Below are 72,089 nucleotides of genomic sequence, written 5' to 3' on the forward strand. Positions count from 1 at the left end.
GGTCCCGCGAGCCAGCGCGAATGCACGCGCGAAGGGTTGCGCGAGCGAGAAGAGCGAGCGTGCACGACACGGGCACGTAGTCTGTCCGAAGGTGAATAGAAGCGTGCGTGTGATGTCGATATCGCGGGCTCGATCCTGGCCGCTTCTGGACCCGTGCGCCAAGCAAGAACGCGAGAACGTTCGTTTGGAGAAGGTGGAGCAGAAACAAAAAGCAACAGGAGAGACAGAAGAGAAGAACTGTCATCCGCATAACAGCAGCCCTCAAGTGCAAGCAAGGCGACTTCTGTCGAGGCATTATTATCCAGAAGGAGGCTGGGGATGGGTGGTCACGGTCGTTAGCACGTTGGTACATTTGCTGGGACCAGGTTTGCAACTCTCCATCCCGGCCACTCTCGCGCTACCAGCTACCGTCAAGTTTTATCATCATCCTCTGCATACTGTCGGTGAGTTAGCGAAATGTGTATTTGCAGAAGTAAACATAGTAAAGTTGGCTATTCTGTTTGGAGATTTTGGGGTTGATGGTATGTAGCTGATGAGAAGCGTAGGTGAATTGTTACTGGTGGGTTGATCTGGATGGTTATATCATATGGAGCAGATGCTCATTTTGAGTGGGGATCGGGGGAATCATACTAGCGCGCTGCAATTCAGGGAGAATTCGTGTTAATTTGTGTTTTGTTGGCATCTAGTATGTGGAATGCGTTTCACAGAAAAGGTAGTAGGATAATTCTTTGTTTATGTATTTATAGGAAATACGGTTACTTTTATTAGAATCGTACGCTCTTAAATTTGGATTAGTTGTTACCATTTTGGAAGAATCGTTGGCTGTAAATATTTTAAGTTATGATAGTATATTCGGAGAGTGATATACTGTTATTAGCTACATACACCTTTTAACCACGGGAGACGCGAAATTGTGCAGAATGAAATATGAGGTACCCAAACATGGAACGGAGGATTTATTTTCGATGAAGTTTACGGTAACACTTTTGACGTATAATGCCTGTGATAGTTTTCCTTGTGGCACAAAGATAATAGCAATTTTCATAAATTCTTTTTTATTGCACCATTAGTATCGTTACAATGTACGACCACACGAAACAAATGTTTAATTAGAGGTTTGCCATGATTTATTTTATAGCAACCACACATTTGATGGAGAAACATGAAAAGAAGACACCTCTTTATAGAAGCTTAGGTTCGATTTAACAATCTTGTCCAAAATTTACGACACGCAAATGGCTTCTCTGGTTATGCAACCGAGTGGCGAACCTCCATTAAGTTTATGAATATAACTTCCTATTGAAATTGTCTTTTAATTGGCAAAGTCCACGCGATTGTTTCTACCTCTTGGTAAAATTTAATAGGTAATTGGAAAATGTGGTATCTAGTATACGAAGCTTACAATCCAACTTATCTGATTGACAAATTGAAGATGGAAATTACAAAGTGGAAACTATTGACTTCGGTATTTGTAAAATTACGAATTTGCATAATTGCAACAAGTTTAAAGATTTTAAATTCTCCAAGTTTTGGGTTTGTTGAAATAACTTGGCAATTATTGAAATTAAAAATGTTTGAATTTATAAAATCATTGCGATACAGGTACAGAATATATACTTTATAAATATTATGTACGTAATACTTATCGATTGCATTAGACAACTCGATTTTCTAGCTAATAGTAGAAATTTTTCTGTTTCATCCCTAACCATTCTGTTTTCCTCGATTTCTTACGTCTTTCCTTAAAGGCAACATATGAGACAAGAGTTTTTATAGGAAGAACTTGCGGTGGCAGTTATGAAAGGCATTTATCACAGTTTTCAAACTCGATCACTCTTATTAACACCAACACTATAGTATCAATCAGTACATTTGTCAAAAGGGATAAATGTCTCATACAACTAATGAAATTATAAATACAGAGATGTTTCGCGTAAAAGAACTTTCTATACGTTGCGAATATCCTTGTATTATATCCTGAATATTCCAAAACATTTTTTAAATGATATAAAATGATTAAATAAACAATTTTTAGAAAATTGTTTAGAGAATTCTAGAAAATAAATTAAAATCTATAATATATTACTTTTCACGAAAAACGTTTAAATCAACACAAGACGATTCCTATACTTGGATTAAAAAAGATTTAAATGTTATTGCTTTGATTTAATGTTTTATATTTCCAAATTTATGTCAATAATAAGGAGAAATATATTTTTCTTAGCAATAAAATGCGTTAGAGACTCGTATAATATTAGGATATCACGAATGCAAAGACCGTTTGTTGTTTCTAAAAATAAACGCTGAGTGCTCATACTAAGTTTCATAGCCCGCGGTAACGTTTATATCATATTGCGTTTACGACTAGCGCTCAGGGCACATCATATAGTGACATCTTTCAACGTCGTCAAAAGTCTAGGGAATTTACGTGACTTTTAACCTGAATTACCGACTAGGACAGAGTTAACATCATAGCGCACTCTACATTTCAACCGTGTAAGATCCAAAGAAAGCAGTCGATATAAAGTAAACTGCTCGTTTTTCATTTACTCTTTTGTCCATCAGTCGGAATTTGCAAAATATGGTGGTTTCTTTAAGAAATTCACAGTTCTGACGAGTTTTATGTAAGTTTCAGCTTAAGAGAATTTCATTAATATACTATATCTCCTCGTAATTATTTCATAGTGAAACTTTACTTCTAGGAGATAAATCATTGATAATGTTTACAGAAGAAATATATGTTCTAACTAATCAGAAATATGATTCTCCTTTCAGCAGAATATAAATAATTCATATTTGAAAAATATTATAAACATCTTTAAACTAGCAAACGTAGAAATATATAAATGTATATATAAGTTTCATAGGTTGTACAATATAATACATACTCCGACTAATTTATTCATTCATTCAAATCAGTCCTATCATTCAAATGAACAGAAAGAAGAGCAATTACAATAAAGAGTAGGCAAGCTTAACTATCTCAATTATTTCAACACCTGCTATACAATGAAGCGCTGAGAGTTATTAAAACCAAAATCATTAGGTTATTTTAATAGTAAAATTGTCCAAACCATAATGCAATCCTATTGCGCAATTTTAAGTATATCAATAAAACTTGATCTTCACTTTTAATTAAAATAAGAAGAATTCAAAAACTACAAATGATGTAGTGCGACGCAAATGACGGTATCGTTTCATCGCAAACATAATAATCTACAACCCATAACAAAGATCTGGAACGATTTCTTGCAGACCTTCCGAACACGTCATCCTGACGTGTAATAGCTGGCAGCCGGTTCTTTTCTCAACATAGCACGATGGTGTCGGTCAACATTGATCGAACGATTTGGCCCTGTCTAACTCTGATATTACATCAACATTTAATCCTAGATCTGGACATGTATTCGGCCATGAAAATGTGAGCCACATTCAAAGGTTGACAGTGCGCAAATTACAAACGGCATTAATTACGAGCTCGAAATGTATCTGGAGGCACTATGTTTATCGTTATATCTACGTCGACAGATCGCTACTTTCATTGCTACTTTGATCTACCTATTCTTATAAAACTACTCCAATTTGATGCATCAAGGATTCCAACTTTAAATATCTTTTATTATTAAAACACAATATTCCCAACAAAATAGTATTTACATAAACTGCCCTAGAATAAGTAATACAAAAGCTCTGTTGAGTACACGTATGCTTGATTCACTTCAGTAATAAAATCACTTTAATTCAGTGCGCGTTGAACCTACCTCATGGAGAATTAATTATCAACAAATTTGCGTTTAGCCAATTAATTTTTAAACTCTATCTTCTCATAAATATAGCTTTAAATAAGAGTTTTTATTTTTATTCGACTTGTTTTCGCGGATAACCTCCTGTCTGAGTAATTGTGTCTACTAATTGCTAATCGTAAATTAGTTTACTTTAGACCATTAGTATGTCATTAACGAATTATTGTAGTTATTAATAATTAATTTGCGTTAAAATAATCCAATACGTTCGTAATAAATGCGGGCAGTCCGTCTTATCCACTTCATACATTTCTAATATCTCATAAAACAAAATAACATTGAAATTGTTATTAAATGGACTTTTGGAGTTTGATATTTAATTGATTCACACAGATTCAGTTTTTACGTTCTGTATTTCACCACCATGTACAGCCATATGAACACACCGGATACACTTAGATAATTAACACGTGGTCGACGCCTAAGACAAAGGAGCATCGTTAGAAGTCATACCAACTTAGCATGTAGGAACTAGTGATCATGCCAACCTAACATTTCCTCAACAGAAACCAAAAAGCAGACTATCGAAGCGTCCTGTTTTGCGACCAAGTTTTCAGGACAGAAAAAATAAAAAAAAGGTACATAAAAAAGCTCCGCTCCCCAGCGACTTAAACCCAAAAATTGTATTATACAACGAAAAATGTAAAGCGCCGACACATAATGCAGCATGGCTACGTCGTACCTCCGCGTATCGGTACCTTTGCCTAACATATCATTACAAAAATTCACCGTTTATTGTGAATATGTACCTAAAACTGTATTCTTGGGCTCAATAAACAACTTTAAATCGTTTAAATCGTTATTTAATAACGTTAGAAATAACGCTAACGGCGAGATTAATAAGAACATGTAAAAGTGTTTAGATTAGTGTCGCACGGTGCGCTTATTACCACGAACGTGTTAATGTCAATTCATACAGCGAGAATACTTAATTTATGCCGGGTTTATGATCCGAGTCGCGTCACAGTGACGTGTCGTTTAATGTCCGCTGATGATACACATCGGCTGATGGAAGGTAAATACGGAAAGCCCACAAATTCATATATGTATTTTGTTCGAATAGGGGAGAATAGAGAAGCGAGTAAAGACGAGCAACTACAATGGACAGGGATTTTCGATGTGTAAGGGGTGAGAGCGCGTCGCGAAACGAAAGGGCTTTCCGACGCAAATGAAAAAGTTAGGATCATCGCGGCGATTTCGTCTTTTTTATTCTTGGTCTGACAAAATTACTCACGATCTCCGAGATCTCTGAGCATAATTCTATGATACTGGAAAGGATGGAGGCTGACGGAGGGTTGCGTCGGATGAAACGCTCGGGTAGATTAAACCGGAGACGCTTTTGGGAGTTTGACGAGCGTCTTCTGGCGACGTGGGTGGTGTTTCGTTTTAGATTCGCCTGCTCTGTTGCAAGAAATGCAGAAAATTATAGAAATTGCCAGGAATATTATAGGAATATATTAAGATCATCACCCATTTGAATATTCCCCCCGAATTTCTTTAGAAAGCACTGGTTATTATACTAATTATGAGAAATATTAGTTGAATGCCCTGCAATTTATAGACAATGGATACTTATGCAAATTTAAATTTATATAATTTCTATGGTTAATATTTTTTAGTTATACGTTTAGTTGTTGTGTGTTTTATTGTGCACTTTCTTTTTAAAGGAAGGAAGGTTATTCTTTATTGGGATATTAAACTTCCCTTGGTTTGTTAAAAAATGCACATAGAGTAGTGAAAATTGCAACTCATTTTCCTCATCATGAAAATTAAGTTCTGGCTTAATAAAGTGCATTGTGAAGCTAAACATGTTCGGGGCGCATAAAGTGTCTGAAATACGCTTACAAGCTGCATCACGATCTCTTAAAGAAATATACCGCAAGAAAGTATATCAACTAACGAAGTATCTTAATCGAATGGAGCTACGTGGGAAGAATTGACTTGAACAACAAGCTTTTCTGCACGAGATATCTTATCTATGCTTCGGCTATAACTTTAAATACATTTCTCTCACGAAGAAAGCTTTTTCGCTCACCATAACAACCAATCTTCCTATCAAACGAACCACTATGAACCTTCTTTAATAAAAATTATCATTAAGCAATAACAAATGACCATAAATTAACCAACAGGAAACAAATAAGTACAATTGAGGAACTTTTACAGTAATTCAAAGGAGTTTGAATATTTTCGTAAGCTACTGTAAATAAAAAATTAAAGTAAGCAAGTCAAAAATAAGCAAGTGTTCACATCTTACTTTCAGCAGTAATGTATACAGCCAGCCATAGACCAGTCATGTTTTAAAAGCTCACTCAACAACTTTTGTTTTATTTTACATTAGAATATAAATGAAATAACAAGGTTATAATAAAATACTTAGAAAATAAAAGCAGGGACAAGCATACAGTTTGTAGTAAATGTTAGTTATTGCTCGAATACTTATAGCCTACAGTGGATGTTTACCATAAATCTGTAGGTTCTTTCACTCAAAGCTCCTCAATCACCAACTGTACAAACAATTACTTCAAGTATCACTCTCACATTCTTCAAACCCTTTGAATACTTTCCCGAAATAATTACATTTCTACCTTCGTTTCAAGTAACAAATCGACGAACGTTACTTACGCAACAAGCTCGTTGGAAGCAACATTTCTCGCGCATAATTGCTTCGCTTTTGCCGTCGGAACAACGGCTACCTGAACGTTCCGCGAACATACAAAGTGGCTGGAGCAACCAGCGCGGAGGGGGTTTAGAAAAAGAGAGAGGGATTCCTCCGGCTTCGGTTCCAGAAGCGCAGCTGTCGAGCGTGGCCGCGCGGACAGCCGCACGATTCTTGGCCGACGCGGTTCTCCGGCCAGTTTGCGTGCTGAGCGTGGCGCGCTCGGTTGCTTACTTGTCGTATCTTTGACAGCCTTCAGATCGCCGAGATATCTGTATTCAAACCGTATAAAACCGGGTCCTATATACGTTGTCACCAAAATCGCGAACCGGTTGAATTTGTCTTAAGCCAGAGAATTTCTCCGAACGAGACTCTAATTACTGTTATAACATTGAAATGTAACAGAATCGTGTAGTTGCTATTGTCAAGAATGCATCGTAACTTTCCTCTTCTAAAATGACGTTTAGAAGTCGCATTTAAAAACGGAAGAAAAGAAAATGAATAAAGAAAATTAATAACAGGAGATGGTTTTGTAAAATAGAAAAAAGTAGATGATATAAAATGTGTATTAACTCAAGCGTTGAATATCATCATTTTGCAAGTCCAAATTGCAAAATCTTCAACTGGATGATTCATGGAACGCAATTGAACACGTAATTTGACTGTCGCGACTTAATCTGGCATTTTCACTCTGGTGGACAGTAAGTAAAGAATCAGAGATCCTTTGGTGGAGGGGAAATGGAAGAGGCAGAGGAGACAGAGAATCGACGACGAAAACGGCGAAGACGACGAAGACGCGAATGGGAAGAGGTTTGAGAACACCGGATAATGCCTGCCTCTCGCGTCGATCTGGAAATCGGCGACGATCGAACGACAGTCAATAAGTCATCGCTCCTTTGTGAATCTCTGACTTCGGAAGATTCAAGTGTCACCAGCGATAGCGAGAGAAAGCGAAGGATTACGAATCAAAAAGGCGGAATGAGAGGACTCGTCGTCATGGAGGACCATCGCAGGACATCCAGCGAGGACGTCCAAGGACAAAATTTGACGGTTCACGAACCTCCAGATAAAAACAGATCGCTTCTCGCTCAAGATGGAAGGAGCAAAAGTACGAGAAACGCAGAACTTGCTGACAAACCGAAAAGTTCGCGGCAGTATGACGCATACAAGTTTCCCACTGAGCACAAACGGCTTAGCGTAAACTTTAGGCCAGATAACTCAATACAGATTAAGAAACAGAGGGTCGTGAAGTCGAAAAAAAAGCCGGAGAACACGCAGACATCGATCTCTGGGGTCATCTATAAATTAGTAGGTTCGACCAGGCAGCGTGGATCGAAAGAGAATGTTGGTAAAAAGGATCGACGCGAACTTTCATCGCGATATAGACCACGGAATCACGCGAATTTGATCGTTGATACGGCGGAAGGTACAATTGAGAGAAGGTCTCGAGCAGAAGTGCCTCGTAAACTTGCCGATTCTCCGAGAGACAGACCGATAGTAAAAGGGCGCGAGGACATCGAAAGGGGGGTAACTCGATCATCCACGAGCCAGGAAAGTCCTCGTGTCAGTGAACCCCGATCCTCCAACAACGTGACGCCTGTTCGTAAAGTCGGAAAACACGTTGGCCAAACTACGTGTCCAAATTGTGATGAACTGCATCTTTCTTACGAAAAATCTTATCTGCCTAAATATTCAGGATTTTTAGAGTGTGAAGGACTAGCGTACGAAGAGAACTACGTAAAGGAGGCGAATGGAAAGAAATCAAGGCACGAGACCCCTGTTGCGTCGTTGCTATATCACAGCAGGTCTTTGCCACGATTATCTGTACACGACAGCGGTGTCGCGTGCAGTGGAAACGAACAATCGCCTGCCGCCGGCCACGCGCACAATTCCAAACAATTGCTGACTGATTTAAAGCAACTGCATACATTGAAACAACATTATTATCCGGAAGGAGGCTGGGGATGGATCGTGATGTTTGTTGGTATGCTGGTGCAGATGCTGTCCTATGGAGTACATGGGGCCAGTGGCATCTTCCTCCTGCAGGTGGCTGACAAGTTTGCCCATGCTGTGTACTGGAAGTCAGGTTAGTTTGTTTTGGGAAATTGTTCCAAAGATTTGATTGAGGGGAAACTTTTCTCGCGTGTTGTATGAATGATTATATATATATATATATAAGTTATATAAAAATTTTGAAAGTATATATACTGTATCCACAAGAAGTATATGCGCACTACTGTATTTATTATAACATTTACGTAGTAATTTATTATGTCCAAACATATTAAAATTACATGTTCATTCCTGTATTTCCGTGTATAGTCTTCAATCCGCTTTTAATTTACTATTCAAACTTTATAATAAATTCACTATTCAAACACCACACGTATCAGTACCTCGTGTTGCAACAGGACGATGTACAAGTACCAATTTAACGTTCAGTTTCAAACAGTTTATTCACGTGTATGTAGCCATTTGCTCGTCCAATTCGATCATCTACTCATTTGCATAACAAATCGATCGACGAATTGTTGAAACCGTAGTAATGCCGATTTTTCTTATGTGTCATTCAACATTAGACTTACACGGAGCGTGCATGTTTTTAACATATTAGCTATCATAGTAAGTTGGAGTAGCGCGTTTCTTTCGTTTTTATTCATTTAATACTATAATATTTTTATGAGGTTTGGGTTAGGTACTAACCACAGCAGGTACATATATTTTTTCAAGAGTATCTCCGTCCCTCTGATTAATTATGAAGAAAATAATTTAGAATGTGTAATTTCACTTGGTTTAGTAATTCTTTAGTAAATCAATCAGTAATAAAATCCAAATATATTAACTAACATAAATAATCGAGAAGCAAGAAAAAGGAACAGAAGAAGGAAATGAGTAATAAAATTGGAACATTAACTACCGACAGAGTTTCAGTCTGTTTCAATTCGGCCATAAAACGGCGCAGAACGTTATCGCGATTGAAAGGGGCAGAAAGTTGCAACGTTGTGGGAATAGTCGGTGAAATTAAAGAGCGTCAGCTGGCTGGGCCGTGTGAAACAAGGCTGAAATCACGATGCATCTTTCACCTTGTTGCCCGTCCACTAGCGCTTTGTCTGCGCGCAACTGTTTCTCTCGTTTCCGTGGCCACGAAACGTGCATGGTCAGGCACGTATATCGCTCTTTGGCGAACGTCCAAGCGGCACGAGTGTCGCCGAGTATTCTTACATCTGCCGCCTAATAAACGAGATATGAATCGCGTTAATTATACATCACACCTTCTCGCCGTTCGTTTACTTCGGTTCGTGGCTACGCTTGGAGAAAAAGATGCGGATGAATGCCACTTGGCAAACGTTCCACCCCTTGTTGTTGGCAAACTTTACGAGTCTTCGATGAGTTATCAAGAACATTGTGAGATTCTAGTAGTAGCTTTCGTCGCAATATGATTTTCTACACATCTTTGATTCCTATCTCTGTAGTTGATGATATGAAATAGTCGAGCTTCCTACAATTACAAGCCAAACTGATCAACTCCACTCTTTACCTCCTATCTTATATAACATACAATTATTCATACACATTACCTAGTATACAAAAAATAATTTAAATATATGAAACTCACCAGTATTCTACATGATTCGATTGCGACTTGATAAGAAAAGATTCTAATGATATCGATTTATTAGGAACTTAGTAATGAATGTAATATTAGGGTTTACTGAGTTTATTCTATTACGAATCAAAATCTACTTTTAATTGTTTTATGTAAGAAGAAAGATCAGATTTAATTGTAAATTTTAAATGATTTCAAGGGGCATAGCAATTTCTGATGAATTGAAGTAACATGGAAAGGCAAATATGGATATGTATTTCAATATATTCTAGTTGAATCAACAAACATAAGTTTTTCAATACACTTTGCGCACCATAAGCAACATCTTGGCGAAACCACAGGGAAAATCTACACAGGCTCGGGATGGAGCCGGCAGGTCTAATAATCCCTAGAAAATATTCGCAATTCTAAGGAGATGGCGCGTTGTCCCTCTACTGTTTCTCACACGTGGCCTAGTTATCTCTCGAAACGGAAGCAGGCGTTCTCTTATCGAAATAGTAATAGCTAAACTGAATTGGAAAGCAGACGGCTATTCAATTATCATAAAACACACGAATGAAACGCGGAAACAATATATTTTTGCTCGCTTTCCTTTCATAAAATATCCATAACGATTTCAAATTTAATGATATTTTACTGATATTGTCTACGATCAGATTAAATAAAGAATCTTCGATTTCAAATGTTATAAAATTAAATTTATAGGTAGACACAACTTTATCAAGAAGTCTTGACAAATGTATTTACTGCACAAAATTCTATAAATCTATGCATTAGAACTACATTTATTTGAATTCCATTTACTGAATTGAAATTTTAGTTATTACCCGGTTAATTGAGCTACTGACTGATCTTTTACCCTTAGGAATTTATTACGATACAATCGACCAGCAGTCAGACCAGAAAATTTTGAGAAACTTTTCAAAGCAACATTTTCTCTAAAATTCCTACAGACAACGGTAATTTCTCAAAATTTCATCCACGGCTTCTTTCGAACTCGTTCCACTAACGAAGCTGCAATAGTGGTTCATGAATCGGCCAATAAAGACGAATTGCTCTCTCGCCTTTACGTCATGCACGGGTGCTCGATGTCAGTGAAACGATTCGAAGACTTACCGTCTAGGAATGACGTCATAATAGAACGTTGATCCTGTTCTCGTTTGAGAAAGCGTTGTTCATGAGTGCGTGCACACTTGAGAGCAGGTGAGGGACTCGATTATTCAGGTGGGCCTAGTTCCTATTCAAAGACGACTAGAACCCTCCAAATCACACGATCGAGAGTAGAATTCCAGCTGACTCGGTGACTGCTCTTTGCTCGAAATTCATGAGAACTGTTCCTTTAATTATGTTTATTGTAAGGTATATTAAATCTAGAAAGGTCGATCGTACGAATTATGACGCGTTCGCTCGATTTTCTCTATTTCTGGCTGGTTTCGTCGGTGTCGTGACCTCGTTATGAAAACGGAAGACAGCGGTTGACAAATTGCTGGCGTTTATGTAAAATAGTGGAGCCACGTGATTTTCATATTTAAGTAGCATGAGATAAAATGGAAACCAGGTAATTAGAAATTGAATAGACAACAACATTTGGAGGTTTTATCTGTTCAGGAGAAACGTGCAGAAAATTCTAAACTGTTGTTTACAGCGTCTAGTTATACGAGGTTGGTTTATAATATTTATAATATTAAATCCTAACATTTGCCATATGTGTTACATGTCATTCGATAGTTTCTATTCTCTTTTTTAATATTAATGAAATAGAAATACCTGTATAATTTTATGTTTCCTCTTTTAACGACATTTGTATTGATATCAGATACCGCTCCGTAACGATAATACTAGTATGATAATGTCATAATAAAAATAATTCTTTAGAAAGAACCTTCCTTGAATGGAAAGATCTTTAGTATCTACTTCGCCAGACCTCGCTTCGATCCCTTACCATCCTTTTTTATTTACCGTGAAACAACTATCGGATCTACTTATTCTATAACAATGTGAAACAGTGAAAATATTTCGAACATTGCTTTGCATCAAAAACAATTGATTTCTTCGAGCAACAAATTCACAAACTATCGGAACGTTAGGGAGAAATTATAAATAATAGTGGAAAATATTTAATTAATCAAGTCATGTTAAATAATTATGAAAAAATTATAGTCTTCAATCGCAAAAACTACAGGAATTTAGCACAATTTTTTTTTAACGGAAGTGCAGGTAAGACAAAGCGTTTGATAACCTTTCGAAATACAGTTCTCCAATGAATAATTATTTTTACACTATTAAATCAGGAATCCATCAGATGAATTTACACAGTTTCCTATTCATGACAGAATTAATTCGACATTATAATTCCATCATACCGTCACTGTCGAAAACTTTCACGGTAGATAGACAGATCGCCACCCACATGCTTTCGCGGCGCAAAGCTATCGATCAAATCGCGTAGAACGGAAATCTCGAGTGCTGACTTTATAATCGTTGCTGGTATGAATTCCAGTTAACAAGAACACTCTTAGAAAAAGAACAGAGAGTAACCATGTGCACGTTTAAAAAGCATGACACAGGCTTTAACGAGGTTGTCGCATTCTTAGCTGCGCTATTAACCACATACGGACCGCGTAAATAGCCACACTCGCTTTAGGTGGGCCAGACGATTAGAAGAAAAACATCGATCACGAATTCGATTAATTACTGAATCCACAGAAACTTCATTCGTCTTTGATTCCTGTGGATTCTCTTCTTTTTATCCTAAGATGAAGAAAATAAACGAATTAATAGCTCAACAAACGTTCTCCCTTTTAGAAGCTTAGGTTTCTAAACTCATACGAAAATATATGTTGCAAGGCATAATTCTAAATAAATCAAATAAATTATTAATGCTCGTGCAAATGTATATTTTCTTAGGATAAAAGTAGAACATTTAAAGTAATACTCGATATATTATATCGTACATATTTCTGATACATTTTGCTCATTATACATGCATATTGCGAACTAGTTATGAAAGTTCTAAGATCTACTGAATTATATCAGTTAGAACAGTTTGATAATTCCCTAATTATTTCTTTTGTTACTATTTTATAGTCACAAATATTATAGAATTGTTCTCGACACAGTGGCGAGAGAGTTTTTCGGGCACGAAGTTGCGATTGCGTTATTTAGAAAGTTAGATTCGAGGAAATGCGTGCGTGCGTCAAAGTGGTTGACTGGCAGGTATAAATATGTGAGTGTGGGGGGGATGAGTGTTCTTAAGCGTGGATAGTGTGTTGTGAGAGGGAAGTTTTAGACAGAGTAACAAGCTAAGGCGGAACTCTGTGCGAAACTTTGAGAGCAGAACGAGTTTTAAGAACTTACAATCAGCGTTTAAGAGGAGCTTGCCTAAACGAGACCCAGCCTGGCATTCTCATTTATTTCATTGCAACTATACTGTTTTAAGATTCATGCAAACTTTTAGTTTTCCTCGCTCGAACTACATACTATCGTAATACACGCGAAAGAAATAATATTAACATTGATAGAAAGCATATAAGACCTGAATTAGATTTTAAGTTTATTTCAAGAGCATTTCGGTTGGAACAATTGGTAATTCCTTTTATAAATTTGATTTTATAGGCACTTTGTTCGCAGACACATCAATCAACTAATACATGCAATGTTCGACTTTTGACGAATGCTGAAAGACATACGTCTGTATATGTAAAAGTTCACAAATTGAAATCATATATAAAAGAAAAGTTCGCATTGCCAGTTTAAAAACGATACATAAAATGATATTCAGGAAGATGAAACTATTCGTTGAAAAAGAGAATAAAATAGAATTTTGTTTCCCCTGACTTGATCACAGTCAATTGAACAAAAAAATAATTCACTCCTTGGTCTATCACAATCGAAGTTATTATTTCACTCACACAAGAATGACAGTACACGCAAACCAAGCCCTTCTAAAATTCTATCAGATTAAAAATCCCCCTCTGAATTCCCCTATGTCTCTTACAACATGTTCCTCCGTCTGATCAGGAACCCTCTTCCAATAAGGCGCGAAACACGCGCGCTGTCAGATAGAATTCTTCGCTTACAACACAAGTATAAAACGCGAAACACAAGGAACAAACAGAGAAACCTGCAAAGTGGAAAGATGGAAGGAACGCGATAAAAGTGTTCTTGAAATCGCCCCCTACTGCGAATATGTAGATCCGCTATTTTTCATACAGCCAGTTACGCGATACCTTTACGTTGGAATTCTTTGAAATTCCCGCCTGTTAGGGGGCGAGTTCTGCTAAGTTCAAATTCCTCCTGGGTAGGTTTCCGTTCAGGGACGCGGATTATTGTAACAGCGTAGATAAAGAAAAGTGGCCTTCGCAGGAGAAAAGAGAATCCCAGCTAAGAGGATTCTGGTATCAACGACGATGGGACGAAGCTCGTCCCACGGACGTTAACAATCAAACGGAAATGCCTCGGATCTTGTGAAATCTACCAGCTTGCGTTGCTCGCGGATTTTTCTTCGTTTCTTACGAAGATTCGTCTCGCGGTATTGCTTCTTCGTCGCAGTGGTTACAGAGAAAAAACGAAATTACCTTCGGAGGTTACGCTGGGAAGTAGAAAATGCCAGATAACTACTGTTAGATAAGTTCACAAGGGAAACAGTTGCAATAATTGCATCTTCTTATCTGGAGGTGAAATTGATAGAGAAACTTGGGAACCACAAAATAGAACCACTGAAGATTAGAAAACAATTGGACCTTGCTTAGAAACCAGTTAGGTTTAACGCGATTAATACGAGTGTAAATTAAACCTTTTGTATTGTAACTGACGATTACTCGAAGCTAAATTTCCGAGTTTTAAATGATATCTTGTTGGAATTTAAATTAGGTATTATTAAATGTCAAATGTTAATGTAAAATTCCGTTATTATTTCTATTAGAAGGTAAGGAATATTTTGAAGACATAAGAATTAAGTTATAAAGCTGTAACCAGTTAACAGTAAGAAAATAATAATAAATGATCTGACATATTATTCTTCGTATTATTGGGCTTATTTGCGTAATAATTTACTAGCTACTATTAGTAAATTGATGACTTAAAAGTTATGGACTATAAACTTCTCCTCGCGTGCTAATTTAAAAATAACAGATAATACATAATTTTGCATCTAATACTGTAAATGCAAATAATTCACACGATTAAAAGTACACATACTTCTTAATCAAACAGGTTAGAAACAAGTTCTTAGAACAACGTGGAACTCTAAAAGAACCAAAAGATACTAGCTCCAGTTCCGCAAACAGTTGGCTACGATCGAGCCAAATGTCAAACAAGTCTCGGTTCCCCGACCGGTCTAACTTATTTTCGTTGCGAGCTACTTTCACGGTCGGAGCGATTGGCCCATTTTATCCACGTGTAATTTCTGACGTCACAACACGACGTTCCATATACGGTGTATCACGACGACGTTACTGTCATCCGCGAATATGAACAGCGACGAGAGGGAGGAGCTGTGTGACGCGTGTTGGAATGAAGTTTGCGAGATGTAATTCGCGGACGGGTCTTTTGCTCGTCAGCCGTTACACGCGTGACAGAGCAACGATGCACGCGCGCTGTTCGCGACGCAAATTGCCCGACATAAAGTAATGAGAGATACGAGGCGCGCAAAAATACCAGGACGAGAATCGAGGCTGCAAACGAACGAGGAAAAAATTGTCGTTTGAGGAAAAGATGGAGAGCAGATTTATTAGGGAACAAGCACGGATACGTCGAGGAAACTTGACGTTTGGTGCCACAGAACACGAAAGAGCGCGCTATACGAGTCGGGGGAAACGTTTAAAATGCCTGAAACGCAAGACGACGCGACGTCGCGATTATTTGAATTTGTCTTGAAATGAGGAAAATGCTCGAGATGCTTGGATACGAGGGGTTGTGTGAAAGAGCTTGATGTTTGATGGGGGAACTGTTTTGTTAACTCTGTTGTATTTCAATTTCATTTTTTAAGTAATATCCTTTTCTGTTCTTTAAAAAGTGACTCAGCTATACACGTTCCAAATTTTATAATAATAAAAATCAATATATATAAAAATGAAATTTAAATATCAAGAATTATTTAGTGACATTTTATGATTTTTTAATGTTCATATAATAGATCTAGGCTTCCTTGCATTATGATTTATTAACTGATAATAATTAAAAAACAAATGACAAGATGTAAATTATAGGCTTCTCTTGCATAGTTCTTACGATTTTAAGTAGAATAAGACGATCAGTATATAACCTGACTCCTATTGGACACGTTCTTGCAATCTTAAGTAGAGACAATCGCTTGTACAACTTTACTTGTCCAGAAGAAAAAGAATATGTTATACAAAAGAAGGTATTACTGTTAATAATTTTCGGTTAACTGGATCTATAGTAGCTCAATTGTACCTCACAATTCAGCTTTATCATTCAAACGAGATAAATTAGGAATTGCAGGAACCTTCTCAACGTAAACTTCCTGTGCTTAGACATCTTGATATTGATCCAAAAATACAACGGGAGAACGTTTTCCAGAAATCATCGACTGACATCTCGAAATAAAATTCTATGGAAGACTCGTAAAAAGAAACATGAAGTTTCATCGTGTCATAGGAGACATCCTGTCCAGATGCGCTCAGTTCTGAAACGCATTCGTAAATCCTTCAAATTTCGACGAACGAAACGACTTACAGGCTGCCGTCAAACCCTTTTTCTCTTTTTCCAGACATAACATTTGTCCGCGAACTTTCCTGTTCTTTCGTCAAATTTACCTCGCCGGCACTCTCCCTCTAGTTTTCTTCTCTTTACGAAGAAACATACAAACGCGAGCATGTTAAGCAGCAACGATCTTTAATTGGCCCTTCATCTAATGGCAACTGCAACAATTGCGACCGTATAATTGATTTTAAGGTAATTGTAACTGGATCTCGTGACTTCTGATCGTACTCTTAACCTAATAAACGTGCTTCATTGGGAAAGTAAGCGTGATGCGTTTTAAAGTAGTCGAAATTAAAGCTCTCGCTGTGGAAATGGTCATTGTTTGCATAGTTACGTTAAAGAAAGTATAAAGAGAAATAAGTGATGAAAATTCTAATTTACGTTTAAAGTACTGTTTGTTCTAATTAGAAGAACACGAAGAGCTTTTAAACCAATTCTACAACTATCAATTTAGAAGATTCATAGTTTCACTACTTGCTTGGTTAGAAACTAATAACAACTTGTAGTTTGCAGACTTTTCTTCTTATGCTAATATCAATAAAATAGCATATAACGAATATTCATTTCAATTCGAAATGTAACTAATAAACTACTATGTGTCTGTTCCAATTCTGAAATCATCTACAAAAACACAAGTAGAATATTACACACTTGAAACACCAGTTATCTGGCCCAATTTCGCAATTGGGGCAAAAGGGAGCGGGTATAGATTTCAGGAACGCAGAAACAGAGTTTATTTCTCAGCGTACGGAGGAATTACGTTGATTTACATCGAACGAGAATAAAACTGGACTAAAATTGCTCAGGAGAAGCGGCGTAAAAAAGACGCTTAAGAGACAGTGACGTTGTTCGGGACTCGTGTATCACTGTGCGCGACTCGCGTGTCCGTTTTTAAACGCTATAAAAATGACCGTCGAACCTCGTGATAAACCGAATTCTTATTCTCTTTGACAGTTATACTTTTTCCAGTGGTCGTGCTCAATTTACTTTCGCCGACTATATTGCGCGTGGTCGCTCGTAAATAATTTTTAATATAGTTTTCCACGGTTGGTATATTATGTCTGTCCTCCCGGGCGTAGTTAAGTTCATTTCGGTGAAATACTGAGAATTTCCCTCTCGATGCGCCCAGGTGCTCGTATCTTTAAATAAATTAGAGCGCATTACAAAGATTACCGATAATGCTTTCTGTATTATTTCCGGTTATCGTAGTTATTTCCTGACCGTACGCTTAGGATCCTTACCTCGAAGCAGTAAAGCAACGTGTTGTTAAATATTAGTCGGAATATTAACGAACCAATGCTCTCGCGGATATCCTTCAACTTCCAATTCATTCTGAATCATTTTCACTCATTTTCACGATATCCTACAGCGACTTGCGAATAAAGGAAGTAAACCGTGACGTTGTTCTAATACTCGTAGCTAAGTAAAGTAAAAAAATTTATGTTTGGAGTAAAGAGAGTTTGAAGTTTCAGTACTCTTTTTTTATATTGGAAACTTTAAATTAAATGTAATAACTAGAGAGAGAAAATTCAGAATTCTTAATTTGATTTCTTTTACCGAATCGCTTCTTTAATCTTCGACTGATATCGTTAGATTTGAATGCTTGAGTTAGATTAGACTAATTTTCTTCTGTGTTCTATATTTTATGTAGTAATGTTATACAGTCTACGTATACCAATATCGTCATGTTCAAGCCAATGGTGCCAATTAATGGTTAAAAATATTCCTTTCACTCCTGAAGTGCATACAAAAAGTCATAAAGAACCAAACAAAGATTACTTGAATGAAGGCACAATCTTCAAGGTACAAGTACTTCGACGTCATTGCCCCAATTGACGAACCTCGGAATAGAAAATCTATTTTTCACTGGGTTAATTCCATTCGAAGTGCCAATAAATATAGTGGCAAACATTTTGTTAAATTAATCAAAACGTTCCTATGAAAATGTAAAGATAAATCATAAAGAAAATTTTATTATTCTTTCTGCATGTATTATGTATTTTTAACGATATTCAAACTACACATATATTAAATAAACAAATAATGACTATAATAAACAAATGTATCTTATGTGGAATAATGACAAAATTGGCAGCTTCTATCTATACCTACAGATTGATATTATATGTATATATAATGTATAATATACAGATGATACAAGCGTCTCCATTCAACAACGTTTCACCGTTCCGTTACTCGTACCAACGAAAGTGAACGCGAGTTTCGTTTCGAGCGGCGATCTATAAAGGTTCTGAGATAACTGACATTGGAAGGTGAAGTTCTCGTTTTTCGTCGACGTATCTCTGGTAGATTGTGTGAAAAGAAGCAGGTCGATCTGACGAAGACTGACATGTTAAACTGGGTAGAAATTCGACGATTACGAATGCGTGTCCCCATGAATGAAAGATGTCGCAGCATGTAATTATAGAAGTTTGGGTCGCTATGTTTTAAACGGCGTTTACAATTTTAGGTCGGTGTTTGGAACGTGGAAACATACCCGTTGACAGTGATTCATTTACCGCGATCGTCAGAGTGAAGGATTTATTTTATGATACTTCGTGTTGACAAGTATATTAAAACTGCCGGCTATTCTTATAATATATATAGTCGATTTCTTCTAAATAGACATTTTAATATATTTTTCATCATGTGTAAAAAATATTAAAGATGTTAAAAGCCAGAAGTTTATTATTAGCAGAATAGTAAACGTGTAGTCAAAACTTGAATTTAGAATTAGTGTTTCAGTCCCGTTGGATAAACTTGTTTTAGTGAAAGCTATTACAATCGCAGCAAATGGAGCTGTCAAGTGTATCCAATATTTAAGTCGTGTAAATTGTTTTAATATCTGATATCATGCCTCATTAATCTTTTAATGCGTGCGAGTTATAAAAACGAGAGAAAGTAGCCTTTCTGTTTTCAGAATAATCAATTAAGTATTCAATGTCAAGAAAAGGAGATAGCAAATGTTGAAAATAAAATTCGCATGCTCCTTAAACGAAAAAAGAAGGAAAATTAAGTTACTAGAATCAGAGTTTTAGCAATTAAAATCTCATTTATATGGTTTAAATAGGCAAAAAGCACTATTCAACCAGTTCCAAAATCCGCATTCCATAAATTTCCAAGCACGGGGTGACCCTCCGATTCCCATTGTCAGATAAATGACATTAAAATTATCAGGAAATTTTTTCCTTCCCCATTCGTCGATATATCATACAACGGAGCATTTTCTTCTGGCGAAATCGAAGGGGATGCCCGTATCTTGCAGACGCTCCCTTTGACCACTTCGTCATCAAGTGTACATAACGCCAACGCCTTCTGTCAAAAGCATTGCATCGTCCCCTGGCGAGAGCCAACAGAAGCCGAGTGCAAAAAGTGCTGGGTGTAACCCTCTATACAGAAAGATATTCTACGTAAAAAAGAGGAGCCAGGATCCTTTTCCTGGCTGTCACCGACAGAGATCATAACCGTTCCTATATATCTGCGCTAACGTTCAATCAGACTCACCACGTATAAACGCGGCGCGTAAGCGCGACGAACTGTTCTGGAGTCATTGCTTTCGTGAAAGATTCGACCGCCTTCCATGGGATAAACGAGTTCCATCGTCGGATCAGGAAAGTTTCCTTCTGTGAAAACTGGTTGCCTCATGGAAACCGTAGCTTGAGTCATCCTAGTTTACTATGTGGAAAAGCGTTCGTGCGTTGGAAATTCGATGGGATACGTCGACCAACTTCCAGTTCAAGTCTCTTCTTTAATGCGTGAATTTTGTGGAACGAGGATAGTTTCTATAGTATTTTTTGAAGATATATGTATTCTTGAATTCGCGAGAAGTATGAAAATTTCGATGTAAAAATAGAAAATTAGACAGAATGTGGAATACAAACTTGGAAATTTTTACTCAAGTGATTTAAGAAAGCGAAATATAAAAAAAATGAAGAGGAAATTTTGATAATGACGACTGAAATCTTAAATCACTGATGACAAATGCATGAAAAAGAAGATGAGATTGATATGGTAATATTATAGTCCGAAGTAGTATATTTAAAGAGTGTTAACTTGTATTGGAGAAGGAAAGTGCCAGCTTCCGGTAAAATATCTGTCCCTCGAGTTTATCCGGTTTAGATAAGTCGAAAAGCAGAGATCAGAATGAGAAACCTTCTTTATCGGCTCTGAAAGCTTGCAAGCTCAGTATTCAAATGTAGGCGTGGATGATGTATAAGCTAACAATACATTTTTGTGTAGGCAGACTTGGCAGCTGGTGTCTCCACTTTAATATTGTATCCACTGTTACCGATTCAGTATGAGATAAAATTACAATATCCCTGATATTTTATACAAGTTTGCTTTTTTAGTGACAGTATATCTAAAAAAGATGAAATAGAATAGATAATAACATTAAAAGTTACTAAAACAACTTGGATATTATATTAGATTTTGATACCAAAATTTTGGTTTTTTATATGCAAAAATTTTGGAGAATGAGAGTAGTAACTTGATTGTTGTGAAAATACCCAGTCATTATATTAACTGTCATAATAATGGTTATTAAAAATAATTTTTTGAAATGATCATAAGAGTAAATTATAAAAATTTCTACTTTACTTTAAATGTGTGAATAGAATAAGCAAAATCTAATAGCCAGCACCCTCAGCTAGTTGATAGCTCATGTCGACCCTATTCACATCTCAGAGTCACCCTAATTAATTTCACGATCTGTCTGATACGAAGCTTGAGCAATAAATGAGCTCGTACCACAATTTCACGGTCCTTATATAGACAGTGGCCACTACCTTCAAGACGTGACGCAATAATATATACTGCTGCCATAATAAATAATTGTTATAGCTATATCAACACATTATTTATTAAGTTTCATGCTTTTATTGTTATTTTCTTTCGACAATTTTTTCTCAACAATTTATGACAGGTATGATACTTTACACATTCCTTCGTTAATTAAAGTTACCTTTACATTTCCATGTTATTAATTATGGAAATGTGAACGAAATGTAAATGAATGTAAATGAATTATGGAAATGTAAATGGCATATAGCCACGTCAAAATATTCTTTTACCTTTCTAAGGTACAAGTAGGTACAACAAACAAAAACCATTAAATTTAAATATTGCAATTGCAAAAATTCAATCATCATAAAAAATCAGGGCTGTTAATTATCGTTTTTGATTAGTGATTAATTGCAGGTTTCTTTTAAGTATAGGTGGTTAAATTTACTATCTCGAGAAGAATATTTTTGTGTGTTTACAGTATTAGCTTAAGATGCCAGAAAGCAAAGTCACGCGTTAATGCACAAAGTAGCATTGCAGTCAAATCGATAGTCCCAGAACAAAGGAAATCCTCACGCTAGACTGAAAGCTATACAATAGTTGAACAAACATCGACAAAAAGCTTTCTCCCATGTATGGTAAATACAAATATTCGGGCAAAACCCTTGGCTATCTCTTAGCAAATTAAGAACATGATTCTTCGACTTCCCCTGTAAATATGAATCTTGGTAGTGAAATGATCAGACACATTTTCTTTTACCGCTATCGACTTCCTGATTTATCATAATACTTGGTCTTTACTTATCTAATTAAGTGTTCTTTCTTAAAATTTATTTAGTTATTTAATTAATTTTTTGCCTTCTCAAGGACCACATTTGTCTTTTACTTTACTTATATATTTAATTTTTATTTAATTAACATAAATAATTCATCTTGTAAATTCATTATAAAATTATAAAAGCATTATTATGTATGTGAACGTTGAGTTTGTAGAAGCAATTAATTTAATAAATTAAGTTGCGTACTATTCTGAAAGTCCGTGACAGTTTGCATAGAAATCAGCCAAAATTTGAAATTAGAAAATTGAAATCCAGAGATTTCTTCAAAGGATAAGATCCTTCTGGCAATCTACGTGAGTGACTCACGTCTATCCTCAAGAATCATTGTACTTCTTACTTTCCTTCTATCTCTACCTACTCTTTTCACTCGCTGACGACGCAGTTTTTCGTTTTTCCTCTTTTTTCCATCTCTGCCTCGATTGAATTTCTTTTTTCAATTGTACAAAAAAGCAAAAACAAAATGTCAAATTTTATACCGTTGTCCACTATATAGTAAAAAATTCGAATATTCGCGCTTAAAATTTAATTTGCTCTATTTTTATAGAATTACTCGAATTAATAATAGAATTCTTGAAGAACAACAAACGATATCATCAAACAAATATACAATTAAATTCTGAACTTTCAAAGTCTACGGAAAGTTCGAAAGAAGAGAATCAAAAGTTGTTCAAAGTATCTTGTAATAAATGTATGCAAAGAACATAAAAAAAATTATTTAGAATGGACTAACAGATAAGTCTACCGCTTGTCACCACGCAGTAGCTTGATATTGCAAATTTTCCGCCATACCGGTACTCCAATTGCCAATCTCGTGGTTGTAGATCACCGTTAATACCCATTGCTGGACGAATTCGACAAGATTGGTTAGACGAAGTAGAAGAGCAGCCCACTAACCAGAGCCATTTGTTAAGAAGAATGGTGACCTCGGGCAATTTGGGTGCCAATGTATCTGCCGTTATATATTTCGTTCTTGGCGACATAGCACTGATTTTGTTGAGCATATATCTTCTATTATTTCTCGACGATTAAATAGATTTCAAGATAACTACGCGAATAAACTGAAATTTTACTTTTACTTTTTTACTAAATTTATACGGAGAATGCTTACTATTATATTATTTCCGAAATCTCATTTTAATAATTGATAATTACTTAATCCTTTCATCTTAGGTAAACATGACATTGTACTTTTACGAACTAACTTGTACTTTCGTTTACTAAATTAGTTTACTATAATCTAATTAAGTAAACGAGTAATGTATTTGTCTTCGATAAAATTGACCTCAGATTTCAATATATTACGTCGTCTTTGCAAAACCATTAAAACAAGATATTTCTATTAATAAATGCTATATCTCATAAATAAAACAACAATTCGATCACGAAGGAGTGCATAACGAAATTTAGAAATATACTTACTCCAATCATTTCTACAATTTCCAAAACTCGCGTACCACCTTATCCAAGGTAAAGCTTATCATTTGCCTCGCAATTACACATAAGGTACGACATCGTTTAGCGTTCTCTCCTTTAACATTATGAATACTTCTTTATTTGTCCTGGTCGTTGGGACGTGCCTCTGATCTTGTGATCAAAGTGATCTTGATTTTGGAACATGTTCAAAAAGAAAAGGAGAGGCGAGAAAGTAGTTACATACAGTGCTCATGGTAGTTAATCGTTAACGTGGTCAAAGAGAATGTAAAGAAACCATGGCGTTAATGTAAAGATGGTGTACGTCGCACGCACAATTTATAACATTTGACGATTAGACAGCTGCTATATGGAGAGCAGGATAAAAATAGGGTTGAACAGCAGGTATGCGGCATGACGGACTGTGAAATTTTATGGGATATTCGCGTGTTCCCCGAAGCCAACTTAATATAATAACCACTTTCAGAGGACTTAAATATTCCAAGAGTTTGCACGTGTAGTAGATTTGGAAGTTTATCGTCTTCTGGAATCATTGAAACAGAGATTTCGATAAACTTCCTTTATTCTCTGTGACGTACCGCTTGATTTGCAGATTTTACGAACGTCATCTAAGAATTTTACAGATCGAGATATTGATTAAGATATAACCGCCAATTTTTAGTGGAAAAGTCTTAAAATGGAAAATTTGTTGAATTATATGAAATTATATGAAATTTATGTGTGATTGAATTATTTGGAAGTAATTACATGAAATATGTAGAAGCGTCATGTTTCTTGGATTCACGCGTGAGGTTTGGCTATATTGCTCGGTACATTGAAGAAAATAGAAGGTTTTCTTCCGGAACGCTCGCGGTGACTACGACGTACGGTAGATTTATTTCAGACATCTACTTGCGCATTCAGCCGACGATTTGAAAGCAGTTCGTGCGTCGTACCTTAGAGGAGCTTTGCAAAGATACTAACCCCTCGTCTGCATAAATTGCAGCAGTGGCGTGATTCTTTTTAACATCTGTATTTCTGGAGAGATTTGCGGCCGAAAATTGAAATTCAATTTTATTTCATGACTCTATCGTATCGAGAAACTTCCTCAAAAAAGGGCAGTAGAAATATATTTTCTAAACAAATATGAAATCAAATATTTTATAAAATTTGTGTTTATTACGTAAATATAAAAAAGACAAAATCCTTTAACAATGAAGATTTAAAGATTGAAAACTAAAATTAGAAACACTGTTTTTCCAAAAAGCTTCTCAATTATATAACTCAACACGCGATTTATGATAGATACCATTTATTACGAATATATCGATCAATCAAAAAATGAATGTCTTCAAATGATTTATGTATAATATTCTATTCGATTAGTACGATGAAATTCGTACTCGGAATTAATTAAGTATATCGTCAATAAGACAGTCTGTAGGAAGTGCCTATTTTTATGAAGTTAAATAGAGAAACAGGTTTTCTTGTTGGTTTCTGTTTCCTTTATTTCATATAGATAAATTAAGTAGCAGAGTTGTCAAAAGAAATCAGAATTCAATTAAGATTTTACTCGCAACGATCTCTCTCTCTCTCTCTCTTTCTCTCATGATTGATTTCCTCCTTTACTGATAATTTGCCGCGAAAGCTATGCGTACAAAATGTTCGTAGCTAACTATCGTTCGTGTCACGCGACGATATGTAAATTGTTGTAGAATAATTGGATAGAGATACGAAGTATCGTTAATTCAAGAGTGATATGTTAAATAACGATAAATTATGTTAGAACTCGTAATCCAGCAATTATTATAGTACACGCTTAGGCAGTTAAATTTTTGGAGTTTATCTCCGTTACTATCTTTTGTAACGATCGATCGACTTTTCCTGTTGACATTGATTTATCGTTACTCGACAGATCGGGTAAACCGTATTATTGATTTGTTCAGCGGGCTGAATGCATTGGAACACTGAGTTTAATTTAATTCTTGATCGAAAATTACGGTTTTGTGTCACTTCAATCATTTACATTAATTAAAAGGAGTCTATGTTTTTTTTCAAGAGCCTATAACTAGTGGGGATAATAAATCGATACTGAATTTTTAAGTAACGAAATGATATAGCAAACATATAATTGTTAGATACACATGTTTTATTAGATGATTTTGTGCAATGTTTCTTAAATGATTAAACTTTACCAACACAATTTTTTTAATTAATACTATTTGATATTTTTCCTTATTCAATCTCTTAGTTTTTATCTTTCATTCCCAGAATAAGTCCATCAATTAATATAAAAATGATATTAATAAGACCAATATAACCATTCTATAATACATAATTTATGCAAAGATTAATTTTAAAACACTTTTTTGTTGTAACTATGTTCCAAGACAAACCAAATATTGCAATTCAAAAGCTGTCTATTAAATAATTTAATCTCGTTCGCTCCTACAAAACTGATCAAAAAACCAGAGACAAACAATTGGGAAAATATACCTAATCGTTCTTGCCTAAAACTAAAATATCGATTTTTCATCCTTTAGTTCTCCCCATATGCAAAACTGATAAGCTTGACCAGCGCAGATATTTGATTCGAACCCGATTTATCGTGGACCACCGCGAATCCAAACGCAAACTATGGCCATGAAAGCACGTGGCTAGGTATGAAAACGAACGGATTGGCCCACTGGTTTCCCCTACGCAAGCCCAGCTTGCGACGGTCCTCTTCTGTGAACCACCTAACCGAATCCAGTCCGCGTTCGACAACGCGCCCCTCGTCTAGCGTGTTACGTCCCTTTTCTACTGAAATCCCGTGATTTTTTGTCACAAAGTGTCAGTCGGGTTTTGCTCCAAACAGGAAACAAAGTGCAGTCGATCTGGCTCGAGGGAATAGGTAGTTTCAAATACGAAACAGTGCACGTGGCTTGAAGTGTTTATGGTGGTTTGAAACACTGAGACGTGAAAAATATTATTATCATCGGTTCATAAATTTTTCATTTTGTGTTTTAATTAGGATCGATAAGAGGAATGTTTTACTTTTTCTATGATATTTTGATGAATTTTAAAAGTAATCAGAGGGGAAATGATTTTTGTTGAAAAAGCTAGTTCCAGAAAGATGAAAATTGAAAAAGATGAGAAAGAGAAGAAAAAGAATGCTACGTGATACTTTTTGGTATGGCATGTTGTTTTAGGTATTTTTATTTCGATCCAACAACACGTAGCATCGTTGACCCCTTTCAGCTGGAAACTGATTATTTTAGAAAATTTGTACCGCGATCCAAGCATAATGTAGTGGACAAAACTTTATTGAATTTTCCACAGGAGGCACTTTTTCTATAGATACCTATAATACTAAGGGAAAAATTGAATAAAAAATTTCCTAAGTGAAATGCATTAAAAAATCTTTCCATTGTAATAGGGAAATCAAATTTCAATTAAACCATTTTTCTCTCCCTCTTCGTTCGACTGAGCCGAAATAGCGTAACGACTTTGCAATAAATTTGACCACAAATCATCCAGTATTGAACATGAAATACGAGCGAAGGGCCGAACCGCTTTAGATTATATGAATCGTCGCATTGTTACGGATCGCCTACCTTTCAAAATCGCGCGCTCCGCATTAAGATTCTGTTGCTGGTATATTCACGAACTTTTACTTTCATTTACTTACCCGCACCAGCTGGGCTCAATTACAATGGACCAGGAATATGTCTACACATTCTGCTCTTTAGTTAACGCACCCCCTTTGCTCTTGTTTGCGGAGCTTTTAGTGTAATTCAACGGAGAACCCTGCTACTTGTGACCTGGATACGCACATGTTAGATTTAAACGAGTGAGTTAGATGAGTCTTTGGTTTATCTCGTGATCATATCGATACTCTTCTTTTATATATGGTATCTTTTGTCATTTTTCGCACAGATTACATAAGATGATTTGGTATTACGAAGAGAGAAATGTGTTAATTCAAGCTTCTGATTCAAAGATACAATTGCTTATATTCAGTCATCCACAAGTGAGTCATTCTAAGTCATTTAGAACATTTTATTTGTCACGTTCGGTATTTATAAATATAAGTTCAGGGGAGAATCTCTTAAAGCGTAGGTTTTAATCAGTCGACTCTCGATTTAATTATTTCGCTAATTCGTTTATTGCAACGAAAACTTTACAGGTACTGTTAGGTAACGAAAATAAGGTATAACTGTCTTTACACAAATAAAATGAGCTAATAATGCAAGACATTTTTACATTAAACTTTCTGCATCCTTTCGTTACAAAAATTCATGCAATATCCATGCGATCAACTCAATTCGATCGATGTCCACCTGGTGACTTTCAGGAATGCCAACCCTATTTCGTTGCTCATTATCAACAGAATTCGAAATAATTCTCTGTTTCCAATTTCAATAAATTTATACCTAAAGAAATTACTATAGTATATCTTTCTAAATATTTCGAATTTTATTCGTTTTTAACAATTCCGATATTACAAGTTCTTTGGCAATCCAATAACGTTAGGTTTCTAATTTCGATGTATTGGTAATCGAATGTTTTACATTCTTTATCAGAAAAGAAAGAAATGAAATTAGCGAGAGGAAACAATATTGCTTTTTCTCTTCTATTTCATTTAACAAGTAGAAAGATAGTAGGTTGCTCGAGTCGAGGCATTAGTCTCGAATTCAGTTTTGTTCTGAAGTGGAACTTCCGACTCGGTTTAAAACTTCTCCCGCGGAACTTTCCGAGTAAAAGAATAGAAAGGACACTCGGTTTACCAACTTTATCTGCGTGGCTATCTTCCATCTGCCACAAGGTATAGGATTTAATCTCCACCATGGCCGGAATAAAGTTTCCAACATATTTCTACTACTAATATAGTCGATACTTCGACCCTGCGAGCTTATCATGAAATTGAAACCCAATGCCAATATTTCTAAACCTGTTTACTATAGAATATTCCAGATACGATTCTAAACATAAATCTATTGTATCATAATTTCTCTCTATGTGGTAGTTTTGGAACTAGTTTTGAAACGATGAATCCTCCCTGAGGATGATTTTCGGAATAAACTTATTTATAAGGTAATCTTTGAACGGCGAATATTCGACCGTTGCTTCTTTATCATCTTTCTCATCTGTCCCTCGGGTATTAAGAATGGCAAATTTATTTTGAAAGTTATATGCTTTGTGGACCTTCGAATATAAAGGAAGGAAACAGAAGGCAGCTGTAAAATATAGATACCAATAAAAGATCAAAATACGATAAAATATTTTTAACATAGAAATCTCTGACACTGGAAATTCAACCTAAACATTAAAATTTTAATCTTATTTTTTTATGATATGAAAATCTTTAATTTAATAAACTGCAGCGACCAAAATAATTAAATAGACAGAGACACTATTCCATAATGAGAAATAAAAGATAGTAAATATGAACAGTGTGCCTTGGTGAAAATAGTCAAGGGATGAAGAATCGAAACCGCAACGAAAGGAATGTCGTACTTTGTCCCGCTCGCGAGGACAGCGGGGTAGCGACTTCCGGTGAAATAGGTGAACTTTCCTTCTCAGGAGAGTGCGAAGGAGTCGTTTGTCTGCAAGAACGAAGAGGTCCAAAGGAGATCGAAGAAGATGAAAATCAGGATCCTAGGTCTGACCTTGCGGATACGATTTACGTGGTCCTTTTGTCAATAATTTGACCATCCATTCTTTTTTATGGTGCATATTTTTTTACTGAAATTTTATTAACTTCTAGATTCTATTTTCGCAAATTTACTAACAAAATCTAATTTGGCCATTTATTTTGATAACTGTAAATTTTGGGCAGCTAATTACATATTCAATACAATGAATGTTAACTTCTATAAATCGAATTGTAATTTTCTGTAAGAAAATTTGAAATGTTCTTTGAAATTGTCTAAAGTGATTATAAAATATACTATAATGTTCATAACGATCTTATAGTCACGTTATAACGATAAGTATACACTACATATTCATTCACTAATAATAATTAAGTTAAAGTGGAAATTTTTAAATGACCATAAGTAAATCGTATAAGCCTTCAAGGCAAGCGTTCAGTGCTCTTATTGTGGTTGTTTTTCGCGCGGTGTAGATACATCGCACGATGTACCATAAGACAGCATTACTACCCGGAGAGTGGTTGGGGTTGGGTGGTCGTAGTAACCGGCGTTATGGTACAAATTCTTGCCACGGGAATTCACTGGTCTGTCGGAGCATGGTTGCTGTTGGAAGGAACGAAACGATACCGTCAACCTGTTTTCAACGTAGGTACGATATGCAAGGATCGACGATCCTATTTTCTAATCTCAATGTTTAACTGTGCGCCCACAGTCTCTCCATGACTAAATTACTTAATAAAACGCGCACACTCTTATGTAGACATTAGGCAGATATCAGTTTTGATGTATAATATATCTATTTTAAAATTCGTAAAGTATAAAAAATTTCAGAATAGAAATGAAAACTTATATGAAGATGTTAAAATTATACGTTATATACAAATAATAAAATATACTTTAATAAAGCATATGTTATAACTAAGATTATGGTTAAAAGATTTTAGAGAAAACGTAATATATGATATTAATCTTTCGTAAAAGTTACTTTTTTAATAAACCAAAATAAAGTGACAAGTAGGAATAGGTCTAAAAATAGAACCAGAAATTTGTACGGCTTTCAAACAATAAAAGTTAAAAGAAAATGGCACGATATAAGTGTATAAATATAAAAACCAGCACATATATTGATATCAGTTATATTTAAATTTACCAAAAGAATACAAATCTAACCAGTGTTTTCCTACGGTCCACATGTTCTCGAACAGGACTTTAAAATTTATCGCGCGCAGCCAGTGCCAAACAGAGAAACTCACGAAGTTGAACTCTGAGCAGGACCTTGACAACGAAAAGGAAGCGTCGAGTATACTATATCGTATGAATATTTAATGCCGCTGGGAAAAAAGGAACGATTGTATTTGAGAAACTATAATTATGACCATTTCAGAAATATTTTACGTATCGAGTGTTGTGAGACTGAGAATTGAAAGCGATTCTTTATTATTATTTACAAATGATCCCGGAAACTGATATTAAAATCACTTCACGTTAATATCGTTGTCGTAAAACTAACTCTTGTATTGTATCTGATTTATTTTTTTGGAGCCCTGCCGCCTCTTTATTCTTTATCCTCCCGATGCTCTTCTAACTACTAACGAGTACTACTTTCCCTTTTTGCTGTCCGTTTACGAGCGTCGTTGTTTAAGAACCGAGCACATTTAGACGACACGCGAAATTTTTTGTGCAACCTGTAAGGTCTTTTACGATGACAATGAAGAAAAGATAAATCGTATTTTTAAGAGAATATCTGGATTGTGAATTTTAAATAATATCGAGCAAACGATGATACAATCTATGGTAAATTTAAATTAAATAAAAAATTAACACGGACACACATACACAACACAAAGATATTCCTAAATTTTTCGCGCAAAATTTCACTCGTACTTGTTCAAAGCGAATTTTTATTCTTCTTGGAAAATTATTTAAAGATTTCACTTAAAAACAAATCATATAATGTAATAGAGACAAGATTAAGGAAGATTCTTTGAAAGACTAAAACGATACAAAAATGTAAACGTTGACACAAATGACCCAGTTTTTTCGCGATGTTTCAAAAAAGAAAAGGAGCCAAAACTCATTCGCTGAACAATGAATCCTTAAAGACATTTATCGCGTGATATTAAGGGAAAAGACCACATTATGGAATTTTTGTAATTATTGTAACGAACGAATGATCATTGTATAGATCTTCGGTTATACTTTTTATACTTTACCGAAATTCCTTCGAGGTAACCGAGCTTCCCGTTCAGGTACAGTTGCTATGAAAGCGAGCTTAGAATCTTGCAGGGTCATTGACCTTCTCTTTCGCCAATTCACTCTCCCTCTCGTTCGTTTTCTGGCTTTAAAAGAAATTCAAGGGTGAAACCGTGGGCTAGACACTGGTGGGATTTTCGATAGAGGATCCTGATCCTGACCGATGACAAGGGTGGCAAGGGATCAAGGAAAGGGAATCGGTATATAATAGAGGTAGCATTATACAGTGGATATCTTGTTTGAAATCTACAAGTTCGTGATGAACCTTTTTGCTTTCACTTTCTACATTATTGCAGTACTACATTATGTACGGCATGGCAGTACATTACTAATACATGGTATACAATGTTCTTTTAAATGTTTTATGTTTATGAAGAATTATTTATAAATTGTATTCTTTAGTATTATGATTACCAGAGTTTTGTCTAGTTCTATTAAATCTTTCCTATATTTTCGAAACGATCATCAAATAATTGTCTCTATTAAAAATAATTTACTATTATCAGTAAATGTAGGAAAATAAATACATAACACATAAAGGCAAACAATTGTATTTATGAAAACGATATTTTCTAATCTTTTTATGGAGCATTTTGATTCGGCTTTTCCTGCTAGTGTTATCAAATAGCAATTATAATTTACTGGATAATAATATAATTGTCATCGAAACACTGCAAATATGTCTTTATACTATTATTTAAGTTTATTATTTAAGTTCCTTGCAAAATGTATTCAAAAACACACGTCAAAAAAATTATTTTTCTTATTTCAAATCTCATTTCTAATTTATTTATTTTACGTCCACCTTTTTTCGTACTACCAAAATACCGAAAAGAACTGTGGCTGTCATAGAACAAAAAAGATGAGGTATTAAAGGGGAAAGAAAAGACCGAGAGTAAAAAAACGAGCCATGCCTTACGAATAGGTTATTTCCCACAAACGTGAAATCGTTTAACACGGAGCCTATCATGTCCCAACCTTTCTGCCGAGATTAATAAGTGGTCCTTTTTGTCATCCGGATAACTTGATGTCTTTGTAACTAAGTCGTAAAAAGAACTGCTCGGTCAGGTGATCGATAAATTCGTCCCAAACAGTTGTTTCTTACTTAAGGGAAACATCCCTTAGTCTTCATCCTTTGTATCTTTCGTTTGGGAAGAATAAATCTAATACATAATTCTTTGAACAGTCAGATTCTTTGAAATTTCTACACATTCTACATAATTTATACCGCGAATTTTTCTCTTCGAATTAAACAAAAAGAAAGTAATTCTTCAAACTTAGAAAAATTCAAGAACGCTTTCACACTCAAAGAATCACTCAAGTACAAATATCGCAAGAAAGCTTTTCAAAAATCCCAATTCACTTACTCGAAAGACTCCATTCGAATTCATCGTGTTGATCCGACGACAAAGCTATTGAATCAAAGTAGATGCAGCAACACGCCAGCCCACTTTCTCAATAAAGACTGCATCCGTGACCGTCAAAAGCAAGTTGCAAGATTAATAACCTCTCGTTTTATCCTCCGGAGTACCCTTTTGTCTACAAGAGCCGGCTCTATATTTTACGATGGACGGCATCCTTCGAACGATTGATCGATGAGCCGACTCGACAAACGCGGCTTCGGCAAACAGTGAAAATTAATTAAATGACCGAGCGGAGCGCTGCTAATCATTCAGGCTATTCGTCGTGGCCGTAATTAAAACAGTCTTAACCTCGATCGCGAGTCAACTTCTGTTTAGCAAGGTAGTCGACATTTAATAGGCGGTTTTAAGAAGACCGATCGCTGCGGTCGTGGTAAAAGAAAACGCGTAAGCAAGGAAGAACGATCACTGGTACGATCGTTTGTGGCCGTTTCAAAATGAATTAGAACCGACGACGAAAGTGGTCATGGTACTGTCTCGGAACGGAATCGATTTATCATATTCGATCTCTTAACGGTGAACCAATTCAACGAAGGCGAGAATTGTAGTGAAAATACGGTGTCCAGCACGAAATAGCGAGTCAGAAATATCGATCATGCCACTATAAGGTTCTAATTGAGAGGAACTCTGGGAGCGTAAAGCGTTTATTATGATTACAAACCGCGAAGGTGAAATGTGGACGGTCGGGATCGAACGTCAAGGGGCGAAACTCGAGTCCGTAACGGCATACGAACCGCATAAATCGTATATTGAACGGTGCAAATGAAGCTTGAGAGAATTTGAATATCAATGGATGATGAGGCGCGTGAAGCGTTTGATCGTGGTGTTTGGTCAATTGAGTCAATATCACTTTGTTTTTCTTCGAATTTGTATATACAGGAAATTATCGAGGCACATTATGGTTCATAATTATTCGTACGATACACCTCTTATAATATTTTATACACTTTATATAACATTTTATATACTTTCATATTTTATGAAGTATCAAGTTTCTAATAAATTGGGTCTGTTACTTCAGTAGCTGTTTTTCGTGAAATATCAGATTAATATCTACTTATTGATATTTCAATCACTAACTACTCTCATCAATCAAAGGAAGACAGTTCCTTTAAGAAAATCTGTCGATCAATATGAAAAAGGGATGGATCTAAAAGGTGCAAACGCTATCCATTAATGTGCAGTGATGGAAGAGAATCATTTTATATACATATATATAGCTTGAAAAAGTAATAGCTTCATTTAAGATATAAAAACAGAATTATGCAATGAGAAAAATATAATCAGCTATAAACGTCGCATAAGGAAAGAACAATAAAATGGCAAGAAGTATGCTAGGCGAAATGAAGAACAAGCGTTATTTAAGCCGGAACCATCGGTAATATAAAAACTCATCATTATTTTCAAAATTCCATTATTAAGAAATTCTAATTTGTAGAAAATACTGTAGACTTTTAAAAACTACGTAACTATTTCAATTCTATGAATCAGAAACAAAACTTCAGCCTGATGTAAAATTTGATCCAAATAAAATACAAAATATTTCTCAAAAATATAGAATTATGTATATCACTAACAAAAGCATTATTTTCATCAAAAATACTAAAAAATTCGCGTTTAAATTCATACTTGTAATAAATGAAAAGTTTATATAATAGATTCCAGTTTTTGTAAAGCTATTTTATCTGTTTCAAACTCCGAAACATTTCTATTATGCGGCCATGAAGTTACTAAAAGAAGAACATATATAGAAATACAGCTATTTAATGAACTTGCATGATGTTACGTATATCACATAACGTCTTTTTATTGAGAACAATATAAGCCAAACAACGATGTTCAACGATCAAAAAGCGATTAAGAAAGTTTTATCTTCTTATAGGGTGGCTGGGAGCAATGTCTACGGGAGTGGCTTTACTAGTTTCACCCGTAACAATAGCGTTCTGTCGGAGGAAAAGTATAAGACTCACCGCGGTTTTGGGTGGCCTCGTTACAGCACTCGGTTGCCTTTTCACTTCTTTTGCCTCGCAGTTCCACCAGTTGTTCTTCAGCTACGGCACAGTTGTCGGTGAGTCACTGTAAAAGTACAAGGAATTCCCTACTGCTGTTTCTTTTCATAGAAACAAGAATTATGACAGAACTTATATAATATAACGATTCTTCTTCATTGATTAAACATCATCCATCTTTCTTCTAAAGCAATTGTAACTCGACTTTTACAAGTTTTCGTACGTCACTTTTACCCTCAACAGTTTCGGCACAAACGATTCCCTTGAATAATTCCTTAGATAAAACTTTACTTTGGGAAGAAATACAGAGGGATCGAGATAATGGCAAGTTCATGGACTGTGTTTAATTACTTTACGCAGGTATAGGGGTTGGCATGACGAGGGACTGTAGCACGCTGATGGTGGCGCAATATTTTAAAAGGAGAAGAGAACTGGTTGAGATTTTCATCGTATCCGGAAGTGGCCTTGGTATCGCTGTAATGTCGGTTTTCATAAAGGGAATGATTAGGTAACAAAAGAGATATTCTTATCTGAGCTATTACACAAAGCTCTAATTCATATTCATTGATATTTGTTAAGTCAAGCGTGATGTAACATAAAAATACTTGATTCAAAATGAAAAAAGAGAAAAAAATTTCCTAAATAAAAAAAAAGCAAAATTATAAAAAATCCTGTATTCCGATTTTAGCAAAATTGGTTGGCGCTTAGGACTTCAGGCAGTGACAGGTGTCGTTTTCTTGACATTCATCCTGGGTACCTTTTATCGAAGCGCATCCTTGTATCATCCACAACGTAGAGCCATTTTACATTTGAAAAATCAAAAACGTAAAATTAAAGATAAAAACAAGACAGACGACAGACCACCGTTCTTCGACTTCAGTACGCTGAAGAGCAAAACAGTAAGAATATTGCTGGTGTCCACTGGAATATCTGCCTTTGGGATCAACACCCCGATATTTTACTTGGTAAAATGCGTAATAAATTTCTTTAAATAATTAAATGCTATATGTTTGGAATATTTAAAAGTGCAAAATTGATAGAATGCATATAATATGCAATAGAATTATAAAATATTCGCAGCAAAGTGCTTGTTACAATGTTCAATAGGAGAAACAAATTTCTATATAAATTCCATTTTATTGGTGGTATCTATAAAAATATAAAATTGCATAAACACCCGCAATCTAATAAGATCTGCAAGAGTGGGAAAATATTTTGAACTAAATTTGGTCCTTTAAATATTTTATTTCATTGTAGGCACATCAGGCCGAGGAAGAAGGTCTTGGTGACACGGTGATCCTACTTCAGGCTTACCTCGGTTTGGCCTGGACCCTCGGCTGTGTCGCCTTTGGCCTTTTAGTCGTGCATCACAGCGTCGAATGCAGGATAGCGCGTCAGTATCTTACGCAAGCGGCGATATTTGTATGCGGATTGTGCATTTTGGCCCTCACTGCCGTTCAAGGAAATTATCATGGATATGTGCTGTTCGCCTGGATTTACGGTACAGTATCCTCGCCTGTAAAAGTGCGTGAACACTTCAGAAAAAATCCTTTCAGGATATACATCTAATTTCTACCTAAGTTCTCGACTCTTTTGAATTATCTATAACTATATATAATATGTTATATAATAAATATTAAATAATAAACTATATATAGTTTATTATTATGTATTATTATTTATTATTTATTATTATTATTATTGTATATATATATATAATATTTTTATCATTTCATCTTCTTTCTTTTTCTTTAATGTATTTTTCTCGTATTATTCTTCTACAAAGAATGTTTCATTGCAGATAGAGCTTTGCTCATATAAGATTAAATAAAATATGTAAAGCTATATTGAATAATGACAGTGACCGCGTTCAAAAAGATTCTCAAAAACTCTTCCTTTCTTAACTTTGACTTTGATTAACTCACTAACGACTCACATTCTCCCCGAAATTCGAATTTTACCACTTCTTTATTATAAATTCAAGTTAATTCCGGTTTTAATTAAGATGAAACATTGAATTTTGCAGGCATCTTCTGTGGTGGTTACCACTACAGTCTCAAAATGTACACCTATGAGAGAGTCAGAGCAAGAAATTTCGCAAGAACGTGGGGTTTCGTGCAATGTTTCCAAGCTATACCAATAGCAATTGGAGTTCCAATTTCAGGTAAAAGTGAAATATTTAATTTGTTTGAAGAATGTCCTCAATGTTACTACGTTTTCAATGACGCAATATAACATCGATCAAGAAAATGTTAAGAGTATGAGATTTTTCAGGATACATGAACATTAACTACGGTGGGAAGGCTGGTTACTACTTCAGCTCGACCTGTGTTCTAGTAGGCAGTTTCACTCTTTTCTTCATAGACCTTCACAGAAGAAATTTATCGAGGCATAAACACATAAGGTCTAACGGAACCAAGCATCTCTGCGTTTCGGATAATTGTCCACAACGCCGAAAATTGTCGTTTAGCCAGGAACCAGACAACGATGGTCCACATGTGGCTGCTGCAGGAGCTGCTGCGGCTGCTCTTGTGCTTGGAACTGAGATTGCACCAAATCCAGGTAAATTTATTCACTTACGTTATTTTTTATATTAATGTTGACTAACTTTTTTTGCCTTTATAATTAAAATCTTCGACATACAATTTTTAATATCTACTTTAAATCTCTTTTACATATCCTCGGGCCGTAAGCAAACCACAAAAGTTTAGGTTAACCCTACTGTTTCCCTCATTTATTCCTCACATTTGTATCAGTCATAGGATCTCCTCTTCGAATAAAAAAAATACATATAAAATTTAAGTACATTGAACACTAAAATCAAATATTTAAGGATATAAGATATAAATTAAGATTGAATATCCTAAAATGAAACAACCCAACTCAAATATAATCCATATTGCTGTGATCACATGTAATCCAACTGAGGGTTACGATTCTAAAATCTCGAATTTTTATATTATATCTCAAGGGTCAATCAACTCTATAACATCAAAGAAAAAATCAAACCGAGATAGCAAACGATAGGAATCTCATTGCAGGCGAATTGATCGACGGCCTTGCCCCGGAGAAGCCAGAATTGACGTGTATCTCCGAGGAGGGAATTGCGGATATGGATCTTCCTGACAACATGCTCGAGGACCTTGATTACATCGGAGACTGTATAACCTCGTGCAACAAGGTCGAGAATTATCTAATGCTGTCAGAATTCGAGAACAATCTGATAGCTGAAATGCCGATTATCACGGATCGTCGAGGCCGAAGGTGGTCCCTGGCTCGTTCAAAGGGTGGTCAATCGAATTTGGATCGATCCCCAGGGCCTCAACCGACTAACGAAGAGACCGATCCCAAGCCCAAGTGGCACGTGACGAATGTGCCTCCTGCTAATAGAGTGATCACAGTGATTGACGAGGCAAGCACGTAACTCAATCACCAGAATCCAAGAAGCTATTAATACTCACTGAGGATGCTTCTGAATGAAATTTTACGATTTTTTTTATGTAAATGGATACTTAAATAGCTTTTTTTAAGTTTGTAATGTAATTTTTGTATATATACTGTTTTAATTACGTAAAAGAAATTTTGATTTACTTGCATAAGTGAATGTGAATTGGAATTGTAAACACTGAAAATTAGTATTTTCCGAATTTTATGCAAATTGAATTTTGGAATAATTCATTAATTGCAATAATACAAAAAAAGGATAGATATTATTACATAATTATTGTTATGCGATGTGAATGGAGGCTCGAGAATCAAAATCACGAATAAAGTTAAAAAAGTTAAAAAAAAATGAGGGGAATTATCCAAGAGGCCGATATTTCTCGTTATCGCGCTGCCTTCGATCGTCTGTCTCGTTTGTTCCTCTTTGATTTAAGGTACTGTTAGAGATCATATTACCGATACTTTTACGAACGAAACACGTTAATCTGCGTTAAACGTCCCTACGGAGCTGTAGGAAATTCCAGTAAGGGTCACTTAATTCGCGGTGTAATTAAGGACAATAACGTCGGCTTTCGACGAGGGGAACCACGGAAACGTTCCGTCCACATGGAGATAACCTCGACTCCCGTCGACGTCTTTGTTTAAAGCTTCGTATTAGTTCACTGCCACGCGTAGATGTGCGAATCGAACGATCTTTCGTCAATTTAACAAAAAGGAAAGACAGGACACATTTAAACAAACAGCTCAAGTTTCTTTATTTTAATGTAATTTTTATTTTAAAAATTGTGAATCATAGAAAATTAAGATCTTCTATTTAAAAAAGGTTGAAAAATTGAAACTAAAATTTTGAATAATTCTGTTAAACACAAAATTGTTCGATTCATGTCGATGTAAAAGTTGCGACCCAGAGTCTTTTTCGAAGGAATCTGCTTACACGTAGGCAATGCTAGCTAAAGATATTGAAACTAGTCCAAAACGAAATTCGTATGCAGCGATAAATGGTATAATATAACGATACGAATAAATATGTAGCCAGGTACAAGAGTTTATGGTTGTACCATTGTATCGTTCGAGGCATTTTAAGAGAATATTCATACGTGCAGCGTTTCTCTTTCTGTGATCGAGCGAACCGCGATCGGTACAAACGCAAAGAGATAACAACACTATTTATTTATCAAACTATTTATATTAGAACCATACATACGCATGTTATGTACATATATATACATACTTATATACGTGATAATAAGCGTATGCACATGCGTGTGGTATTATAACGTAGATTACAGTTAAGGAGCCCCGAAATAGTCGATTAAGGACAATTTGAAGCCAACAGTATATCAAGGATTTGTACAGAGAAACCAAATTGGTATTACAATTGTAATACCTTATGCGATCGAGCGATAAACACTATAATTTTATTTAAAGAACCTATCAAATTAATTCATTAAGGATCAACGTTGCGTTGATACAACATTCCATTTGCAACTTTTTTCAATCAATTCACGTCAGTATATTCTATTTCAAGAAAGTTTTAAATATTTGTTTCATCTTTATTTCTTCCTCTACTTAGATTCTAAAGTTTTTATAGTATAATAGTAAACTGCACATTTTTTAAATTATGTAAATTTTGTATGTATTACAAATTTTTTCTGTAATTTGTATAATTAATTCCTATATATACCGAGAATTATTTTTTCTAATCCGTAAAGTATCTATTATCAGAATAATATTGCGTTTTGCAATTTTCACATATTATTTCATTGCTTGATCCTTAATGAGTTAAAAATATCATTAAACAAATAGCCTGATGAATATCTAATATAATAATGAGAACCAGCCGGAGAGTATTTTTAATGAAATATTATTTTAATGACTCGACACCTGCCTACGCGATTTCGCGTTTAAGTTACGTTTATCATATTATTGTTATCACGATGATAACGCCAGGCTACTAGTCTAACGTCGCAAAGAACAATAATTTACGAATTACTGTTTATTACACGCTGCAGCAAAAGAAACAACACCGAATAAACTGCCTATATTGTAATATTGTAACGTTGTTAATACAGAAACATGATTTTATCAAATACCTCGTTGTTTTTGCCTTTCTTTATTAGGAATTTATTCCCAACATAAAAATAACAATAAATGCGAAAACAGTGAAATACTCAAAGTAACAAAAAATTAAAAAATATAGTGTGCACGAAAAGCGATTCTGTCAATATTTTCCTTCGTTAATCTACTTTGTGCATACATGTCTCTCTGCAATTAACTTCTTAAAGCTGAGATAACATTATATATAGTTTGACTTGAAATTTTCCTCGAGATACGAAATGTATCTTCCTTATTCTTCAAACTTTTAAACATATAATCAATTATTAAAAAATAATTTTCTCCGGTTAAATAGCTTAAAAAATATAACGTTCATTTAGGAAGAAATGAAAAGCATTTCATTTATTCAACGAGAAGAAATCATGGAGGAATTTCTTTCCAATTACGACTAGAGAGCTGTGTGGAAGGAAATCAATTATGCAATTGGAACAGTATCCCCAAATGTTCCATTACGACATCGGTGTACGTAAGGCTGATAATGCGGCGTTAATTACGAATTCTTGGTAGCCGACAGTTGAACATTTGTTACGTGCATTGGCATGCGAGAATTATCGAACGCGACTCAGCGTGTACCAGCAACGCTTTATCGATAAATTCTAATTCTCTTTAATCGCGTTTTGGCCATGCTAAATGTAAGTTTCGTTGACTAGCAAACCTACAAAACATATTTTAAAAAAATTCTTCTTTTTATCTAATTACCTCTGCATCATTATCTATGTTCAGAGGCACGCTTTGAGATTCGGATCTCTAAAATTACGCCAGTCGAATGAAATATGGAAATTATACAGTTTGCAACATAGTTTTGGTGACAGTATTGATGATGCTTTCGACAGGATTAAAGTAATTACGGTATTAAAGTATTAATATTAAAGAACCTCCAGAAAAAAGAACCCATGAAACAAAATAATGAATTAGATAAATTAATGAATTAAGCAAATTTGAGTTCCAGTTTCTTAATATAGAATCAAGAAAAATCAATTCAATATAGAGTATGTTCATAGAATTATGTTGAATATAGAATATACTTATATTTGAACTAAAATTAGATGAGTTTGTAACTTAGAGATTGGAGAATTCGTTATACTTGTTACAATTTAGGGGAATTCAAGTGACTGTCCTCGAGAAGGAAATCGATTTGTATGAAAATGAGACAGACTTGATCGAGAATAGAATCAGACGGTGCGTTAATTGCTATGCAATGTAATCGTGTGCGTTAATCGGTGATCGCCAGGTTGCGTAGAACAAGAGGTACGCTAACAGCGCTGATGAGCAGTCGCTCCAAGGCGTCCCATGAAGGTACCCCCTTGGCGTAGCTGCAGCTATCTCATCTAGTGAAAAATAATCCCAGAAACCCAATTATATCGTCGAGGTAAGGAATTACACTTCTGTGGGAAAGATTTACTTGGAATGAGCAAAATTTTACTTTTCATTTTACTTTTCTACCAGGCAACTAATTCGAAAATGATGGCATTCTAACTAGTACTTCTTTGCCGTAATATTTAGTCATTATTTTAAATTATCTTTAAAGCCTCTTATCTTCAATTTCAATTATAAATTGGTGAAATAAAAATTTTTCGATGGCTCTGTAATAAATGCTTTAAACATACTTGAAGTTTAAAATTGAAGTAACATATATTGTATCACAAAAATCTTACTGTACTATACTTCCTAGTTTAAGATTTTTATTCTCATTAGTGAATTATAATTAAAATTTTGGTCTTTCATTTGCACTTCATTTACTAAGTGATCTAATTGTGCCGTTATTGGTATATTAGTCAGTGAAACTATATTCGTTTATGAAACTCAAGGTATCTGGAATGTGATAGTAGTTTGGTAAAAGACACGATATTTTTCAGCGCTTCGAAACGAACGAGTGCGAGGATGTCCTACGGAAAGTTGCACGTTCTTCCACTAAGTCTCTTTATCCTGATTCCGGTAACGTTTCTAATTACGTAAGTCTACCAAGAAAAAATGAGCTTCAGCGGAGAAAACTGAATTCTTGGTTAAATGATCATATTTCCTTCATCTTCAATTGCATTAAACTTTACTTTCAATTCTTATTACAATATTACTGTAATCAAATTTTTATTATGATTAAATTAATTGTCAAAAATTACACATCACCAGTACAATATTTTCTTATAAAAATGTTGCTTATTTTTAATCTTATAGTTTATATCTGTTGCTGTCGTTCAATTTTCTGTATTCCAATTTTATTTTAGTTTCCGTTAAGGAAACCACTTACGATATTTTAAGGAAATTTTTGGCATAGAATTGAAACCAAAAGCCGTATCATAATATTTCAATAACGATTTTTCAATATTTTCTTCAAATTTGAGGAATTTCTCGACAATGGAAAAAGACGATTCGAACGAAAATGACTCAAAGGATGCAACAGAACAAGGTTCGGTGATTAGAAATATGGATTCACATTAACACAATGATTGCCAATTCATAGCAAAAATAAAGCCGTAATCAGAACGAGTAAAACTAATGCTTACTAACTAGCTTTGCGGTCGATCAAGGCCACGGTATCAGAAACAACGACAGCCGCGCATTCTGTATCTGACAGCATGATGTAAATCGCGATTAGTTTGATTCATTATGTTCCGCTGTGTACACTTCGCAGGGATCATTGTTCTGTAAATAAAGACACATTCAATCGTCAATGTGCCATTGAATGGATTTGCAATATCGAAAGCCAGCATACTTGTTGAAAGTGCTTCTTTTATTGGGGAAAAATTCTAGCGAAACTTAAACTTATCGTGATTTATTACTGAATTTAACTTTCAAACGTGATTATGTTTTACTATTAGTATTTGGCCATAACTGATTATTAATTATTAAATTGTTTAATTTAGAGAAGAAAATTTGTTTCATTTCAGCTGAGCATATATAGTTTTCCGCAGAAGTTGTCGTGGATCTTATGACAAAGTCATTCTAATTTAAAGCAAGCATATGTAATATATTTATTTCTTAACCAGTTCTTAGTCATCTTGGCAGAAAATGCATTAACTTCAGTATGAAATTTTCTAAGAGTTTATTTTAACAAAATTGATCTTTGTGTAAAATGTACGAAGATTTTTGCAGGTCAAAATATTATTTTAAAAAAAGCTTCTTACATTGCATTTTCTTACTTATTACATTTCTAAATCTAAATTATTCAATATTATTTTCTTTGAGCATTACTTGGAATTACGTTATCGGTAAATCTAAAGGCTACATCTATAATTTATATCTACAATTTGTGTAATAAATGAACTATAATCAAAGTTTAACTAATCCCCTTTTCTAAATCAACACTCTACATGTAATATACGAGCATCCATTTTCAAAGCAATTGTATTTCAGATACACTATGTCGGTGCAATGGGACCACGTAGTACCAGGATTTCCGTACATATCGGAAACAGGCACCTTGTCTCCGGAATCGTGTATATTTGCCCAATTCCTTAATATAGCTGCATTACTCCGTAAATATCAACTAGTTTTACGTTTAAACGTATATCTACCGCGGTTAATAACACTGCACATGTATTTTAGTCGCCTGTTGCGTATACATTAGACATCGACAAGTTTCCCAATGGCAATTCGAAAGGGGCAACGATCTCGTTAGCAAGAAAATCGTTGTTGTGACGGCATGGTGCGGCGTTCTAGGTTGCTTTGGACTCGATATTCTGGCGAATTTTCAAGAAGCCCGTGTTGTCGCGGCTCATATGATCGGAGCAATGACTTGTTTCACGGCTGGAACCATTTACTTTTGCCTGCAGGTACGGTGGATTCCTGATAAATGGATAGGAGAAATAAATTTAGAAAGGGAGTTTTTATTGCCAATAATAGTACGTATCACTTGTTTCACCCAGATATATTCTGGAAATTTACTCCTGTGTAACAGAGCATAATGAAACAAAATAGTTTTGAAATATGACTATCCGCTTCTTTCTCATAAAGATAGGAAAAAACAATTTTTCAAGAAAGATGCACACAAAATTTTACGTTAATCAGTTAAGTAGGGTTTCAAAAAATATAGATTTAAGAAAAATGCATTTGAATATCTTTTCGTGTGCCGTCGAAGAGCTATAACATCGTTATCTTTAGAACCTCAAACAAAAAGTTGTACACATGTATTCATAAGACTATATTCTTTAATTTAAAAAATGTTGAGAAGGTGGACCTTCTCGAAGATCTAAAATAAACTATCTCCTTAAATTTCGTACACAAGAAAAAAAACAATACATATTTGTTACATATATAATGCTTTCAGACATATTTAAGTCACAAAATGGTACCAGCAGTGAATGGCAGAATTGTAGTATACATTCGTGCAGCACTTTCGGTGTTGACGCTAATTTTGACAATTACCACGATCCTACCTGGCTACATTTCAATGTTAGAATTTCAAGGTGACATTATTTCTCCACTTGCCTTACTTGAGATATGATAATAAGCGGGCAGACAATAATATGTGATAATGAGGTTTCTGTGAATTGCAGGCGACGATTACAAGAAATGGCTGCCAACCGACGGTGGCTGGGCCTGGCATGTCGCTAGTGCCATTTCCGAGTGGGTTCTAGCGATTGTTTATTGCGTTTTCCTGCTAACGTTCGTGCCAGAATTTCGATTAATCAATTTCGAGGATCCTGTGGTTACGGTACTTTTTTCTTATAACATTATATTTAATACACTGTGGCTCGCGAAACCAAAAAAATTAGTATTTGTACTAAAAATGATCTTATTAAATATTATAGCCTGTTAATATAGCGAATAGTTAATTGTTCCAATACTTCGATGATCTCTGAGAAATGTATACTTGCAATAAATACCTCGCGATACTTGTTTCATTATAGTGCTAATAAAATTTTAGTAAGTTCTCGGTGATAAGTGTTCGAATATTTTCGCGAGCCATTGTAAATACAAGTATTTATCACACGATAGATACAAGCGATTAATATTGCACGTTGAATCATAATTTACAATATCGTGCTTCCTCTTCGTGTTCAAAGTTCCCAAACAGTTATACCATAATCATGATTCAATTAATCTTATCGGAGCAGAGTTCAATCAAAACAGCGTTAAAATAATATCGCAATGACTTCCAAATCTTTTGTTTTCAGTTGATATATCTAGACAAGGATCAAGATTTGAAATTACCACACAAGCTAAATCCACCAGTTCAAGAATCCTAAAACTTCTCGAATATTCAAGCATTAAATTATCTTCCTTCTAACGTATGCATTTGAAGATAATTTCTAGTAACATTACTTTTAATTGCTTCTTTGATTCAACCCTCTATAACACCATATAACTTGGAAGTTATATACATTTTGGAAATTTTATTTTCTGCTTATTACTAGAACATTACGCATGTTTATGTAAATTCATATTTTTATCAACACAACTAAAGGAGCGAAATCTGAATATGATTTTTTTCATTCTTTAAGCATTAAATACTTTAGTTTGTATATTTCTGTATAATTATATCACATATCATATCTTTCTTTTATAAATCGAAAAAAATCAGATTATAGAGGGTTAACACCACGTTTAATGTTTACAAAATTCTTTAAATTATTCGTGTGAGTATCTTCTATTTCTTTTTCTTTTCATTCAACAGTTTGCTCGATTATCACTGCAGCTGATCGCGTTATCTCGATTCACACCTCAATTACTGATAGATACCGACGTTTCGTTGTTCTTGCGGTCGATAAAACCCATCACGTGAAATAGTAATCCCCGATGAAGTTGATCGAACAAATATTCAAATGTCTCCACAGAAGAGGACGCGAATCAACTTTGAAACCCGCAAACACGGTAAAGGTCATCATCTACCAGCATTAAAGCAAAATTTGCTGTTTGAACGTTCGTACTACAAATTGCTCTCCATGGACAAACGTGATTTATCTTTCTCTCTATTCACTCGATCAAAGTTACTTCGAATAATGCGGAAATTTTGCACGAATCTTGCCCTGAAGTATTACCCGCGACCAAATTTGGATGTCGACTGGCACTCATCACGTTGTCAATTGTCAGTCGATACCTGCAACTTCCTAACCAAATTAAAAACTCCTCGTTCAACGAATCAATGAAGATATAGATTTCCAATCCATCGTTTCTCGAATTTAATTTGTAATATGAATGAAATTTTTATCAAAAAATATCGTGTGGTTTGCTTCGAATCGATTTTAATCGCAGAACGAAGCCTGCCGTCCGATCACGCTCGAGCAACATGTTCGAGGAATTCCGCCTCGATATACGTATTCGGTTTTAATGCGAATATTTGCGTCTCAACGAGTTTGTAGAAAAGTAGAAAGAATTTGCAGAGTCATAAATTCGTTAGAAGAAATTCATCCGGACGATCGTAAAGCGAAAAGGTGATTATTTAACGGTATTGATAAGCGTTACGTCTACATGTATGTACGTATTATCGCAACACGTTCGCGAGTAGTATTAGGACAAACGTTTCTTGGAGAACGTCTGTCAGTAACGACGACGGCGCGGCATCAGTCTCGTGGCGCAGCTGCTGAGAGCGCCGTTCTCGCTGGCACAACATCGATCGCGCACAGTCGGCCATAACCTCTGTGATTCTGCTCGCTCTTCACCCTGGCCTCTTAAACAAAAGCTCGAAAATCACGTAACTACGAGAGAACCGAAAGAAAAGGAAATCAAGTGGAATATCGTACTTTGCTCTTCGTACATCGTCAACGACATAGTGTAAAGAGTGTTAGGTGTTGTTGGGTGCTATTGGATAAGAAGACCTTCAACTGTGTGCAGCCCCTTCGAAAGAGTTTCTAGTTTCAGTACGACGAGATAGTTTGTGGAAGGAACGTTGGTGCTCAAGAGACAACGAAAACGTCAAAGGTACTAGCAATTTTTTTCATGTCCATATGAGTTGGAAGAATCGACTGTTTTCGAGCGTCGTTGCTACGTAAGATTTCCAATTGCTTCGTTGCAAGGGTTCCCTTTCCTCTGTCCCTAGACAACGCCCGCGTGAGAACGCACACGTCAAGAACGGCACCTCGTGCAGGCGTTTCGAGTTGTGTCACTCTCTATTGTCGGCGAATACTTGCGGCGACCGCGACGTGTGCCACGGACACTTGCTGTAGTTTTTCTGGTAAGACACCGTGTACGATATTTCTGGCGCGCAGCTTGTGATCTACTTTCAATTGTACGCATGTAGTGTAATATACAGTATAACGTAATTTATTGTAGTATTCTACTATAGCATTATCATAGTACTATGATATATTATTGTAGCAGTTAAATATAGTCATGCAGTGACTGGCACTGACTCCTTTCGTGCTTTAAATAGAGTTGCAAATATTTACCACTGACAATATGTGTAGTATATGCAACTCGACAGAATTCACATATTTGAAACATTCTAGATCAAAATATAACTAAAATTCATGAAAACAACGACATTGAAAACAATGACATTGAAAACAATACGAGCACGTTTTATATTAGGTCGCCACGTGACATATTGTTATTTTTTAATCAAAGGTACGTCGAAGAAGAACGTTAATGGCAATCGAATTGCAGTGCGGCCGCAGCTCCATGCATTCTAGCGACTGATTCCCGTGGGAAGGAAGTAGAATAAGAGGTCCAGCCTCTTGGAACAGACGAGCATGAGTGCTCGTACCTTGTGGACGCGTGCAACGACGCGTGTGTCTTCACGATAGCGGCGTCTTCCGTGGGCGTCATCATCTGACGTCATTGGTTCCGGCGGGAAAGCCGAAAATAACCACAAACGCACACAGGAAACATGGACAAGGAGGATTTCCTGGTCAACCTCCATTATCTTCCGATTATCCTGTTCATTTCGTTGCCTTCTGTCTTTATTTTGACGTAAGCAAAATTATTGCTCGATAATTATGAAAGAGTTGTTAAACTGGTATTTTCTTCTTTGTTCAAAATAATCCATAGTGGTTATTTTATTTTTATTGGTTTCGTTAGATTTCGTAGATAAACAAATTTTGTTTATATGCAGTCAGTTTTCTTTAATTTTGATTGGAGATATTGTTTTTCTTTATTAAAAAATAATCCATAGTGTTCGTTTTTTTTATTTTGTTATTTTTAGTTATTTTGAACTTTGTAGACAAAAGAATTCTGCCTGTGTGCAGTCGGTTTTGCTTAATTTAAATTCAACGTTCGAGAGTTTCCTTTTTTTATTTTCGACGCACCATGTGTGATTGAATGCAAAGTACAAAGCATAAAACATTCTCCGTCGGAAATTTGTTTTGCAAATTACGCAGATCTGCATAGTACACTGTGAATACTAGTTTGCAGATACTGAAACACATATAAATAAATATGAAGATAATATTCAATCTTTATTATTGTATATCACAAACATATTCCGATTAACACGTGACTACATAGACGTCAAACAATTCATAAAATAACATATTTAGTAAACCAAGATAGTAATTAATATGCTGTGTTTTAATCTTTTACCGTAAGCAGATATAATATTACATTAACATATGCTGAGACGACATACGGTTACTTAGACTGTTTTGCATCTTGTTGAATATGCAGACAACTTCTTATATTTGTAATTAATATTTATTATGTCTTCTGTTTTGCTATATCTCATCCTTAAGTGCAATGGAATATGTTATGATTTTTTTATTTTCCACAAAGTTTTCAGTAAAAAATTTGTAAATATTCCGATAAAAAAGTATGGATTTATTTGTATTTTGCAGTTACATAATAGCAGTTCTATTGGGTCATGTGGAAGCCGAGTTTCCTTACATCTCGGATGCAGCTACTTATGCACCGGAAAGCTGCATATTCGCCCAGTTTATCAACATGATCGCGATGCTCAGTGAGTGTCCAACATCAACAAATGTATTTAAATCTTCGATACACTCGGAGGAAGAAAATCGATTGATACTTCGCACACGGTACACTGACCTCGATTCTCGTTCACTGGGAATAAGCGAGAGTTTAGCAAAGCAAAAATAGCATTTGTTTTCGGAGGCGATCGTCGTTAAACTTGGACTCGTAAATTTTAAAAGAGATATCTAAACCTGTGCAAACAACGAGTGTCTCAGTATCGATGAAAATTGTTTGATGTAAAAATAACTGATAGATATATGTGTTATTTGTATTATTGTCTCTGTGATAGAATAATCTTAAAAATGATAATTAAGAAATATTGAACGCAACATACTGCAGTATCATATTGATAATTGACATTTTGTTGAATCGTTTCAGTGTCGTTCCTCGTCTACATAAGATACTCTCAAGTGAAAGAATGTTCGAGTACGTTTAGGTTGCAACATTCTCTACCGAAATGGAATCATTGGGCCTTGATTTTTGGCCTAATATCGACGTTTGGCCTCTCGGTGGTCGCAAACTTTCAAGAAACATCTGTCATAGTGGTACACTTTATTGGCGCTCTTTTATGTTTCGGTGGTGGAACTGCATACTTTTGGACACAGGTACATTAAAAAATTTTATTTCAATAAGAAATTGCAATCATAAAATGTATAGGTACAGGTCCACGAATTAACTATTTTACCTAACTATAATAAAACAAAATCGACAGTTCTCCTCTCAAATTATTCCAATCCTTATTATTATTATTCCATATCCAATCTTTATTCTACAAAATTTAATACCCATGAGCTTTCATTCCACATAGTTCAATGAAACGTGGCTTTCGAAATTTTTCGTTCTCCTCTCGAAAAGAATCCAACAACTGCCATCCGTCTGATAAAAATACAAAAATTAAAACTAGCTGAAAGATCGTGGATAAAACACTAATGTCACTAACTAACTAAAAACTAATTGGATCGTACTAAATGAAGTCTGATACGTGGCTTGCGTAATTTCCTGGAAAGCTGATTTATTCACGACATTACATTGTCTTTCGTTGTCTGGCTCTTTCTCATTTTTCATGCGTTTTGTTCGCAGGCCGTGTGTTCGTTCTACCTGCATCCGCTCGGATGTTCGTTGAAACTGGCTCACCTTCGGGCGGCATTATCCACCTTTTGCACCGTTTGTTTCATCGTAACTCTCATCACTGGCGTGCTGGCACGCTTGGCCTATAAGGGTTAGTTTGGTTGTGTTTTCCCCTTCGTTTAACACGTTCTTCTTTTACATATTAAAACGATGCATCTGTATTTTCGTTTCCAGGTACGAATCCTCGGAAATGGTACAAGGAAGATGGCGGATGGGAATTGCACGTGGCTAGCACTATCACTGAATGGCTGTGCGCTGCAGCATTCTGCGTGTACATTTTGACATTCACCGAAGAATTCCGCGATGTTAAAGTCACTCATCCAAAGGTAGGTAGAGATAATTATCGCAATAATTGTTTTAAATAAGTTAAATTATTATATTATTAATTAACATTATTATTATATTATTAATTAAAATTATTATTATATTATTAAATAACATCATAATGATATTAGTAATTTCAAATAATTGATGTGCCATACAGTATGATAGAAGTCCAGTGAAGGAGATTTTATGGCTCAAACTGAGATAAAAATTCAGAATAAGAAAATTGCATTGCATTGAAAGATTTTAAGAAAGTTATATTGTATTCTAATTGCAAATAAATAGTAGAATGCGATAGTCTAGACATACTTTTGTAGGTGACACAATATTGTAGTTTATTTATTATCAGTACCACAAGTGCTACTGACTCCTGATATTAACTATCAGTTTTTATTAAATATGCGATAAGACACGATATACTGATGTACAACATATTAAATCACATTTTGATTAAAATGATAAACTGAACTCGGTTTAGTCTACATCTATTATTACTGTCACTTATTAGATTCATCGTGTTCATTCATAAATTCTTAAGAGCGAATTAATATGTAAATATTGATATTAACTAAGTTAGTCACGTAGATAATCTAAAGTAAGTTAGTGAATTTTATAAAATCAGTTATCACTTAAGTACACGTGTACTCGAATGATTCTCAAATGCATTTTTCTCAAAAACGAATTTTCCAACACAGCTTTTTATCTTGGATTTTTGTCTTATTTTATAGAAATATTATATTCACTATTTCAACTCTTCCGTTATTCTATAAATAGTTCTACCTTTTTACAGTAAATTTAACATATTTTATTTATTCATTTTTCTGTATTAAGGTTATATCCACCCTTAACCGTACAAGATTGAGCAACGAAGCGCTGAACGAAAGCCAGGACTCCGCAATGGGTCACAATCGAGATGCAACAACGATCACCTGATCGCTCATAGGCAGAGGCGCCGGTGGTTACGTCAATCTCCTCTCACACTCTCCAGTAAACACTCCATGTCCCGGTTACAGGTACCGTGAATCCCGTGAGGCTCTTTTAGACGAGGTCACACCACTGATTGCGACCACACCGCCATCCACTTGCGACGTCGAGAGGAGAACCGACGTCCTCTGCCCGGTGCAAATACATGTACACGATCCTACGATATGCGAACGACGAAGACAGACGAGCGAACAGAATGAAGCAGAAAGTAGACAAAAATGGGGTGAAGATCATTCAAGGAATTGGATCGATTTGGATGAAAATGTCTTGGATGGTTACATACTCATGGATGATTCCTGTTTAGAGTCTGGTATCGTGCCTGATGAAACGCAAGAAATTCCCTACCCAGAAGGAGCAATAGAAGTAGACGACGAGAACGATGACGCTGATAGTCACGGTAAAGAGGACTCTTCCATTTACAGCAAGACAAGAGTAGTTACGAGAAGGCCTCGAGAAGATTTCGATCTAAGTACGACCTATCCTATGGCAAACAGTCACGAAAACGCTTACAAAGAATCTAGCAGTCACACTAGGTATAGCGAGTTATATTCGGAATTGTCCGTTAAGAATTACCTGGATGCTAATCGAGAAGAAGTGACCAATTATTCAGTAGCCAACAGTCATGGTGATCATAGTGTGTCGTCGGAGAACAGAGAACGAAGTTTCAGAGAAAACGCGGAAAGTGATCAGTTAGGTTGGGACATTAGACAGCAGACCAACTATGAGGTAGCCAATAGTCACAGTAACTATAGAGTGTTTTATGACAGTCAAACGCAGCCGAGGGAATTGTTACAGACGGCTTGCTGGCCTATCGAATCCTGGAGAGAACATTTAAGCTCTAATAATCGCGTGTTGGAAGATCAGAAGCAGAAATCAGCGAGTATTGGACAGATGTGTGATAATGAATCTACTAAAACTAATCATTCTGGCGCGAAAAGCGATCCAAGCTCCGAACCAGCTTGTGATATCGAACAGTGTCTTGTACAGATAGAAGAGAGTCTCTTAAATATCGAGCAGAATTTGCTTCACGTGCAAGACCTCGATATACCGGAATTGAGAAACCTATTGTACAAAAGTCCAAGTATCGAGAAGAGTCTATACGAGGTCCAGGATCTTCTGTACGCAGACGGTATTGTTCCTGTAATAAACAAGAGAAAATCTCTTGGGTCTGAAGACGAAGATGATGATGAAGAGGAAGATGAAGAAGAAGAGGAAGAAGAAGAGGAAGAGGTTTGGATAGGTCATAATATAACGATGAAAGACGACAACGAAGACGACGATGCTGGTGCTGGTGCCTTCGACGCTTCCAACGAAGAGTCATCTGACACCACTAATATAGAAGAAAACAATCAATCAGGATCAGTAGATGATCGTTCCAACACCGACTGTATAGACGGTTCTACGATTTTCCGTGAAGAAACCGCCGATCCCAATTGCAACCATGAAAAAGCCATAAACTTCATTCCAAACAGTCTTAACAAAACTTTGCCTCGAAGAATCGTTCTCGAAGGAGCCAAGGAGAATATCAGACTCTGTTCGTCAGAACCCGAAGAACCGATAACAATCGACTACAATCTGAACACCACGTGTGCTGAGAAGAAACTATTCTGCCGCGACAAGTGTCACAGTAGGACAAACTCTCTGGATGAAAATTCGACGTTTTCGAATTTGGATTCTACCGACAAACGTGATACTGGTAAAAGCTCTTTGCAAAATTTGCTATTCGAATCGACGAATGGGAATTTTCCAGATCTTACCGGGAAAGCGAGGTCGGAGGAAATGTTGCAAACACCGCAAAATAAATCTATTATGACAAATAAGAAAAGATTGAACGAGAAACGTTGGACTATCATGGACGCGAAAACGGAAGATTTTCGCAGGAAACTCGAATCTATTTCTTCTAATCGATGTTTCGCGATGTCGAGCGTGAATGAGCAGAAAAGGGCGAAGATTTCGAAAGAAATTACGGTAAATACCCCGCGTCCACGAGAAAAATCACCAAATAGAACGAAGCGTACCTCAGTCTCCGTAGAAAAGATGCAGGAGAAAGAGAAAGAGTCCGGTGGCGGTAAAAGTTCCGACAAGAGAAAGAGAAAGAAGATATCGAGCAGAAGTCAAAGTTCCTCGGAGAACGCATTAGTGCCTAGCAAACTGATCTCTCTTTCACTGTCTCTTCTCCTCGCTGCTCTGTTACAAGCAGTCAGGTGTCTGACGGATCTGGTCGAAGACGCGTTCAGGTCCGTCAGCTACGACAGAAGCGGTCTACTGCAATAACACTATTCGCGAACGGTTTTCGTCCGGCACGAAAGCCACTCACAGAACGTAGTAGCATCTGCGAAAATATCGCGTAAGAATGGTAACGTTAGATGGCACTAACTACATTTATTTTTCGTCGCACCCCCACTTCGTATCAAATGTTTCCCACCCAAGACCAGATTTCTGTCAAGTTAACCAGACACCGTTTTACTAAACCCAGGAATGTCTTTTTATCGATGTTTAGGATTTTTTTTAGAATTTCAATCTGATTCTAGACTTTCTAGTCTTCTGAATGTGATTAGCCGTCGCACTATCGCGTGAATCCAATGTTAAGATGCGATCCAACTGAATTTTCAAACGTAGACATTAACGATAATCGATAAATATAGCAGGTGTTTATTCTACTTTATTGATCAACAGGATTCATTATCGAGATACATGAGATAATTGTCAGTAACGAAAAGCATAGTCGCCGAGTACTGATCTATGTCACTTATGCACCACCCATAAATGTTTCCTATACAGTCTTCTAATTATCGATGATAAAAGGCCAGTCATCGTACCCAATCAATTACATCTTCTTCTAGCGAGGTCACCCTTCCAGAACGTCCAACGAAACTGGTCTTGGGTATCGCGGAGGGGAAATCGGGTCATTCTAATCCAGAGACTTCCGACCACGAAGAACCTATGATTTGCAACCATAAACGTCCAGAAGCTACAGCTGATGTCTGTGATAATCGCTATGCTTACGATCCATAATTATGTTTTTACACGGTACGCTTGCTATACGGGACAAGAAGTTTAATTGTAGGAATGATATACGATTCGTTCGTTAGTATACACGCTCGTTTAATAAGGATCCATCACGATGACGCGGAAGGCAGACAGACTTTCCCAATTTTTCTTAATACATTTCTTTTATTTTTTTTCATATCATCGAAAATTTATCGAAAGGTGCTACCACGCGCAACGATCGAAACGCGAAAAGTTCGCGTACAACGAAGGTGGATGAGGGTCGTGTGTCCCATCGGGAACACAATCAGAACTTTTTACGAGCTTCCAAGGAGGATTTTTACGGATCGCTAGACGGGTATGTGCCAGAAACAATGACAAAGCGTGAAAACGATAGTGAACGATAATAGAAAGAAGAATGTCGCAGATAAGTCTTATTGGTGGCGCAAAGTACGGGCTAAGCATGTTACGGTATTTAGCACCGCGTACGTAACGTTCTAAAGTGCCTAAAACTCGTCGCGTATCGCGGGTACGCGAGGTGCAGTACATATTTGTCTAATTAAACTTTAATCTACCAATTTAACGCTACTTATGTCTACCTATCGTATCCCTCTTTTTCAAGGTGTAACACATTGTTGAGAGGACTAAACAAGAAAAAAAAATATAAAAGAAAAAAAAACAGAGAAAATAAAGAAAAGTGAAGCAAGCTGGCGAGAACGCTTACAAACGCGTTGATATCGCTCCTGTGTGTGAATCACTTTCATCCCCCTTGAGTTTTCATCCTTTCCTATCGTTCCACGCGGCGAATGGTACAAACCTCGAAGTTTATACCCGTAGTTGAGCAAATTAATTTTCCTATAGTACAAATTACGAGACTCTCATAGCAAACTTTCTGACGAAATTCGCGGATTCATTTTGATAAAGTTTATTTTCGTTTGACGTGCCGCGCTCGTGGATCCTTAAAGATCTTCAAGGCATATTTTCGAAAACGTAAAATCGTTGGGATGAATGCGTAGCGAATTAAAAGGATCATCCTGCTTTTGAGGGCGGTGATACGGTATAATTAAAATCCCTTTCATTTCACGAACATATATATATATATATATATACATGCATATACATATATATTTTTATTTATTTATTTAATATCAAGTTCCAATTAAAATTCCAAATTCCAAATTCAAGTTTCAAATAAAATTAAAATTAACAGATTTGAAATATGATACAAGAAAAGCGGCAAAAAAATTCCATTACATCGCACAGCGACGCTCTTAACCGAAAATCACATTATTTCCTTGCTATTAGTGTCTTTTTTCTGTTAGAGCGCATTTCCTCAATCTTCGCAATGAGATCATCCGAAAAGCTCGCGTGACTGCACAGTTCGCAATTCACATCTGCGAAGAGACGCACGGGACAGCAGCAGTATCGATCGATACCTTCATCGTGTATGGAAACGTGAGGTCGAGGCTATAGGACAGCAAGACTCTAACTTTCGAACGCATACACGTTCCACGCGGTCTCCCATATTAGAGCAACGTTGAGCCTAATCTATGTGAAACTCTCCGATGTTGCATGACCCTTATCCTCGAGATCGTTAATTTCAATTAACACCTAACCTCCAGTGGCCGCCACGGCGCGAACGATAACCGATATTCGGAACAACCCGAACAAGGATATCCTAGATATAACGAGATCGATCGATCGTAGCCCCTTTAGAACTGAACTCGCCAGATGGTTGATTTAATTGATTCAACGGCTTAATGAATCCCATGTACAATCTACGGAAGGCTGAAACTTTCGGATGAAAAAGTACGATGGCCACGAGCAATCCGATCACGTTGGATTGACCGGATAAAGGACGACGCTTGATATTCATGCGGACCTGTTTCTGCTGGAATTTTCAATTAAAATCCGCAAATCCAGTCCACGAGCGTAGGACACACTCGAAATAAATTAAAACGACGCAACAATAGAGGTGGCGAGAACAACTTTCGTCCGAAGCTTTACGACGTTCCCAAATGGTTTACGAAGTTCTCGAGCCGCGTCCTGTCCTCTCGTATTCGGATATTGGCCGCGGCAGGGACCGTCTATAACGCGCTGATATTGCCATTTCGTCGGATATTTACTACCGGCTGCTATATCACGACAAATAATATTCTTAGGGCTCGCCTCCCAGTGGAATATCAATCGTTTAGAGTTTAGAAGGTCATCGCGATCCGGGCTCGTTCTTCCAGGTCCATGATAGCGACGTAAATACCGCATTTATGGGAGAGCAGACCGGTAGATGTTGCACGAGCATAATGCTAAAATATACCTCCGGTGACAATAAAATCGAACTTCCATCCGGTGGATAAATCACGGCCGGAAATCGCTCCCGGGTGCTTCGACAGCGCGACCAAATGTCTAGCTCGAGGGATCCGTCACGAATTCGAGAGTGCTCGACTGCTTGCAGCATAATTTTCGATTATCGCGATACACCAGCCTTTGAGGGAATGCAACAGAATCTTAGATAACATTAAAAAGCAGAAATTGTGGAGGGAAAGATAACACGATAAAGAATAAACTGCAAATGTTTGCGCGTTTATGGAAAATCTGAAGATACAAGAGTGCACAGGATGAACGTAATACGCAGAAATACATAAAATATGAAAATTATAGAAGATGAAGATGATAAGTGACATTTTCTATCAAACCCATATTAACAAAATTGTCTGTATATTTGATTTTCGAGACAAACGTGTTTTTTCTTGAGCTTCGAAATTGCCAAAATATTGCTTGTCTTAATAATTATATCGTTAGATTTCATAAAACCTGTATATTAGGAATTAGAATTTACATAAACATCCGCAGTCTATTAATGGAACTTGATTTATATAACGGAATCATAGGTCAGATCATTTGCATGATTTTGTCATGCAGACTGAGATATCGTTCTTAAATTGCTGTCGTTACTGTCTGAGTTGGAACTGATTGCACCAATTCAACGACTGTCTCGCTAATAGATAGGATGCAAGTTTGTATCTAAATTTTGGCTATGATCGTGAAGGGGAAGTTGGAAGATGTTACTAGAGTGTTTCTACAGTATGTATGTTCTAAACTTTACAAATAATTACTTCCTCTTTTGGAAATTCTAAGTGCTTAGTAATTAATTCTTTTTCGTTCTCTTTGGTTTGAAACTGACCGTTGTAATTTCTATGCCAATAGCTGATAAGCGCGATTCTAGGATGACGTTTATACGAGCTTATCGAGCAGTCGCTTAAAACGACATGTACAGTAATCTCATATCTTGTCGATAACTGGAAATTTATTTAAGTACTTAAGATGGAAATAATGTCGACAAATTTATGTTAAAAATTACTCCATGACGTGTGTTAGAAAAATACAATTATTTTGTAAATAATTCTTTTTTGAGGAATTCCTTTATATCTCCACTTTTCTATAATTTAGATAACTCGTCTAATAAACCAACATCTATATATTAATTTTTTATAAATTAAATCATAAATTGATTTGTAAATAAAAAAATATAATTTTCTTGTAAAAAAAATAATATTTTATGTAGAATTCTTTCACATCCTTTATATTTTATATAGATTATATATATTTCATAAATTAGGTCATAAATGAACTCATAAATAAGTATTTATGAGTCTATCTATATGATTCCTAACATACACTCTTTATTTATATCAATTTATTAAGTTCTCTCTCTAAATCTGCACTATAATCCCTTTCCTCGCGAGATTCGTTAACGCAAGATTCTGCTGTGTAATGCAAAATATTCTCCTTCTACTCTGTCGTGGTTTCACCTCATTACCAACAACACTACACAGTTTGCATAACATGTAATTCAAAAAATAATTAAACGAGAATCACACGATGTTCTTTTTGATACTGAGATTAAGATAAAACAATCGTATACATGCGATTGTTATTAGATCCTCGTGGTAGAAATGGATTCACGGCACACTTACATTTGATTCACGTAGCAAGAATCAACATCGCGATGCCAGTATCTCGAGGTAGCCGCAATTTTTAAACTATTTTTCTCCTCCTATAAAAGATTCTACCACCCTGTTTTAAAGCATGCCTGATTTATGAGTTGAAGTTCTCTCAAGCAAAAATGCTTTCGAGAATGAAAACGAAGCGATACATAAAAATATTTAAAACTGATTATTTACTCTCTAACATAAAAAAATGTTCAGTATTGCATGAAACCTAAATAGTATTCTTATAAAAAGTAGCCATTAAATTTAATATTCAGGTCTAAAATTCTGCGAAAATTAAATATTCCAGTTCAAACTCTTTAAATTCTTTATCGATAGTAACTCAACAGATGCTTCATTCGGTTAACGAGCTCCGAATGAAACGTGGATTTTCATTCGCCATTAACAGAGGCAAAAAGGCGTGCTTTAAAGAAAAGTACGTCAATTGAATCTCACGAATAGAAAGTCCGACCATACTTGATTTCATCATAATCGCAGCGAGTGAGCTTCCAGCATCCACGAGAGTATTTCGATGCTTTCGACGAAGATATACTTTGCTCATGGTGCTCGCGAAATTGCGACACTTGACTAGCTCGTAACGCGAGTAATATGCACAAACTCGACAGCACGTGTACCTACAAGCGAGCGCAATATGTAATATCTCTGCGTTACGTTTCAGCAGAGTAGTTTTAGTTAGTCTCGAAAATCCAACGGGACATATGTCTGTGGGAAACATGAAATTAAGTTCCTGCTGAATTTCAGGGTATAGAACATTATTAAGAACCGTGATCTTTTCTGATCTTACAGACGTTATTCTCGGGAAGACACGAGGAGCTTAGTGAAAAAATAGTATCTGTGCAATTTTCTGTAAAAGGACATGAATATAGGGAATAATAGATAATATGTGTATTTATTTAGAAACATCTATTGAAATGTCTTAGATTCTTTAAAAGATTGTATATAGAGGATACTTAGATTGCTTGTAATATAGTTTATATAAATTATATAAAATATGTATTATGCTATGGTCTTGAAAGGTTTAAATTTAATTATTTTACACAAACATTTATGTAGCTTTCACAGAAAGTGCTACTAAGAAACGTATTGTTCGTTGTTTGTTATCGAAATTTTCTTCCAGTAATCACAGCCTTGCAAATGAAAAACACATTAGACCTCTCAATATTTTATAAAATCAGAACAAGAACATTTTTTAAAAATTGTATTGAGAATATTGCATTTCTCAATGGTATAGTATCTAAATTAGTAAATGTATTCTGATAAAAACCGAAAACATATTCATTTCAATCGATAAGATCGGATTTCTCTATTAAATTTTCGGGACTACCAAGAATTTTTTTAGATTAAAGATTGCGCCACTTTTTCCTCTAAATCTCACATATGTTTCCTCTCGAGTTATTAATAACTAATTTCCACCACTTTTTACTATTTTATTTATCAGACGAAAATGTCTGTCTATATTGCATTTGCGCTGCGTATTATTCGAAATCGAGAAACGAAGTGTGATTTCCCTCGGGAAAAAATAGAGAAAAGGGGAAAAAAAGAAGAAACTGGCGCACGTTAGCCTTTCGACTGGATCAACAAGGGAAATTAGAGAGGGAAAAATGTATGAGCGAAAGTCTTTGATCTCTCACACAGTTGCTGTTTAGTGGACTAATTGAAATAATACTATTTTTTAGTGTTTTAAAGAGATGCCCCGCGTGAAACATGCAAACGTTTGCTCGTTTGGTCGCAAGCACTTCTGGTAACAAGTTTAGATGCTAGAATTAGTTATTGAAAGTTCGCGAGAGAGCAATTTGAAGTTTTCCAAACACCACTTGTGTTCCATCGTCAATTCCCAATTTAATATATGACACATGGAACAAAGTTATTGTTTTATTACTACTGTGCAATTTTGGAAGAGATAAATCATAATTTTATTGTTGTATTCGTTTGAAAATTCAGATGTTAAATTTACTAAAGAAATAGAAATTCCAACTAAAATGCCCCTATTATTCGAACTTACAGTACTTTTACAATTCTATTTTCATTAACCCCTTAACCTACGATTTACGTTCGAGAATTTTGGGCCGAAAACGTAAACAAGCTATTATATATTATATTATATATTATATTTGGCCCGATCATCGTACTACGGGCTATGCCCGTAGTTGTAGGTTAAGGGGTTAAAGACTGACACAGATGAATTCAGAATGTCGTTAAAGGAAGTACATTTACGATTTCCGTCGTTATCAAAGATACAAAAAGCTAGATGCTTGCGATCAAAGTCAGTCTGCTTTTCATTCCCTGTTGTTCGTTCCGTTTACAAATAAACAGAAGGGCTGTTCAGAGCCTTTCATGGATCGCCACGTCTTTGAGCTAAAAAGATGTTGACGTCAGAGTCGCTAGAAGTGAGACTCGAGCCGTATAATCCAGAAACCAGATACGAAGAGATATTATTTCCTGGAGGCTTTTTAGTCATTAAAGAAATAAACTGCGCCTCTTTCAGCGGTTCAAAATGCAACGTGACGAAGTTCAGTTGGTTACAAATCTCGGGATATCGCGCAAGAAACTATTGTATTATAAATTCACAAAGACATAACGCAAAGAAGTGTTAATAAAACAAAGCATATAACGAGCTATATCCTGAAAAATAAAAATATCCAAAAAATAAATTAAAAATAAACAATGTTAAATAAAATAAGTAAAGTAAAACGAACAAAACAATATACAGCAATTATAAATCTTTTTCACAGTAATTTATAATCACTATAAATATCTTATCATAATCCCATCTGGAAATTAACGTATCTACTTCTCATGTCGCGCACTTAGAATTTCGTTTTCATAGCTTAATCATACTGTTTTCTTTCATTAAAAATTTCGCTCATTTCCTTAGAAGTCCGGTGGCCTGTCCCATTTTCGTGTCATTTGTCGACCGAATCATGAATTTCGTCTGATTGTCCAGTTGCTGCCCATGACACGTGCAAACGAATGAAATAACGAGCATATTCTTGACATCCGTCCGAAATATTTTGCAAAGGGGAATGCGAGTGACCTCGGTCAGACTCCGCATGCATCCCAGAACGCTTTGTGCGGTCGCTTGACGATGTATGTGTTCAACGTGCATCGGTATGCTGGAAATCCTGCGGAATTAAAGCTACGCTGACGAGCTTGCATTATCGCGCTAGCTAGTATTCTCTTCGATGAATGGGCGTTCGCTACTGTCTGGTCATGTTCAAAGCATTGTCAAGCTCGCGTTTAATCGTCTTAGGTGCTTGGCCAATGTTCAGTCTACTTTTCCATTGCATTGCTCTGTCATTTCTTTACTTCTTCAAATGCATCCTCTGAATTACTATAATGCCGTATAGTAGGATAATTATTCCAGTCGCAAATGGATTGTAGCTTTTTCTTACCTGCTCACTTATTCTGTGGATTCACTGTTTCGTTCCCAAATACGATTTTTGTCAATTTTATACCGCAATAGTTTTTAAGATTCAGTAAAGTATTAGATTCGTATAAAATATGCACGTACCAGTTTGTTTTGTTATCTTTTTCAAATGGATTAAGTAACTTATTTATCTCGCCATTTTAAAGTTTTTGACCTTTTATAAAAGAATTTTGATATGTTTGTCTTTATTTAATAATTACACGCAAGAAAAGATTTTCAAGTATTGAAACAATATATTTCAGTAATTTCAAATATCGTAAATCTGTAGATTATTTCTTATACTTTGGAGAAATTCAATGCATATAATACTCAAAACATATACATATATACGTAATAACTATATACATAATACATATAACGAGACTAGATTCTGTCAGAATCGGTTCGAAGAGGCATTAACCGTTTTTGACATCCATTTTACTATAGTTTATCAAGATTATAATAGGGAATACTCGAGATTTTCCAAGGTAAGCAATTCGTTACTTTGTTATCTTGTCTACGTTAAAATCTGCACCACCATTATGTGTACTTATAAAGTCTCCGGACAAAAAGCATTGAAAGAATCAAAGCCTTCACTCTGAAGTTCTTTTCATCATCTTCCCTCAAGTTTTGTTCCTATCTTTCCCCTCATCTTTTTTTACCATTTAAAATTCTCGTTTACGTGGGCTGCTTTCTTTCTTTCAGCACACGAAAGCTGTCGCTTCAGCGACGTGGCTAATAACAAAAGACGACGAAAAGTTTTCGTCAGTGACTAGGACCAAATCGATACATGCTTCAGTCGACATTTCGATGGGAACTTCTATCGCAACGTGCAGAGCTATAACGCGGGGAGCAAAAAAGACGTCAGGGGCTATTCAAGAATTTCATTAAATACTGGTAATGGTGCCGCGAATGCCTTATTTCTTCCCGTTACCACTTCCCATTGATTTTCCGACTATTTCCAGTTCGCTTTTTCCTCGACGGGTGCATTTTCGCGTTGAAATATACGCATCCATTGATGGAAGACTAATTTAGAAATGGCCGATAGGAAAAGAGCTTCGAAATCTTTTGAATAATATTCGAAGTTCTTTTCACGTAACGCTATCGCCTCGATATAGACATATTGTGGTAGAACCGTCGAAGTGAATCGAATTATGTACAGACTCTAGTAAGTAAAATTAGATTTTGCAAACTAAAACAAGGAAAGTAAAGGAAGCTTTGCGAAATTGTATAGATTTAGCGAAATATAAACTAAACGTCTGTGGTTTCTCTTCTCATACAAGACTTTCGTGTGAGTTTGCAATATGCGATGAAAATTAGATGATAACATGAAAATAACGTGGAAAATTTATTACAGAGATTTAAATGCTGCGTATTAACGTAAAAGTTTGAATAAAAGACTTGAAGAAGATTATACTTTATCGGCAACAGAATTGTACCGATTGTATTTTTAAAATAAAAAGCAGTAGCATGCACAGTAAAAGGCGAACTATGAAATATTTCCCAATCAACGTGTACCAGACACGCACGATATTTAAAGCGAGATGTCCGATAAGCAGTCGATCCTTTCATCACCGCGACGAACGTACCAGTATTCGCGTTTAAAGCTGCAAATAAATGTTCAATACCTTTTATCTTTGCACAATACTATTGGGATTGTTGCTCAATGTGATTGCAACTCTGTGAAATTACTTTGAGAACGAGCCCGCTGTATATTGTGCATTCTCACGCGTTTCACAATCGCGTCGATACACGAACGTTCTGTGCAAATGTATACCATTACGCGGCGACCATATGTCTAATTGATAATTGATAACTTTTATAACGCTATGGTAATGGTTTCCAATATAGGTTATCGCTGTATCATAAACGCTTTATATTAATCTAATGTTAAATTCATGATTGAATTAAGTTGTTTATTCGTTGTTGAATTAGTTGTTATATATCGCAATATAATATTTCATTCTAAAAGTTTTAGTTTTTTTTTAAGTATCTCGCAACATAGAGCTAGTAAGAGATGTTTATATGTTACTCTAACATGAGATTAATGAATTAATGAGCAAACTTTTCCCATCTATACCCACGCCATAGCAATTTATTCCTAGCAATTAATTGAAGACAAAGGGCAAAATAATAAAAAACAAATGAGTAGAATAACAACAAATGTAATTTTTCATTATAGCAAAACACATAAAAATTTTAAAAGAATTATGACTTTCATTAGTAATTTAAACTAGTCAAAGTTCTAATAAATGCAGATTACGATTCTCTAGGTAGCCTGTAATAAGCAGTTATCCGCAGACGTTTTAACCCTAAATCTCCCTTCAGCGAGGGTAGAAAGCTGTCAAACGAGAACTCTCGTAGCCTCCTGTCAGAGAGATGCTCCAGGGTTTACGACGCATATTTTCGAGCCTACTTTATGCCCTGGCACGAAGTGCAGTTAAAATCGTTCGCCAGCCTCGAAGTCGACGCTCGCTAAATAACGTCCACAAAATTTTGATCTACTATCATGACGAAACTTCCACAAAGGCTATAAAGTTAGAAAACTATTGGATAAACCTTTCTGCTTTACGAATAAGGAAAATTCTGGAAAAACATTACGGAAGTTACGTGGATATTGTTGTCGAGCACGAACCGAAAAGGAACTTACATGTGGAGAGGTATCTAAAACAAGACGAGCTCGTTTCATCGATTGCGAGTTCCAGGAACTTATAAAGATACACCTACCCCCAGATATTTTCATTAGGTGAAAACTTCCAAGAAACGAAAAATAACGAACGAAAATATTGTGAAAATACAACATGGCCGTAAAAACAACTCTAGTGTTATTGGAAAGACGATATCCATCGACATAGTTTAGTCCATTAAGAGCCAATGTTAAGTTAATGCAATATTTAATTTTCGATTCTGTTCCAGCCAATTTACTTTATTAAATTCTATATTTCAACATTAAGGTTATTGAAAGGAAATTCCAAAGATTTTCTTAATATGTTTTTCATTGGTATTTCTCCTTCCATCTAAACCTTAGTTAATTTCATTTTATAGAAGTCGGGGAAATTAAGTTAATACCTTTTCTTAAAACGTGGAGATACGTTTTCGTTTCTAATGCGTGTAATGGTCTTCTGGAAAGTATCTATTATTCGAATAGGTTCGTCATATAAGAATAAAAACTCGGAATAAACAAAATTACTACTAATACCTATGGCAATAATCCTAAATGAATAACAGAATTAATGATAGATTTAATGTAGACATACATAACCGAGTTGATAATCTCAAACTTCTAGTCAGTATATTTAAATTAATTGACTTATATGTTATTTAATTCAATCTCTCACTCAACTTGTGTTGTCTTAATTACTACTATTAAATTGAACCAGCACGAGAATCGATTCTAATTTCATTTAAACTTCCATCTTAGATCCAATTCCTAATTACCTACCAATTCTATTCAAGAGAAATGGATGGATTAAAATTAAACACGAGGGAAGAAACCGAAATGACAGTGAATCACGAGAAGTGTCGTGCTAATGGCACCACAAGTATATCGCAAAAGGCAACTGAGGGGATAATAGACGAACGACTCAGCTAAAATTTCAAGACGAGAGTGTCGCCTTGCAAGCACGCCAGTAATCTTCGGACAAATTCGTCAAAAACGAAGCTTCATCGTGGACGTTGGCGGATGATAATGGAATCTGAGATAGAGAGAGAAAGAGAGAGAGAGAGGAGAGGAGACACCCGAGAAGCTGAGACGAACGCGGTAAAGGAGGACGGGGACGCCAGAAGCATCGGAATCGTTGCTATCGGGAACACGAGCATGATAGGGAATACACACGATGAAAAAAAAGAAGAAACGTGAAGAACGCGTGGAACTCGTCCTCGTAGGAACCCTCAAGTCTACGAGACCGTGAGCTTCGCATTTCTAGGTACGTCGTACGTTTATGTTCCTTAAAATACGTCACCTTGCCCCGGCAATTAGAGAGAAGCATGCAAATGGCCCTTGCTAAAGCTTTCTGAATGACGTGGGGCGGAAAGTTCAAGGATACGAGGTCGGTGTGATACGGGGGCGAGCTCATTGTTTAGAACTGAAGTGTAAGAGATAATCAGCGGGACTAGGGCAAACGAACACTGTGAAACGCGTTAATGTTCTAAAGTTGATAGTACGTCGATAACGGTAGCTTCCGGAGGATTTATTTAACGCCAGAGAGTACCAAAGATAGAAAGTGGATTAGACGTTAATTATTGATCTTCTGGAAAGAAGTATGTTTCTTCATTTGATGACTAATTGAATAATTAAGACGGTCGTGTTACGTCTATTAAGCTGAGAAGTAATTCCTATGGTGAAAGTTGGGATTAAGTGATCTAATCGTACGTAATACAAGAAGGTTCAGAAAGAGCTTTGAAATCTCTTGATTATTAGATATCATATTCTATATGCGATGCTACGACGATATGCATATTCAGGAACGATATTTGGAAACTATACTGATATCTTAGCGATTTATGATTCCCCACGCATAAGCATCCACACTCTAATAATTATAGCACACTGCCCCAATTTTGAAAATAAAATTCGTACCACTAAATCATAAATCGAAATCTCTTATACGAGTTATAGTTTAAGCACAAATAGCGGCATAATCAAATAACATGATTATAGAAGGGATTTCAGCTTTGTTCGCATTACCATAAAATCAAGAAACGAATGTAGCCGACGATATACGATACCGCTAATAATTTTAATGAATTTATGCAATCGACACCACAATCGAATCCCTTGTTAACGTATTTTTTTCCTCGCTATTGCACGGCTCGTTAACTCATTCTCGATTCTATCGATCTGATAAAAATGGTCGTTCGTACTTTGTGATTCCTGTCACAGCTAGTCATTTCTTAGCCTCTCGGGTGGCATGTGCATCCAATGCAAGAGAGCGATGCCTGCAGGTGGTCGTGTTCATCCATGTAAAATGTAAAGAAAGCCGCCGTTTGCATTATTTCACGTAACACTTGCTCCTGGGTTCTATGCCACGGAAACCAGGTTTCTCTTCTCTTTCTCTCTCTCTCTCTCTCTCTCTCTCTCTATCTTTTCCCTTTTTCCTGGAGCAGTCGACTGGTTCCAAGGGTCGTATGGTATAGCGCTGAAATACTTATTGCACCGTGACTCTGTGGCCGAACTAGTCAACCGCGCTCTTGTCCACACACTAAATTGTCCCAGTGTCTGCAAAACGGGCCGAGAAATTTCGTAGTTATTCAGTAAACGTGAAACAGGACAAGGGCAAATAGAACCAGAGGACTACGAGCCGTCAAGCGCTATTGCTTGGTGAACTTGCATACTGTACACTCTAACATATAGCGAAATTTTAAATTAAAATGATAAATCAAGCAACAAGTCGTGAAACACGATTTACATAGAATTGCGTGCAATATTTCGTGTTTTTGAACAAAAACTAAATCAAGGATGAAGTAGAGTTTATTTTCACAGTAGAATTTACGTAGATTTATGTCAATTCATTCGGCAACATGTAATAACAAGTCAGGATCCGAAAGTAATACATACTTAGATACTGTTATACCTAATATATTTACTTATCTACATTATTAAATATGTTCACATATGTACTTTATTAAAGCACTATTCCAAGTTACCACTAAACTGTATCAAAGTTTTCTGGTCCCAATATGCTCCTTAAGAAAGCATACTATAATATTATAAAAACAATGGTTAATGCAATTTGTTATTGTTTCGAACAAACTATTAAAAAATACCTAGTTTCTTTTGGAAGCAATAACTATGAATAATCTGGTCGATATAATGTTTGTAGATTTGTTCATAGATCGGAATAGTCAACTGGTCTACTCAGTGTTAAGCATTGTTTACCCTGCAGACTGGTTTCTCCCTGACTTCCTCACAATGGGTTCTAATTAATTCCTACACCTTCGATTCCTACGAGCATTGGGTTGCTTGAACCTACTCTATGCTATCAAACTACTCTTCGGTCGACCAGCTGCTATGAACGGCGTCCGCCCTGTGGTCAGTCAGTGGTCGCATTTGCCAAAACTGTTCCTCACAATTACTTTGTCTATAGTGGATGATTCTGAGTGTTTCCTTTCGGTTTCAAATACTTCCGTGCGCAATGGTCATCGCAAATCAATGGTGAGAAATAATCCATTAAACCTTAAGGTTCTCTTTGACTCTTGTGATACACTCTACCATGATGAAATTGAGTCTTAAAAGGATCTCCATATTCGAGGGCAATTTTACGAGAAGAATGATTGTAGCAGTAATACAACCAAACTTGCAAGAAAGATTACAATTCTGACAATACCAAGAGAATTATTACATAAAACATAACAAAAGTGAAATTCTAACAATAAAAAAGAACATCAAAAATAATTCTAGTAATATATAGAGATATCAAAGAGAGAAACGCAACGATAAACAAGTATTGAGAGAAAAGAGTTTTCAACAATCTCTCTCTCTCTCTTTCTCTCTGTTTCTCTCTCTGCAATAGAGAAAAGGTTCGAAGAAAACAATTCAAGGAATTTAAACAGCATGAAAGAAATTAGCAATATATAACCTTAGAACTCCCGAATGACTTGTTAATTTAGAAGATATTTCTACGTTGCTGATACGATAATATTGTAATATTCTTCTTGGAAACAGCACAAAAAGAGATGAATCGTAAAATTTCTTCTTACAAGTGTATTTTGTCTTATATGTGTAAAAATCTTGACTTATTCATATTTTTCAATCAAACGTTATCTTTTCAGCGACTGACCTTTTCCTTATCTTTCACGTTCAAATTCAAACTATCGATCTATTACTAACCACAGTTATTACTTTCTTCCAAGGATATAGGACTTCACTACCATTAAGAATCTCCTGCTTTGATGTTGCCACTATAGTTAATGTCATCCACGTTACAAATACAAGATGTTAGAAAGAAGTTTTTTAAAAGTATCAAAGAATCTTTGAAAGATTCTTTTCTTCTATCATTAAAATGACTCATCTCTTTTTTAGTAATCTAATATCATGTGTTATCTCGCGCGCGATTACATATTTATTTTATTTTATCAGTTTCTACTATTTTAATTGTGTTTTTTTCGATAATATCATTCTTCATTTTCATCCGCCGTTTAATAATTAAGAATTAGATCAACTGTATATTTTATTCTTTCTTTGAATTGCTCGATATGTCGACCATAAACCGGGACAATCAACATTCGCGTAAGAAGCGCTATTAATGAACCCTCAATATTAAAGTGAGATTTCCAGGACTCGAAATGCGCGACGAACGAATGGATAATACAGAATCTGGACGAATTTCTGTCGGTCACGTAGAAGTCATGATGATCACATCGAACGCAATGGGTTTCGATTAGGCAATTCAATAAATTCCTTAAGATTTATGGTAGCCAATTGTGTGCTACTCGACGTTTCAACGATTACATATTGTTGTGGGCAGAACATCGTGAATATTTTCCGATGTAAATCGTTCCGTTACATAATGATACAAATAATATTGTACCACATATACTTGAGAAATTTATCTTTGCGTGTAAAGTCGGTGAAACAGTATTATTATACTTATTAAATATCAAGTAGAATAGGAAAAGATTCTTTCAAAGATTCTTTGGTTTATGGTTGACACTACACAGAAAGAATAAAATATACAGTTGATCTAATTCTTAATTATTAAACGGCGGATGAAAATGAAGAATGATATTAACGAAAAAAAACACAACTAAAATAGTAAAAAGTGATAAAATAAAATATATATATAATCGCGCGCGAGATAACACATGACATTAAGTTACTAAAAAAAAGATGAGTCATTTTAATGATAGAAGGAAACTTTAAAATCAAACGAAGGGAAAATAAGTTTTTATAACTTAAATTTTATCATTTCTATAATTTATAATATTATAATTAATTGAAATGATTGAAAAAGGAATAGATAACTAAAGATAATTCGTTAATTAACTAGCGACTAATCTGCATCGATTATTCCCGAAATTTTACTGATAAAAATTCGAAAGTTCTGAAAAATAGTTGTTAACGCGATACCTAATCTGCTATCCGGTAATTTCAAGAAATTTGTTTGATCAAATAGATTAATTTCATCTATTAGAGCACGTGTTTGAATGGTCAAATCTGTGTGCTTGACAGTTGATATGAAAATCAGAGATTGATGGAATGATTGAAGATTAATTGTTGGAAATTATCTTTGCGCGTTTTGATACATACTTTTGTGAGCGAGATATCGGTTATGGACTAAACATACATGCCAGTTGGTTGAATTTTATATCAAATCCTATCAAGTAGAACCGCGACCCAAATTGTACGAAATTTTACAAATTTCACTGACGCAAATTTCACTGACCGCATATGTATGAGACTGCTACGTGTTATGCAGATTCGATTAATAATTCGGGTCCGGGAAATTAGACAAGCCAGCGAAACAGAATATATTAGAAATCAATAATAAACAATGCTTAACAATAATGCTAGAAAGCATTGAAATAAAAATCATTCTTTTAAGAATTTATACATACATCTATGCGTTTTTGAGTAATAAAATGCACTCGTATTGTTAAGGAACTGATTAAATTTGTACTTAATCATTAACTTTTTCCGAAGCAATATTTGCATTCAATGATAATTGAAAATTGAATAAAAAGTGAAATAAAAAGTCAATGAACGGTAAATTGTTAAACAAAACAGACTACGAATTCCTTCATAAAAAGTTTATAGATATAGCTCATTTATATATTAGAGTATTTATGTTTTCGCGCAATTCTTTTCGCAATGATACGAAACTCATATCTCAAACGAAAATTATCTCGGTAATAACAAGGGTCGAACGAAATGGAAAATAAGAAACGAGGAGAATTTCAGGCAAAACACAGAGTATGATTTTCCGCTACGCAATCATGATTGACTTAACTCAGGAATCCTTGGGCAATCTTGAAATAGGGTACTTACATTATAATTCAACCCTATAAATCACACCGACATGCCGATATTTTCAGACCTCCACTAAAGTATTACCTACCTTTTTCACATATCCATTTTTGTTTCAAGTGGAAAGTGAACGCGAGGTAACAATTTAGCGGTAGGCACGTATCATATAATGGCACGAAAAAATATTTCTATCAAGTAGAGAATACAAATAAAATAAACTTCGAATTCAGTGAAAATTGTAAATAATAGTCCTTTACCTCGGAAAATTCGATACACTTTTGTAATGAAACCTTTTTAAATCTAAGTAAACTGTTTTAAAGCTATAAATATTTGAAAATTTATTTATATGCATAGTAGTCCTCTTAGATTTTACATTGTTTGTTAAATACGATACAAAGAGCAATTTTAACAGTTCCAATGCAAACCTGGCGACGTCAGTGAAATACAAAGGTTAAGAAGGAATCTACAGTACAGTACGTTTTAGAAGTGTATTGGAGCAATGACAATATGAAAGCAAGATGAGACTTCAAAGTCCGAACCATCGAGTATTTGAATCATCTTCTCTGTTAAAATCTGTTTCTTATGCGGCCGGCGTTATGCAAATTACCGTCTCTGGTGTTTCAAAAAAAGACGCATATACGAAACATACAACGATCGAGATAAGAGATGAAAAAATCTAGCCTCCCTTTAGTTAAGCATCGCAAGCAATATAGCGATATCGAAGTCTGTAAACGAGCCA

At 35.6% G+C, this 72,089-nt stretch overlaps 3 protein-coding genes across 3 annotated transcripts; all 3 read left to right on the top strand.

The window, feature by feature from the left end:
- The first annotated feature begins 6,586 nt into the window (after positions 1 to 6,586).
- Positions 6,587 to 39,289, top strand: LOC117238959. The gene is made up of 8 exons (XM_033504180.1): positions 6,587 to 8,548; positions 35,019 to 35,204; positions 35,506 to 35,653; positions 35,834 to 36,110; positions 36,403 to 36,646; positions 37,172 to 37,309; positions 37,420 to 37,707; positions 38,187 to 39,289. Exons 1-8 carry the CDS (start codon positions 7,291 to 7,293, stop codon positions 38,567 to 38,569), a joined length of 2,922 nt encoding a protein of 973 aa, XP_033360071.1. The 5' UTR covers positions 6,587 to 7,290; the 3' UTR covers positions 38,570 to 39,289.
- Positions 39,290 to 41,801: 2,512 nt separating this feature from the next.
- On the top strand, positions 41,802 to 45,931 carry LOC117238952 (DNA damage-regulated autophagy modulator protein 1-like). Its single transcript, XM_033504162.1, has 7 exons — positions 41,802 to 42,073; positions 42,561 to 42,656; positions 44,056 to 44,177; positions 44,248 to 44,474; positions 44,969 to 45,107; positions 45,198 to 45,355; positions 45,819 to 45,931. Exons 2-7 carry the CDS (start codon positions 42,586 to 42,588, stop codon positions 45,888 to 45,890), a joined length of 789 nt encoding a protein of 262 aa, XP_033360053.1. The 5' UTR covers positions 41,802 to 42,073; positions 42,561 to 42,585; the 3' UTR covers positions 45,891 to 45,931.
- Positions 45,932 to 47,142: 1,211 nt separating this feature from the next.
- On the top strand, positions 47,143 to 55,649 carry LOC117238953. The gene is given in 8 exon segments (XM_033504163.1): positions 47,143 to 47,562; positions 47,681 to 47,815; positions 48,247 to 48,552; positions 49,413 to 49,534; positions 49,927 to 50,153; positions 50,629 to 50,767; positions 50,851 to 51,030; positions 51,914 to 55,649. Coding segments are annotated over 6 exon segments (3,096 nt in total). The 5' UTR covers positions 47,143 to 47,562; positions 47,681 to 47,815; positions 48,247 to 48,469; the 3' UTR covers positions 54,259 to 55,649.
- The last annotated feature ends 16,440 nt before the right edge of the window (positions 55,650 to 72,089 follow it).

This window comes from Bombus vosnesenskii, unplaced genomic scaffold, assembly GCF_011952255.1.
Source record: "Bombus vosnesenskii isolate JDL3184/JDL3185 unplaced genomic scaffold, Bvos_JDL3184-5_v1.1 scf7180000013788, whole genome shotgun sequence".
NCBI classification, from domain to species: Eukaryota; Metazoa; Arthropoda; class Insecta; order Hymenoptera; family Apidae; genus Bombus; species Bombus vosnesenskii.

Bases quoted from the DNA above. Each gene is read 5' to 3' on its own strand.
- LOC117238959 (XM_033504180.1), top strand. From the start codon at position 7,291: ATGCCTGCCTCTCGCGTCGATCTGGAAATCGGCGACGATCGAACGACA. The intron at 37,310-37,419 runs GTAAAAGTGAAA...GAGATTTTTCAG, and splicing joins AATTGGAGTTCCAATTTCAG to GATACATGAACATTAACTAC. The intron at 37,708-38,186 runs GTAAATTTATTC...ATCTCATTGCAG, and splicing joins TGAGATTGCACCAAATCCAG to GCGAATTGATCGACGGCCTT.
- LOC117238952 (XM_033504162.1), top strand. From the start codon at position 42,586: ATGTCCTACGGAAAGTTGCACGTTCTTCCACTAAGTCTCTTTATCCTG. The intron at 44,178-44,247 runs GTAAATATCAAC...CATGTATTTTAG, and splicing joins TAATATAGCTGCATTACTCC to TCGCCTGTTGCGTATACATT. The intron at 45,356-45,818 runs GTACTTTTTTCT...TTTTGTTTTCAG, and splicing joins TCGAGGATCCTGTGGTTACG to TTGATATATCTAGACAAGGA.